General features: G+C 39.6%; 1 protein-coding gene and 1 long non-coding RNA gene across 2 annotated transcripts in view; both read right to left on the bottom strand.

The window, feature by feature from the left end:
• Positions 1-14,768: 14,768 nt before the first annotated feature.
• LOC137628987 (uncharacterized) lies at positions 14,769-44,507 on the bottom strand. The gene is made up of 5 exons (XR_011041419.1): positions 44,436-44,507; positions 32,607-32,747; positions 25,620-25,678; positions 16,064-16,170; positions 14,769-15,257 (listed from the first exon to the last, which is right to left on the bottom strand). It is a non-coding gene; the product is annotated as an uncharacterized lncRNA (long non-coding RNA).
• Positions 44,508-69,396: 24,889 nt separating this feature from the next.
• The window catches only part of Wdr37 (WD repeat domain 37), a 660,332-nt gene continuing 657,639 nt past the window's right edge, over positions 69,397-72,089 (bottom strand). Inside the window, exon 12 of the mRNA XM_068360758.1 lies at positions 69,397-69,566. The gene's annotated coding sequence lies outside the window, so the exon portion shown is untranslated. The remainder of the gene's footprint in view (positions 69,567-72,089) is intronic.

Here is a 72,089-nt window from a genome sequence, read left to right as displayed (position 1 = left end):
TTGTTAAATTGCCTATCACTGCCTATAAAGTTTTTGTCGAGTACCTTTTGAAGCCTATAAAAGTTTTTATTTAAGTACTTTTTGGCCTCTATAAAGTCTTTGTCCAAGAAGGCATTTTGTTTCCTGGAAAGTCTTATGTTCTAGAGTGCCTTTTGCTGCTTATAAAGTCTTTGTTCAAAAGTCTTTTTCTGCCTGTAAAGTCCTTGTTCAAGAGTGCTTTTTGCTGCTTATAAGATTTTGATTGAGAGGGCTTTTTGTTGTCTACAAAATCTTTGCTCATGAATGTTTCTTGCTGCCTATAAAGTCTTTGCTTAAGAGTGCCTTTTCCTGCCAGTAAAATCGTTGTTGAAGAGTACCTTTGTCTGCTTAAGTCTTTGTTTGATAGTTTTTTCTTGTAAAGTCTTTGTTGAAGACTGCCTCTTGCTGCTTAGAAAATCTTTGTTCAAGAGTCTTTCGCTGTCTATAAAGTCCTTGTTCAAGAGTGCTTTTTGCTGCCTATAAGATTTTGATTGAGAGGGCTTTTTGCTGTCTACAAAATCTTTGTTCAAGAATGTCTCTTGCTGCCTATAAAATCTTTGTTCAAGAATTTCTTTTGCTGCCTATTAAGTCTTTGTTCAAGAATTTTTTTTGCTGCCTATAAAGTCTTTGTTCAAGAGGGCCTTTTCCTGCCAGTAAAATTGTTGTTGAAGAGTACCTTTTTCTGCTTAAAAGTCCTTGTTTGAGAGTTTTTTTCTTTATGTAAAGTCTTTGTTGAAGACTGCCTCTTCCTGCTTATAAAGTCTTTGTTCAAGAGTCTTTTGCTGCCTATAAAGTCCTTGTTCAAGAGTGCTTTTGCTGCCTATAAGATTTTGATTGAAAGGGCTTTTTGCTGTCTACAAAATCTTTGTTCAAGAATGTCTCTTGCTGCCTATAAAGTCTTTGTTCAAGAATTTCTTTTGCTGCCTATAAAGTCTTTGTTCAAGAGGGCCTTTTCCTGCCAGTAAAATTGATGTTGAAGATTACCTTTTTCTGCTTAAAAGTCCTTGTTTGAGAGTCTTTTTCTCCTGTAAAGTCTTTGTTGAAGACTGCGTCTTGCTGCTTATAAAGCCTTTAAGACTGTCTCTTGCTCCCTATAAAGTCTTTGTTAAAGACTGTTGTTGAAGACTGTCTCTTGCTGCCTATAAAGTCTTTGTTGAAGACTGTCTCTTTCTGCCTATAAAGTCTTTGTTGAAGACTGTCTCTTGCTGCCTATAAAGTCTTTGTTAAAGAGCACCTTTTGTGGCCTCTGAAAGTTTTATTTAACTGCGATTTGGCCCTCATAAAGTCTCTGTTGAAGAGTGCTCTTTGCTGCCCATAGAATTTTTATTCAAGGTTGTCTTTTACTGCCTATAAAGTTTTAGTTGAGTACATTTTTCTGCTTACAAAGTCTTTGTTCAAGAGTGCCTTTTCCTGCATATAAACTTTTATGAGGTAATTTTTTGCTTACCATTTGTTCGTTGAAGAATACCTTTTGTGGCCTATAAAGTCTTTTCAACAGTATATTTAGGTCCCCATAAAGTCTTCGGTGAAGAGTGCTCTTTGGTGCCTATGATGTCTTTGTTGGAGAGTGTCTTTTGCTGCCTATAAAGTCCGTGTTCAAGAGGGCTTATTGCTGCCTACAAAGTCTTTGTTTAAGAGTGCTCTTTCCTCCCTATAAAGTTTTTGTTCAAGAATGCCTTTGGTACCTATAAAGTCTCTGTTGAAGAGTACCCTTTTCTTCTTATAAAGTCTTTATTCAAAAATGACTTTCCTTGCTTATAAAATCATTGTTGAGTACCTTGTCTTTTGCCCATAAAATCTTTTGTTAAAGAGTACCTTTTTTCTGCTTACAATGTCTTTGTTGAAGAGTGTCTTTTGCTGCCTTTAAAGTCTTTGGTCAACAGGGTTTTTGCTGCCTACTAATTCGTTGTTCAAGGTGTCTTTTCGTTGCCTACAAAGTCTTTAAGAGTGTCTTTGCCTGCTTATAAAATCTTTGTTGAAGAGTACCTTTTCCTTTACAAAGTCTTTGTTCAAGAGTACCTTTTGCTACCTATAAATTCTTTTCAAGAGTTCCTTTTGCTACCTATAAATTATTTTCAAGAGGGCTTTTTGCTTTCTATAAATTTTTTGTTCAAGAGTTTTTTTTTTTATTACCAAGGGGTACAGTATTTTCAAGATTATTTTGCTTTGGACGTCTGCTGGTTTGAGAGGCTATCTGAATCATCCAACAGTTGGCAAGTTCTTGTGAGCACAATATATATTTGTAAGTGTGCTCTTGTGGGCACAATATATATTTGTAGGCCTTCTCTTGTGAGCGTAATATATATTAGTAGGCCTGCGCTTGTGAGCGTAATATATATTTCTTGGCCTGCTCTTGTGAGCACAATATATATTTGTAGGTATGCTCTTGTGAACACACTATATATTTGTAGGCCTGCTCTTGTGAGCGCAATATATATTTGTAAAACTGCTCTTGTGAATACAATATATGTAGGCCTGCTCTTTTGAGCACAAGATATATTTGTAGGCCTGCTCTTGTGAGCGCAATATATATTTGTAGGCCTGCTCTTGTGTGCACAATGTATATTTGTAGGTATGCTCTTGTGAGCACACTATATATTTGTAGGCCTGCTTTTGTGAGCGCAATATATATTTGTAGGCCTGCTCTTGTGAGCACAATATATATTTGTAGGCCTGCTCTTGTGCGCACAATATATATTTGTAGGTATGCACGTGTGAGCACAATATATATTTATAGGCCTGCTCTTGTGAGAACAATATATATTTGCAGGCCTGCTCTTGTGAGAACAATATATGTTTATAGGCCTGCTCTTGTGAGAATAATTTATATTTGCAGGCCTGCTCTTGTGAGAACAATATATATTTATAGGCCTACTCTTGTGAGAACAATATATGTTTGTAGGCCTGCTCTTGTGAGCACAATGTATATTTATGGGCCTGCTCTTGTGAGCACAATGTATATTTGTAGGCGTGCTCTTGTGAGCACAATATATATTTGTAGTCCTGCTCTTTTGAGAGCAATATATATTTGCAGGCCTGCTCTTTGAAGAACAATATATATTTGTAGGCCTGCTCTTGTGAGCACAATGTATATTTGTAGGTCTGCTCTTGTGAGCTTAAGATTTATTTGTAGGCCTATTCTGGTGAGCATAATATTTATTTCTAGGCCTGTTCTGGTGAGCATATTTATTTGCAGATCTATTATGATGAGCAAATATCTTTGCTGACCTATTTTGGGGAGCATATTTGTTTCCAAACCTATTCGGATTAGCAGTCAGGAACTATAGTTTCATAGTCCTGTAAGAATCAGATAGAAAATAAGATATCCCAGATTGAAAGCATCCAAAGGAATGTCACCGTCGAATGTTGGACAATTCTTTCTTAGAAAATCCTAGAAATAGGATGATTTTTGTAAAGCCCCTCCCACACACTAAAATGGCCCAGTGGTTCATGTTTATGGTGAAGCTTGCTTGTCTGATTATTTAAATCTCCTTCCACATGAGGAGCAAAGGCAGGCTGGGCACTCTGATTTGCTCGTAATTCTCAAGATGGTCAGTAGGTGCAGGCAGACGAACGTATGACTTAAGGAAGAGGGCAGAGTGCAGTCAGAGCTGTGCCCAGAAATGTGGTCCCTAGTCAGGCGCCCATCCAGTGCCTCAACAATGGGCACTTCGATGGTTTAGCTGTGGTTTTCTCGTCTATAACATCACCTACACTTGTGATTGCCACCCAGATCACAAAATTGGTAACAGTGTCTGGCCGTCGTGCATTTGCGTCCATCGTGTGAAGGAGCCTAAAACTCATTCACTTGCATCATCATGAAGTCACAACAACATTGTATCCACTGCATAGCAGACTGATTACATTCATAGAGGTCCAGATCTTTACAGATTTGCCCATGTTCACACACAGGAAGTATGTGGTCCATTGTGTGGATGGGATGCCCGCATGGGTACTCGGCAGATGGAACGAGACCTCACTTATAAATATAGTTTCCACTCCTTCCAATTCTAGCTCTGGCATGAAATGTTGTTAGATACTTGCAAGAAATGGTATTGGGCCATAAGATGACTAAAGTCTTTGGGTCTCCTATCTGCTTTTGAGGGAACAGCAGTGTGTGTCTAGATGTAATTAAACTGTATTGTAATAACTTTAACTGAAGGATGACTTGTAATTCTGAATAAAATGAAAAAATTCATGGAAGTTTGTTTTGTTTATTTGTGTAATTCCCAAAAAAGACATCTGAAAAGAATATGCAGAAATATAAACTATACTTAGCAGGGTTTGTAGACAAAGTTATGTGAACTGGTTTTTTTTATGACTATAGCACCAGATTAGGTAGATAAATAATTAGAGATTTTAATGGTTATTAAAATTTATATAGACAATTGAAAAAAATAATTTATTCTTACTGAAAAACAACTTTTGCATGCTGTTAAATGTGTAGTTTACTGAATTGACGTAATCTATCCCAAAAACCAGTTTCCTGCCTTTTAAAAAGGTGATTTAATGAAATAACGTAATTTCTCTCCCCAAAACTTTTTCTATAAGTTTAAAAATAATGGATAACGGAATTTATCTCTATAACCCGTTTTCTGTCATTGAAAAAGTAATTTAATGAAATATCGTAATTTTCTTCACAGAAACTTAATTTCTGTGGCGTTGAAAAAATAATTTAGTGAACGTAATTTACCTCAAATCCGTTTTCTATGCCGTTAAAAGGTAATGAAATTACGTAATTTACCTCATGAAACCCGTTTTCTATGTCGGTAAAAGGTAATTTAATGAAATAACGTAGTTTATCTCCTAAAACTTTTTCTATGCCATTTCAAGGGTAATTTAATGAAATAACCCAATTTATCTCCTTAATCACGTTTTCTAGCCCATTAAAAAAGTAATTTAATGTAATAACGTGATTTAACTTCCAAAAAGACTAATGGGTATACCGGTAAAATGTAATTTACAGTAACTGCTAAGCATAAAAATGTAATTTAAAGTAACGTCATTTTAAGTAACTGCTAAGCCTTCAAATACGTAATGTAATTAAGTAGATTTATATCCCGAATCCGATTAAGTTTTAACGAAATTTATTTAACCATGAATTTAAACCTTTGGATTCGCTTTATTTTTGGCAATTCGTGGAATTTTAGCTTAATCAAAATTTGATTCTTGGATAATATGCAAATTAACTTGATTGCCCAAAACAATATAAAATCTCGTATATCAAAATGTATAATAAAAGGTGCTATATATTAAGTGTCAAAATCAGCATGTGTTTAATTGGTCTACAAGATTTAAAGTATTTCATTATATTAGAAAACCCAAGTTCTTATTTAGGTACTGATATATAAAATTAAAGTTGCAGCTAATATCAGCAATCGAGTAACTAAGTAATCTAAGACGTAAAAAGAAATGATAAGTCTTAATAGAGTTGGTAATGATGCAGATAAAAGTTTTAATGATATAAATGATTTATGTAAAATCAGTAAAATGGAAAAAAAAATATTCTAATGCATTGAATAAATTTGCAAATGGAGTTATGAAAAAATTATGATAAATTTTTCAAAGTTTAAAATAATTGAAATATTGAAGTAAAATTATCTTGGCAAAATTCAAAGTAATCATCAAAAGAACTAAAGTAAAATTAAAGTAATCATAGGAAAATTCAAAGTAATCAAAAGAACTAAACTAAAATAAAGTAACCTTAGCAAGATTCAAAATAACAATCTAAAGATTTAAAGTAATTGAAAATTCAAATAAACCAAAAGATTTAAATTAAAATAAAGTAATCTGAGTAAAATTCAAACTAAGCAGGAAAAAGATTCCAAGCTGCATCAAATTGAAGTCATTAGTTAATTGCTCTTTTTAATAGATAAGTATCATTAGGAAACTTGGGTGTTTTTAAAGTTATTAAAAAGTACTAAGTAATAAATTTCACATGGAAAATGCCAGGGAAAGATAATTCAAAGGAACTAAATATAATATTGAAATTCTAAAGTAAACTTTCGTAATTCAGCTTAAACATTAAAGTAAACTTTCACAATTCATTTTAAATCAAAGTAAAACGCGTTCGTAATTCAGCTAAAATCGTAGAGTAAACTTTCGTAATTCAGTTTAAATCTTATGTAAATTTTTGCATTTCACTTCAAATCGTAAAGTAAACTTCGTTAGTTTTAAATCGTTGACCTTCGTAATTAAGTTCAAATCGTAAACTTGTTATTAGGTTCAAATTATTAACTCGTAATTAAGGTGAAATCATAGAATTTTCGTAATTAAGGTTAAATATTAAAGTAAACTTTTGTAGTCCCAGTTCAAGAAATGGAAATATTTTGCAGTCACTTGATAATGTTCCTGTTTTGGAGGGGTCTCATCCAACCATATTTCTGGATATAATCAGGCGATTTTGCCATCAGGTTGTACATCAAGTAGTCAATGCTGGTGACAGAATTGAAGTCATCCGTGATTATTTCACCTGATCATGTAATGACTTCAATTTCGTATTGACTTCTTGGTGTGAAATCTGACGTCAAAAGGCTAGATACTGTCATGGAATAGGCTGTGTGGATCCCATTGGACTTGAGTACTTCCAGTAAATCGTTCGTATGGAGAAATTAAAGTAAATATTAATTATAAGTAGTTCTGTGAATGACGATAAAGTATCTATAATAGATATATTCGATCAAATTTTCATTCAAGTTTAAAAATTCGAAATAATTACCTGACACTTGAGTAGATATTTGCGTCTCTGGGTGGTGTCAGACAAAATTTCTGACGTAATCAGCCATTTTACCCTCATGTTTTGCATCAAATAGTCAATAATTGTGGCAAAATGGAAGTATTTCATGGTTTTAACATATGATCATGGAAATAGCCTGAATTTCGTCACATTTATTGACATTTTGATGTGAAATTTGACATTAGGATGCTTGAAAATGTCAGGGAATTGGCTGTGTGGAGTCGCCTAAAGTTGCTATATGAATTTAGTAATTCGTTAACATCGAGAAATTAAAAGTAAATTCCGATTATAAGTAGCTCTAATAATATACATCAAGTAATATTTTGCGATTAAGTCATCCATTTAAAGCTTTAAATCTAGATTTATATCGATCACTAAGTCGATATCACTCTCGGTAGTATATTCAGCTTTGTGTCTAGCGCGAAGTTTCGACATTTTCTATGAGGTTAAACAAGCAACATATCTATTTTCTATACTAAGATGTACAAATTCCTGTGTAAAATAATATGGTGAATTGAAAGTAGGATGTCGAGTATTGTGTTTACACCCCTTAGATTTCCTCATAAGGTATTCATAGAGGAATTGGACTTTGAAACTTTTCTGGCCATTGCTTAGACATTGGTACGAAATTCGGATGACGAAACTCTACGGGTTCTCCACGCCATATTTCAGTAAACGTTCCCTGTCAGACTAGTGTTTGTCGACGTACCAAACCTCAGCCATATGAGAGAAAACGTAAGCTCTGGCTCTTCTCAGGGGTACCCCTCCCACCTCCCTTGGACTTCTGTGTATATCAGTTTTATCTTACATTAGAGAGGTACTAATATTCTTCAACATTGACATAGAAAACGGGTATGCATCTAGAAGAGCACACGGGAAGGGAGGGAACTTTACCCCCTCAGAAATCAGCTGTCAGCTAAGAAAACGGGTCTTTGAATCTGCTTCGAAGCTGATAACTGGCTGGTTACTCCCTGTCGAGAACCTCCCTTGGATCATTGCAATGTTGGCTTCAAGGGTAACCAAAAAAATATTTCTTCCCATTTTCTTTGAATTTTAGGGGTAACCATTGAATTTTAGGGGTAACCAGTGTATTCTTATAAAATATATTTTTGGAAATTTAATTAAAAGAGCATCCAGTTTTTCTTAGAATTTTATTTTGCTACACCTATTACATTACAAAATCATAACGCCATAACTACGTCACTGAACGGTACCATGTACCCTTAAAAAAAATATGACGTCACAAATTTCATTAATATACAGTAGAAAAACTACTTATCACACTGACGTCAATACATAAACCTACCAAGTCATACTTAGTGACGTCATCACCAATATAGCAAGTACTTTCAGCAAACTATTACGTAACTTTTTGACATGCGGATATATAAACGTAGCCATTTCAAGTTTGAACACAAAACTTAGTCATAGAATGACGCATGGCAATTTTAAATCTTGAGAAATTTCATGCAAATTACACATTTTCTGCGCTGCTTATTAAATGAGATTGCTTATTTATAATTGTTACTGTACCTCACACTTTCGTCTTGAATGAAATTCTTTGGACTTAATTGAACATTAAAAAAAGTACAATCAAACACTAGGATTGCAATCTCAAATTTACACCAACATGACGTGTAATGGAGGGTGAGTGACTTTAATGGGGAGGGGGAACTTTAATGAATAACCTTTAGTGGAGAGAAACATTAGTAGAGAATCTTTAATAGACTTGTGTAGAGGAAAAACTTTTATTACAGAGAGAAACCTTGATGGAGAGGAGAACTTCAGTGGAGAGAAAAACTCTTGAAACTTAGAGAGGAAAAGCTTTAATGAAGAGAAAAATTTAGTGGAGAAACTTTAACGAAGAGTGAAACTTTAATGGAATAACTTAGAAGTAAAAAAACCTGGAGGAAAAATTTAGTGGAGAGAAACATTTGTGAAGAAACTTGAGTTGATAGGGAAATTTTAGTCTGGAGAAGCTTTAATGAAGAAACTTTAGTGGAGAAGTTTTAATGAGAGAAACTATAGTGGAGAAGCTTTAATGAAGAGAGAAACTTTAGTAGGGAAACTATAGTGGAGAAGCTTTAATGAAGAGAAACTTGAGTAAAGAGAAAAAATTTTAGGAGAGAAACTTTATTGGAGATAGTGGAGAGAGAAAACTTTAGTGGAGAGGAAAACTTTATTGAAGAGAGAAACTACATTGGAGAGAGAAACTTTGGTGGAGAGAGAAACTACATTGGAGAGAGAAACTTTATTGAGAGAAACTTTAATGGAGAGAGAACTTTAGTGGAGAGAGAAACATTAAGAGAGAATCTTTAATAGACTTTAGTGTAGAGGGAAACTTTAGTGGAGAGCCAAACTTGATTACAGAGAGAAACCTTGATGGAGAGGAGAACTTTAGTGGAGAAAAAACTATGTTGACACTAGAGAGGGAAAGCTTTATGAAGAGAAAAATTTAGCGAAGAAACTTTAGTGAAGAGTGAAACTTTAGTGGAATAACTTTAGAAGTCAGAAAACCTGGAGGAAAAATTTAGTGGAGAAAAACTTTAGTTGATAGGGAAATTTTAGTCAAGAGAAGCTTTAATGAAGAAACTTTAGTACAGAAACTTTGGTGGAGAAGTTTTAATGAAGAGAGAAACTTTAGTGGAGAAGATTGAAGAGAAAAACTTTAGTGGAGAAACTTTAGAGAAGATTGAAACGTTAGAGAGAAACTTTATTGGAGGAATTTTAGTGAAGAGCAAAAATTTAGTTGAGAGAGAAGCCTTAGTAGAGAGAAACTTATAATGGAGAGAGGAACTTTAGTAGAGGGAGAATTTTTAATCGTGGGACTTTAGTAGTGGAGAACATTTAATTGAGAGAAGACTAATGGAGAGAGAAACTTTAGTGGGGATAAACTATAATGGAGAGACTTTAAATGGAGAGAAGAACTTTAGTAGAGGGAGAATCTTTAATAGTGGGACTTTAGTGGAGAACCTATAATTGAGAGAGAGACTAATGGAGAGAGAAACTTTATTGGAGAGAAACTTTATTGGAGATAAACGTTAGTGGAAAGAAACTTTATTGGAGAGGGAAACTTTATTGAAAAAAGAAACTACATAGGAGAGAGAAAATTTAGTGGAGAGAAAATTTATTGGAGAGGGAAACTTTAGTGGAGAGACTTGAAATGAAGAGAGGAACTTTAGAAGAGGGAGAATCTTTAATAGTGGGACTTTAGAGGAGAACCTTTAGTTGAGAGAAAAACTAATGGAGAGAGAAAGACTAATAGAGAGAAACTTTAGTGGAGGGAAACTTTATTGAGAAACTTTATTGGAGTGAGAAACTTTGAGTGAAACTTTACTGGAGAGAGAAACTCTTATGGAGAAAGAACTTTAGTGGAGAGGGAAACTTTATTGGAGAGAAACTTTTATGGAGAACTTTATTGGAGAGGGAAACTTTATTTGAGGGGAAAACTTTATTGGAGAGAAACATTAGTGGAGAGGGAAACTTTATTGAATATAAACGTTAGTGGAGAGAAACTTTATTGGAGAGGGAAACTTTATTGAAGACAGAAACTACATAGGAGAGAGAAAATTTAGTAGAGGGATAATCTTTAATAGTGGGACTTTAGTGGAGAACCTTCAATTGAGAGAGACTAATGGAGAGAGAAACTTTATTGGAGAGAAACTTTAGTGGAGGGAAACTTTATTGGAGAGAAACTTTAGTGGAGGGAAACTTTATTGGAGAGAAACTTTAGTGGAGGGATAATCTTTAATAGTGGGACTTTAGTGAAGAACCTTTAATTGAGAGAGACTAATGGAGAGAGAAACTGTAGGAGGGAAACTTTAGTGGGGAGAGAAACTTTAATGGAGAGGGAAACTTTAGTGGGGAGAGAAACTTTAATGGAGAGAGAAACTTTAATGGAGAGAAGAAACTTAAGAGGAGGGAGAATCTTTAATAGTGGGACTTTAGTGGAGAACCTTTCGTTGAGAGAAAGACTAATGGAGAGAGAAACTTTATTGGAGAAACTTTAGTGGAGAGAGAAACTTTATTGGAGAAACTTTAGTGGAGAGAGAAACTTTATTGGAGTGAGAAACTTTGAGAGAAACTTTATTGGAGAGGGAAACTATTGGAGATAAACGTTAGTAGAGAGAGAAACTTTATTGGAGAGAAACTTTAGTGGAGAGGGAAACTCTATTGAAGAGAGAAACTACATAGGAGAGAGAAACTACATAGGAGAGAAAATTTAGTGGAGAGAGAAACTTTATTGGAGGGGGAAACTTTAGTGGAGAGAGGAACTTTAGTAGAGGGAGAATCTTTAATAGTGGGACTTTAGTGGAGAACCTATAATTGAGAGAGAGACTAATGGAGAGAAAAACTTTATTGGAGAAAAACTTTAGTGGAGGGAAACTTTAGTGGAGAGAGACACTTTAATGGAGAGAGGAACTTTAGTAGAGGGAGAATCTTTAATAGTGGGACTTTAGTGGAGAACCTATAATTGAGAGAGAGACTAATGGAGAGAGAAACTTTATTGGAGAGAAACTTTAGTGGAGGGAAACTTTAGTGGAGAGAGACACTTTAATGGAGAGAGGAACTTTAGTAGAGGGAGAATCTTTAATAGTGGGACTTTAGTGGAGAACCTATAATTGAGAGAGAGACTAATGGAGAGAAAAACTTTATTGGAGAAAAACTTTAGTGGAGGGAAACTTTAGTGGAGAGAGACACTTTAATGGAGAGAGGAACTTTAGTAGAGGGAGAATCTTTAATAGTGGGACTTTAGTGGAGAACCTATAATTGAGAGAGAGACTAATGGAGAGAGAAACTTTATTGGAGAGAAACTTTAGTGGAGGGAAACTTTAGTAGAGAGAGAAACTTTAGTGGAGAGAGACACTTTAATGGAGAGAGGAACTTTAGTAGAGGGAGAATCTTTAATAGTGGGACTTTAGTGGCGAACCTATAATTGAGAGAAAGACTAATGGAGAGAGAAACTTTATTGGAGAAAAACTTTAGTGGAGAGAGACACTTTAATGGAGAGAGGAACTTTAGTAGAGGGAGAATCTTTAATAGTGGGACTTTAGTGGAGAACCTATAATTGAGAGAGAGACTAATGGAGAGAGAAACTTTATTGGAGAGAAACTTTAGTGGAGGGAAACTTTAGTAGAGAGAGAAACTTTAGTGGAGAGAGACACTTTAATGGAGAGAGGAACTTTAGTAGAGGGAGAATCTTTAATAGTGGGACTTTAGTGGAGAACCTATAATTGAGAGAAAGACTAATGGAGAGAGAAACTTTATTGGAGAAAAACTTTAGTGGAGAGAGACACTTTAATGGAGAGAGGAACTTTAGTAGAGGGAGAATCTTTAATAGTGGGACTTTAGTGGCGAACCTATAATTGAGAGAAAGACTAATGGAGAGAGAAACTTTATTGGAGAAAAACTTTAGTGGAGAGAGACACTTTAATGGAGAGAGGAACTTTAGTAGAGGGAGAATCTTTAATAGTGGGACTTTAGTGGCGAACCTATAATTGAGAGAAAGACTAATGGAGAGAGAAACTTTATTGGAGAAAAACTTTAGTGGAGAGAGACACTTTAATGGAGAGAGGAACTTTAGTAGAGGGAGAATCTTTAATAGTGGGACTTTAGTGGCGAACCTATAATTGAGAGAGAGACTAATGGAGAGAAAAACTTTATTGGAGAGAAACTTTAGTGGAGGGAAACTTTAGTGGAGAGAGACACTTTAATGGAGAGAGGAACTTTAGTAGAGGGAGAATCTTTAATAGTGGGACTTTAGTGGCGAACCTATAATTGAGAGAAAGACTAATGGAGAGAGAAACTTTATTGGAGAAAAACTTTAGTGGAGAGAGACACTTTAATGGAGAGAGGAACTTTAGTAGAGGGAGAATCTTTAATAGTGGGACTTTAGTGGCGAACCTATAATTGAGAGAAAGACTAATGGAGAGAGAAACTTTATTGGAGAAAAACTTTAGTGGAGGGAAACTTTAGTAGAGAGAAACTTTAGTGGAGAGAGACACTTTAATGGAGAGAGGAACTTTAGTAGAGGGAGAATCTTTAATAGTGGGACTTCAGTGGAGAACCTATAATTGAGAGAGAGACTAATGGAGAGAGAAACTTTATTGGGGAGAAACTTTAGTGGAGAGAGAAACTTTAGTGGAGAGAGAAACTTTAATTGAGAGAACTTTAGTGGAGAGAGAACTTTAGTGAAGACTTTAAATGGAGAGAGGAACTTTAGTAGAGGGAGAATCTTTAATAGTGGGACTTTAGTGGAGAACCTTTAATTGAGAGAAAGACTAATGGAGAGAGACTTTATTGGAGAGAAACTTTAGGAGGGAAACTTTAGTGGAGAGAGAAACTTTATTGGAGAGAAACTTTAGTGGAGGGAAACTTTATTGGAGAGAAACTTTAGTGGAGAGAAAGACTTTAATGGAGAGAGAAACTTTAATGAAGAGAGAACTTTAGTGGAGAGACTTTAAATGGAGAGAGGAACTTTAGTAGAGGGAGAATCTTTAATAGTGGGACTTTAGTGGAGAACCTTTAGTTGAGAGAAAGACTAATGGAGAGAAACTTTAGTGGAGAGAGAAACTTTAGTGGAGAGAGAAACTTTAGTGGAGAGGGAAACTTTAGTGGAGTGAGAAACTTTGAGAGAAACTTTACTGGAGAAACTTTATTGGAGAGAAACTTTTGTGGAGAGGGAAACTTTATTGGAGAGGAAAACTTTATTGGAGAGAAACTTTAGTGGAGAGGGAAAATTTAGTGGAGAGACTTTAAATGGAGAGAGGAACTTTAGTAGAGAGAGAATATTTAATAATGGGACTTTAGTGGAGAACCATTAATTGAGAGAAAGACTAATGGGGAGAGAAACTTTAGAGGAGGGAAACTTTAGTGGAGGGAAACTTTAGGGGAGAGAAACACTTTAATGGAGAGAGAACTTTAGTGGAGACTTTAAATGGAGAGAGGAACTTTAGTAGAGGGAGAATCTTTAATAGTGGGACTTTAATGGAGAACCTTTCGTTGTGAGAAAGACTAATGGAGAGAGAAACTTTATTGGGGAGAAACTTTAGTGGAGAGAGAAACTTTAGTGGAGAGGGAAACTTTAGTGGAGAGGGAAACTTTAGTGGAGAGGGAAACTTTATTGGAGAGAAACTTAAGTGGAGAGAAACTTTAATGGAGAGAGAACTTTGGTGGAGAGACTTTAAATGGAGAGAGGAACTTAAGTAAAGGGAGAATCTTTAATAGTGGGACTTTAGTGGAGAACCTTTAATTGAGAGAAAGACTAATGGAGAGAGAAACTTTATTGGAGAGAAACTTTAGTGGAGAGAGAAACTTTAGTGGAGAGAGAAACTTTAGTGGAGAGGGAAACTTTAGTGGAGAGGGAAATTTTATTGGAGAGAAACTTTAGTCGCGAGGTAAACTTTATTGGAGTGAGAAACTTTGAGAGAAAATTTAATGGAGAGAAATTTTAATGGAGAGAGAACTTTAGTGGAGAGACTTTAATAGAGAGAGGAACTTTAGTAAAGGGAGATTGATTGATTGATTTAAAGTTATCAGGCATCCTGACATCTAAGGTCATTGACGCCAGTAGTAGAGGGAGAATCTTCAATAGTGGGACTTTAGTGGAGAATCTTTGGATTGAGAGAAAGACTAATGGAGAGAGAAACACTACTAGAAGGACTCTTTATTTAATGTAGAGAAACTTTCCTAGAGAGGGAACTTTAATGGAGAGAAACTTTAGTGGCGAGAGAAACTTTAATGAAGATGGAAATTTTAATGGAGAGAGAAACTTTGGTAGAGAGAAACTTTAGTAGAAAGGGGAACCTTAATGGAGAGATAAGCCTTAATGAAGAGAAAAACTTAGGCGGAGAAACTTTAGTAAAGGGAGAAACCTTAACGGAGAGAAAAACTTTAATCGAGAGAAACCTTAATAGAGAAATTTTGTAGAAAGAAAAACCTTGATGGATAGAAACTTTAGTAGAGAGAGAAAGTTTAGTAAAAAGGGAAACTTTAATGGAGAGAAAGTTTAGTAAAAAGGGAAACCTTAGTGAAGAGAGAAACCTTAATGAAGAGAAACCTTAATGGAGAGAGAAACTACAGTAGAGAAGAAAACTTAAATTGAGAGAGAGAGAGAGAGAGAGAGAGAGAGAGAGAGAGAGAGAGAGAGAGAGAGAGAGAGAGATATTTCAGCTTTGTAAACAGGAACCAAAAGTCAGCTGCTCCCCAAAAATGGGCTTGAAATTTTGCTTTTCTTAGCTGGGAACAGTAGGGGAGGATCTTTTTCAAAGAAGGACCTGGACATTTTGACAAACAGTATTTAGATGGCCATAGCAAACTTATTTCTGCTTTGATAAAGCCCTACATATTCTTCCCAAGTCAAATGAGTGAATCATTTTCATATTGTAGCTTCTATAAAAGTTTATCTCTTCAGTTTTTTATTCTAATGAAGGGTTTTTCCCATTCATACGACTGGCTTCATGCATCTTCCAAGTGTTTTATGTTCTCTGCTGTTCTGTTGAACCTGTAAAGAGAATAAAAGTAAATATTTGAATGTAAGAGGGTATATGTTAATCATTTAATGCGATGCATTGATCAACATGCATCTACACATTAATCTTCTTAAATTATGTAAATTATAAACTGAATTAGTTGTGTAAATATTCCTAGTACGTTATTTCTGGAAATTAACAACGTCTTGAGTGTATAATGTAGCTAGACTAAGCTATTTATTTGCTGGAAAAGAAACCTAGAACATCAATTGTATGATTGTGGTTGTCAAAGGTACCAAAGTGTGAATAAACATCTTTTATGACTAACATTGTATTGTCAGGCACAAACCACTTATCTTTTAATGCTAGTTGCAAACAAAATTATCATAAATAACCAAGATTCCAATTAATTTCGTAAAACAATGTATTTTGATTATAGAATAGGTGTAGCCTTTACAAAAAATTTCCAAACAAGTTTGCAATAAGAACAATAAATCAAGAGATTTTCCTAGCTTAACGGTAAGATATTTAGCTGTTGAAAATTTGGTATCAGGATTTTTCTTTTTGAGAAAGCTAAGATTTGGTCAAAACATTAAAGATTAAAAGTTTGAACTAAATCCATAAAATCTTATCTGAATAATGCTACAAAGCAAAGTTGTTCCAAGTGGCAGTGTCTTAATAATAAGAATTTCAGTTTACCACTTTCCTAACTGAACCAACAAACTTGATTCTAATACATTTGTCTCTAATGTATAGATTATAACACTGCATAATACAAATGCTCCTTTTCTTTGGCAAGGTCAGGATGATAAAGGACATTCATTGCACACTTTCTTACCGTTTATTCAGCAATAAAAAATCCCATTCTGAGTTGTCAATAATCCTTAAAAGTTTCTTCATGTTGTGTCTCTGTAGATTTGACTATATTGATCACAGCAGCCAGGCCTGTAAAAAATAGATTATTAGTGCTATGTCAGGTGAAAGAGAAATTATATTTTATTCGTATTTGGGGGCTCAGATTGATAAATATTTACATAACATTAAGTTAATTCTGTGTGCTCAATATCAGAGACAAAAGTTGTGCTAATCATTAATGATTAGGAACTAGGAAATTAACTGCCTTTTGTGAAACTTGCAAAAGGGTTAGATGCAAAATACTTGTGTAAAACAAAGACGACATTGAACTCAGCAAGAGGAGGATAAATTAAGAAAGAAAAGCAATTAACTAAATACTGATCATAGCAGCTCTTCTAGGAAGACACTCCAAAATCAAACCCCTGTTCTCTAGTCTGGGATAGTGCCATAACCTCTGTACCATGGTCTTCCACTGTCTGGGGTTAGAGTTTTCTTGCTTGACAGTACACTCGGGCACACTATTCTTTTTAGTTTCTCTTCCTTTTGTTTTGTTAAAGTTTATATAGGAAATATTTATTTTGATGTTGTTACTGTTCTTAAAATATGTTATTTTCCTTAGTAAAATAAATTTTTGAATATACTTACCCGATGATCATATAGCTGCATCCCTGCTGCCCGACAGAAAAAACCTACGGGCGGAATACGCCAGCGATCGCTATACAGGTGGGGGTGTACATCAACAGCGCCATCTGTCAAGTAGGTACTCAAGTACTCGATGTCAACAAAGAACCAATTTTCTCCTCTGTCCCACTGGTTCTCTATTGGGGAGGAAGGGTGGGTCCTTTAATTTATGATCATCGGGTAAGTATATTCAAAAATTTATTTTACTAAGGAAAATAACATTTTTCAATATCAAACTTACCCGATGATCATATAGCTGATTCACACCCAGGGGGGTGGGTAGAGACCAGCATTACAAGTTGACATTATGAGCTAAGTATTCCGTATTTCATTTTAGCAGTTATTCAAAATAACAAGCATAAAATAAATAAGTACCTGGTAAGGAAGACGACTTGAACAATTACTCTGCCTTTTTAAGTACTTCTTCCTTACTGAGCCTCGCGATCCTCATAGGATGCTGAGCGACTCCTAGGAGCTGAAGTATGAAGGGTTGCAACCCATACTAAAGGTCCTCATCAAAACCTCTAATCTAGGCGCTTCTCAAGAAATGATTTTGACCACCCGCCAAATCAAGTAGGATGCGAAAGGCTTCTTAGCCTTCCGGACAACCCAAAAATATTTCAAGAGAAAGATTGAAAAGGTTCTGGAATTAGGGAATTGTAGTGGTGGAGCCCCCACCACTACTGCACTCGTTGCTACGAATGGTCCCAGAGTGTAGCAGTTCTCGTAAAGAGACTGGACATTCTTAAGATAAAAGACGCGAACACTGATTTGCTTTTCCAATAGGTTGCGTCGAATATATTTTGCAGAGATCTATTTTGTTTAAAGGCCACGGAAGTTGTGACAGCTCTAACTTCGTGTGTCCTTACCTTCAGCCAAGCTTGGTCTTCCTCATTCAGAAGGGAATGAGCTTCTCGTATTAACAGTCTGATAAAATAGGATAAAGAATTCTCTGACATAGGCAAAGATGGATTCTTAACTGAACACCATAAAGCTTCAGACGGGCCTCGTAAAGGTTTTAAAATAGAACTTAAGAGCTCTTACAGGACATAATACTCTTTCTAGTTCATTTCCAACCATACGATAAGTTTGGAATATCGAACGATATTGGTCAAGGCCGAGAAGGCAGCTCATGTTTGGCTAGAAAACCAAGATGTAGAACATGTAGCCGTTTCGGATGAGAATCCGATGTTCTTGCTGAAGGCATGAATCTCACTGACTCTTTTAGCTGTGGTTAAGCATATCAGGAAAAGAGTCTTAAAGGTGAGATCTTTCAGGGAGGCTGATTGAAGTGGTTCGAACCTGTCTGACATAAGGAATCTTAGAACCACGTCTAAATTCCAACCAGGTGTAACCAAACGACGCTCCTTCGTGGTCTCAAAAGACTTAAGGAGGTCCTGTAGATCTTTATTGTTGGAAAGATCTAAGCCTCTGTGACGGAAGACTGATGCCAACATGCTTCTGTAACCCTTGATAGTGGGAGCTGAAAGAGATCGCTCTTTCCTCAGATATAAGAGGAAGTCAGCTATTTGAGTTACAGAGGTACTGGTCGAGGATACGGATACTGACTTGCACCAGTTTCGGAAGATTTCCCACTTCGATTGGTAGACTCTAAGGGTGGATGTTCTCCTTGCTCTAGCAATCGCTCTGGTTGCCTCCTTCGAAAAACTTCTAGTTCTCGAGAGTCTTTCGATATTCTGAAGGCAGTCAGACGAAGAGCGTGGAGGCCTTGGAGTACCTTCTTACGCGTGGCAGACGTAGCAGGTCCACCCTTAGGGGAAGTGTTCTGGGAACGTCTACTAGCCATCGAAGTACCTCGGTAAGTTATTCTCTCGCGGGCCAGAGGGAAGCAACTAGCGTCAACTTTGTCCCTTCGTGAGAGGCGAACTTCTGCAGTACCTTGTTGACAATCTAGAACGGAGGGAATGCATATAGATCTAGATGAGACCAATCTAGTAGAAAGGCATCTATAAGAACTACTGCTGGGTCCGGGATAGGTGAGCAAAGTATTGGGAGCCTCTTGGACATCGAGGTTGCGAAGAGATCTATGGTTGGCTGGCCCCAGGTGACCCAAAGTCTCTTGCATACATCCTTGTGGAGGGTCCAATATGTTGGAATTATTGTCCCTTCCTACTGAGACAATCTGCTAAGACATTCAAGTTGCCTTGGATGAAACTCGTTACTAGTGAAAAGTCTAGACCTGTTGAACAGGAGAGGAGGTCACTTGCGAACTCGTACCATGTCAGAGAGTAGGTCCCTCCTTGCTAGGAGATGTACATCAAAGCAGGGAGTTGACCGTGTTCACCTCCACCACTTTGCCTTGAAGGAGAGACCTGAAGCTTTTCCAGGTCAGACGTACTGCCAGAAGCTTCTTGCAGTTGAAGTGCATTGTCCTTTGACTCGAGTTCCATAATCCCGAGCATTCCCTACCGCCTAAGGTCGCACCCCAGACTACGTCCGATGCGTCTGAGAAGAGAACGTGGTTGGGAGTCTGAACAGTCAGGGGAAGACCCTTTCAAAGGTTGATAAAGTCCTTTCATCAAGTCAGACCAGACTTATCTTTCCGGAAACCGGGATCGAGACCGCTTCTAGCGTCTTGTCCTTTTCCAGTGAAGAGCTAGATGACACCGAAGAGGACGGAGGTGTAGTCTTCCAAGTGACACCAATTGAACCACGGATGACAGTGTCCTAACCAGACTCATCCACAGCCTGACAGGGCCGTGTTCCTTCTTCAGCATCTTCTGGATGGATAGCAGGGCTGGGGGTTGATCGTCTTGTTCAGCCATGTCCTCATCAGAGGGTTCCTCATCCGAAACTGATGAGGAAACGGCAACGGAGTGGGCAACGTCTGACTCGCTGAATCCGGTCGCACTGGTGGATGCGTGACGGAGCCGGACACAAGATCATGGTACTGCTGCACAGTCTGTGAACTGTCAACCATGGGGACGCGAGGAAGTACAGCGACAACCCGAAACTGTCTAGACTGTCTGGGTTGTGCAGACAACCCCCTACCGGGTTGCTGAGGTTGCCACACTGCGTCACAACAAGTCACCTCTGCTGGTTGTTGAACGTCTTCCTAGTGACACACTGAACGTCCACAACCACCTCCGAGAGTCGCTTAACGTCACCGTGCGACTGGCAACCCACACCGGGTCGCACCGGTGGAGGAACCATCTCAACTGGCGGACGTGAGTAGGATACCTCAGCGTCAACAGGGCGTACAACCAACCGGTAGGAAGGTTGTTGGCTAGAAGGTTCTTCTCCGTAAAAAATCCTCTATCAAGGACTAAGCTTGGACTGCATGTCTTGCAACAAAGCCCATTAGGGTCTATGGGAGCAGGTGTGGCAACAGACGGGGTTAGCGACTGAAGCGGAACCATTTACCATCCCTGGAAGCATGTTATGCTTTAATTAAAGTCCATAGGAGGCTAAGCAGCTTAAGGCTCCTCTCCAAATGACAGAGTCCTCAAGGGAATATCAGAAGGAGGGAGAACAGCACTTTCTCATCTACAGGAACCATGTCCGAGAAAAGCTAGGTTATCTCAGTGAGGGTTTCACTGGCGCATAAGCAGCAGACCAGAAGGCAACGTTATGTAACTGCTTGACAGTCTGTGAACTGTCAAAAACTGAACTGTCAACCACAACAGGTGCGTGAGGACATACAGCACTGGTGCATTAGTAGCAGACCAGAAGGCAACGTCATGTAACTGCTTGACAGTCTGTGAGCTGGCAACAACCAAAGCTGTGTGGGGAAGCCTCAACTCCTGACTGACTAGTCTGCTGCGGGCGAGTGGCGGTAACCACAGTGGGTTGCGGAGGCTGACACACCGTGTCAAAACACGGCAGCTTGCGGTAGCTCACGCACGGCAACGGAGTGCTCCGTGTGTCTGTGGGAGTCAGCATGCGTCTGGCAGGGTCGACTGCGCATGGGTGGAGGAGCTCTCACAACAAGAGTGTGGGAGCAGGCAGCCATGCTGGGCGCACAACCGTGGCAGGCTGTAGGCCAACGGGTGCATCGTCAACCTTCTCTGCAGTCGGAGTGTGGGAGCAGGCAACAACCAAAGCGGAGTGGTGGTGCGTGGTGGGGACTGCCGTGGGTTGCGGAAACTAACGCATCGCGTCAAAACACGGCAGCTTGACTCCACCTTCCCACTGCTGATGCGGAAGCTCACGCATGTTAACGGAGGGAGCCGCACGTCGGCTAACGTTAACATGCGTCTGGCAGGGTCGATCGCGCATCGGAGGTGGAGCTCTCCGCAGCCGGAGTGTGGGAGCAGGCAGCCTCAGCGTGAGCTGGGCACACAACCGTGGAAGGTTGTAGGCTAACGAGAGCAGTGTAAACCTTCTCCGCACGAAACTCCTGCATAACCGCAGCTAACTGAGTCTGCATAGACTGCAGTTAAGACCACTAGGGTCTACAAAAAACGGCAGCAAACGGAGCTACTGTCCGTTGTGACTGAGGGTCTAAAACAGCTGGTGCGGCAACAGACGGAGTTACTGCCTGTTGCGGTACCACCTTGCCTCTCTTGGGAGGTGTGCAATCGTCGGATGACTGCAGCGAGTCCGAACTGACCCAGTGGCTACACCTAGGCCGTTGGACTTGCGCGGAAGGGACCGACTTGCACTTAAAAAGCTGCAAGATTTGGTCCATGGTTTCTACGAGAAACCTCTTCCGCAGACGAGGAATAAATGGGCTCTCTCGCCTTTGTGTGGGTGGGGCGATCACGTCGGCAACGTGTGTAGATACACCCGAAACCACGGAGGGAAACGTCTGTTCGTCGATCAAGGCCTGTGGAACCCATAAGTCGTTCGACATTACTTCTCCCCTGGGCTTGGGAGCTTGTAAGAGGTCCCGGACTAGGTGAACAACTGGCACGAACAGACGAACCCTCGAACGCAACACTGTAACACTTTGCGCATATCACTTTATCACTTTTGATTTTCTGTTTGCACTTATTTCACTGAAATCGAAACTTTAACTGATTTCTACCTGAAACACGCAATCCTATCCTTCATTAAAAGGTAGTAATTGCGAAAACAGTTTACAATGCAACAGAAAAACATAATTAAAGATAAAGAATTCAGTGGCTGGAAAAGAGACTAAACACTAGATCAAATAAACTACGTTTAAAATCTCTCACCGCATAAAGCCTGGGAACAAGAATAAAACTCTAGAAACGTTTTACCTTCTTCCCCTACAGCGACTAGGGAGAAGAGTAAAAAACGAGAACAACGTTACCCGCTTGAACGAAACGTTTATTCTCCTCTCTCTCCCTCCGTCTCAATTTCTCTCTCTCTTCTCTCTTGACTTAGAACCTGAGAGAAGAGCCCAATTATATATCGTTAAAACATATTATTTGCTAAAGGAAAAAACTGAAAGGTTTCCCAAATAAAAAGTTCCTTTATTTAGAATTTAAACCATTTAAGCTAAGAAAGAATGAACGAAACGCTAGAATCGGTTTACTCTTACTGCAACGTGAAACCGTGAAATACTCTCTCTCTATCGTAACGATAGAGCGCATGTTGAACGTTCTGAACGTCAACAACTGCGGAGACTAAACTAAACGTTAATTCATCTTTGAAAACAGTACGAGACTATCAAAGAAATTCTTTCATAAAACATTAAAATTAAAAAAGTATTAAATTCTTAAAAGGAAATACGATATGACGGGCTCAATGTTAATTAACTTCGGTTCCAAGTAAGGACCGCCTACTATTAGGAAAGGTCGCATATAAACAAACATAAAAATTAATTTTTATAAGTTTATAATAAATGGAAAGTAAATCGAAGAGGCCTATAAAGGCGGAGAGATATATAACTTGTTAAGCAAAATTACCAAAAATCTAAACACACTTCCGTCTAAGGGAAGGGTCGGCCATTTAAAAGTGAAAGAGAGTCCATACTCTCTTCGTCACCAACACTTCCGTCTAAGGGAAGGGTCGGCCATTTAAAAGTGAAAGAGTCCATACTCTCTTCGTCACCATAATTAAATCTATCCAAAACGAGTTCAAGTTTTGAAATGAAGATAAAACCCCTGCATAGCGAAAGCTCAAAACTGGAATAGTGTACTTCACCAAATCGTTGTGAAAACAAATCCAGTTAGGGACGGCGTATTTAGTAGGTCTTGCCTGTGGCACGACAGAGGGAAAATTGGTTCTTTGTTGACATCGAGTACTTGAGTACCTACTTGACAGATGGCGCTGTTGATGTACACCCCCACCTGTATAGCGATCGCTGGCGTATTCCGCCCGTAGGTTTTTTTCTGTCGGGCAGCAGGGATGCAGCTATATGATCATCGGGTAAGTTTGATATTGAAAAATTTTATTTTTCCTAGTTTCCTTTCTTCACTGGGCTATTTTTCCTGTTGGGGTCTCTGGCCTATAGCATGCTGCTTTTCCAACTAGCTTAGCAAATAATAACAATAATAATAACAATAACATACTGGGTATGAGTGAGGGGACTGGCTTTAAGGATGTACTAACACAGTCCAGTTGGAACAAGGGTACCCCTTTGTCAGTAGGATCTGGAAATTTCTCATTGGTAAAATAGCAATAGACGCCCATAAAAAATCGATTTTTTTTTTTTTTAGATATCTTATAGACTTCAGTTGTTGCAAAGATGACCAAAATTCCATTCATATACCAGATATGTACAACAGGCTATTGACTATCAAGTATAAGAATTACTCAGCCCAAATAATCAAATTGATGAGACAAAACCGGGCCTGTAGAGACTCCAGTTCTATACATTTATGCCCATCTTTTGGTACTAACATAACCTTAAAATACACTGTTGTACTGCCTACCACTGACATTTTTATATGTATTTTCTTATGCCCTAATTAGGGTATGTTATCACAGTAATTACTAAAAGGATGCATCAATGATTAATTACTTATCAACCCAATGTGGACATAACCTGATAATTAGTTCCACTGGCATATGAATTACCCTTTCAGCTACAATATGTCACAGCTTCTCTTAGTCAGCTAAGCTTCCAGAAAAGGCTACTTCCTATAGCTTTTCAAAGTCTATGGAAGAAAATCTGAACATTAAGAACAACTACCACTGCTTCCACCTCTTTGAATTATGGTAATTATATTCTTGCATTACAGTATAGAGCAAAAGGGCATTTGCTTCTTTTTTACATCCCCACTTTTAAATGTTTTTAATTATTGAAAGTCAGCCAAAATAGACATGCAGAATTTTTTTTTTACTTCCACAGAACTATAAGATATTTTTCAGATTTTCTCATGCTGTGGATAGTTACGTACCACTAGAATAATTTACCTTTCAGTGGGAGAAAATCACCTAGTAACTTATTATGAAATTTTGTAATCAGTACCCTAACCAACTAAGTATGAATACTATACCAACGGAAACCATTCCTTTAGCTTTGAAGGGAATGCACTAGGTTTGAAGGCCGATCCTGAATAGCAGAGGAAAGGGACAGTGACACCGCCCTAGAAAGCAGGAAAATGCCCCCTATCAACCCAAGCTAGGACAAGGGAGGGCTAGGTAATGGCTGCTGATGACTCAGAAGGTAGACCTAAAGGCTCTCTGAAACCCCCCATCCTAAGCTCACATGGATAGTTAGGTTGCAGATACTAAATGAACTAACACGTTTGAGCGGGACTACCCCCGTCTGGCAATCACCAGGCAGACATATTATCAGTAAAGCCACAACAACCCCTTACAGGAATAATTGTTTATATTGAAAGAATGCAGTCTCTTGCAAAATATTACAAAGATCTGAGAGAGAAAATTTCACCGTGGGCTCAAACTTTTAGTAGTTCCATATTATGGAATATCTATTCTATGTGGCAAGGGGCATCATTGTTCCAGAAGTAAAAAAAAAAGAAAAAAAAAGTTTTATACACTAGTTATATACCATTATATCAGCACTGAAAAAAAGAACAGGATCGACTGATGCATCAGTTCTTGCCATAAAAAGTAAATGCCTCGTATAAAATTCACCAAAATTACTTCAAAACTATAGTATTAAGAGAACTAATAAAATAAATTTGAAATGCTCAGAATGAACATTCGTCCTTCGGATCAAATTTACTGACAAACGTAAAACAGGTGGAAGCCAAAACACACTAGTACCTTCTTATATGGACAGAAGATTCAAGGTAGGGATAAGACAATCACACTTTAAAACAACAGGTCCTCTAAGCTTCTAGAATATTCTCCTACATAAATCCAAAGGTAATTGTTAAAGGAATAAAATCTTTTAACCTTTGCCCACCAATAATCTATCGTACTGCTCAGAGGCTTTGATGGTATCTTTGCCGAGTGAAGGCAAGATATACATACTAGCTAAGAGAAGGAATATTAGCTCAGACTCTTGATAGTGGAGGTTTAAATTTACCAGCCAAGAATTAATCTACAGGCTTCCGAAGATATCTTATGAAGGGGAGCTTTCTACCAACATTGAAAACACTTCTTCTTGCACAAATTTAGTGAACCTAAAGTCAAGGAAACATGAGATTCAATAGTGTTGTGTCTTCTGCACACGAGTTGTCATGTAATTATTAAACTGGACGAGAGAGAGAGAGAGAGAGAGAGAGAGAGAGAGAGAGAGAGAGAGAGAGAGAGAGAGAGAGAGAGAGAGAGAGAGAGAGAGAGAGAGACTAATGATTAGCCACAATATAGTTGATTGAGAGAGAGAGAGAGAGAGAGAGAGAGAGAGAGTAATTTCTCATAATTAATTCCCTGTTTCCTTTATTACCCCACTTAGAGCTACTTTATATTAGCAATTAATTGGGGATCATGTTATTTCTCAACAATCAAAAACAGACCCTGACAGGGGCAGCTTAACTAGTCTAGTCATGTTGACACATTACAAAACCCACCTGCAATGCAATTTTCCCTTAAGTAGACAGTCACCAAATCCCTTTCAGCATAAGGTCATCTGTAAAGAATGTACAGTATTAATAGCTACAATACCAAATAACCTTTGATGTGACTACATAAGAAAAAGTCTGAATGAAATCACTTTAGAAAAATGTTATTTTCCTTAGTAAAATAAATTTTTGAATATACTTACCCGATGATCATATAGCTGTCAGCTCTGCTGCCCGACAGAAAAACCTACGGGCGGAATACGCCAGCGATCGCTATACGGGTGGGGGTGTACATCAACAGCGCCATCTGTCAAGTAGGTACTCAAGTACTCGATGTCAACAAAGAACCAATTTTCTCCTCTGTCCACTGGGTCTCTATTGGGGAGGATGGGTGGGTCCTTTAATTTATGATCATCGGGTAAGTATATTCAAAAATTTATTTTACTAAGGAAAATAACATTTTTCAATATTAAACTTACCCGATGATCATATAGCTGATTCACACCCAGGGGGGTGGGTAGAGACCAGCATTACATGTTGACATTATTATGAGCTAAGTATTCCGTATTTCATTTTAGCAGTTATTCAAAATAACAAACATAAAATAAATAAGTACCTGGTAAGGAAGTCGACTTGAACAATTACTCTGCCTTTTTAAGTACGTCTTCCTTACTGAGCCTCGCGATCCTCATAGGATGCTGAGCGACTCCTAGGAGCTGAAGTATGAAGGGTTGCAACCCATACTAAAGGACCTCATCAAAACCTCTAATCTAGGCGCTTCTCAAGAAATGACTTTGACCACCCGCCAAATCAAGTAGGATGCGAAAGGCTTCTTAGCCTTCCGGACAACCCAAAAAAAATAATAAAACATTTCAAGAGAAAGATTAAAAAAAGGTTATGGAATTAGGGAATTGTAGTGGTTGAGCCCTCACCCACTACTGCACTCGTTGCTACGAATGGTCCCAGAGTGTAGCAGTTCTCGTAAAGAGACTGGACATTCTTAAGATAAAGACGCGAACACTGATTTGCTTTTCCAATAGGTTGCGTCGAATATACTTTGCAGAGATCTATTTTGTTTAAAGGCCACGGAAGTTGCGACAGCTCTAACTTCGTGTGTCCTTACCTTCAGCAAAGCTTGGTCTTCCTCATTCAGATGGGAATGAGCTTCTCGTATTAAAAGTCTGATAAAATAGGATAAAGCATTCTTTGACATAGGCAAAGATGGATTCTTAACTGAACACCATAAAGCTTCAGACGGGCCTCGTAAAGGTTTTTAAATAGAACTTAAGAGCTCTTACAGGACATAAGACTCTTTCTAGTTCATTTCCAACCATACGATAAGTTTGGAATATCGAACGATATTGGTCAAGGCCGAGAAGGCAGCTCGTGTTTGGCTAGAAAACCAAGTTGTAGAACATGTAGCCGTTTCGGATGAGAATCCGATGTTCTTGCTGAAGGCATGAATCTCACTGACTCTTTTAGCTGTGGCTAAGCATATCAGGAAAAGAGTCTTAAAGGTGAGATCTTTCAGGGAGGCTGATTGTAGCGGTTCGAACCTGTCTGACATAAGGAATCTTAGTACCACGTCTAAATTCCAACCAGGTGTAACCAAACGACGCTCCTTCGTGGTCTCAAAAGACTTAAGGAGGTCCTGTAGATCTTTATTGTTGGAAAGATCTAAGCCTCTGTGACGGAAGACTGATGCCAACATGCTTCTGTAACCCTTGATAGTGGGAGCTGAAAGAGATCGTTCCTTCCTCAGATATAAGAGAAAGTCAGCTATTTGAGTTACAGAGGTACTGGTCGAGGATACGGATACTGACTTGCACCAGTTTCGGAAGACTTCCCACTTCGATTGGTAGACTCTAAGGGTGGATGTTCTCCTTGCTCTAGCAATCGCTCTGGTTGCCTCCTTCGAAAAGCCTCTAGCTCTCGAGAGTCTTTCGATAGTCTGAAGGCAGTCAGACGAAGAGCGTGGAGGCTTTGGTGTACCTTCTTTACGCGTGGCTGACGTAGAAGGTCCACCCTTAGGGGAAGTGTTCTGGGAACGTCTACTAGCCATCGAAGTACCTCGGTGAGCCATTCTCTCGCGGGCCAGAGGGAAGCAACTAGCGTCAACCTTGTCCCTTCGTGAGAGGCGAACTTCTGCAGTACCTTGTTGACAATCTTGAACGGAGGGAATGCATATAGATCTAGATGTGACCAATCTAGTAGAAAGGCATCTATATGAACTGCTGCTGGGTCCGGGATTGGTGAGCAAACTATTGGGAGCCTCTTGGTCATCGAGGTTGCGAAGAGATCTATGGTTGGCTGGCCCCAGGTGGCCCAAAGTCTCTTGCATACATCCTTGTGGAGGGTCCATTCTGTTGGAATTATTTGTTCCTTCCGACTGAGACAATCTGCCATGACATTCAAGTTGCCTTGGATGAACCTCGTTACTAGTGAAATGTCTAGACCTTTTGACCAGGTGAGGAGGTCCCTTGCGATCTCGTACCATGTCAGAGAGTAGGTCCCTCCTTGCTTGGAGATGTACGCCAAAGCCGTGGTGTTGTCCGAGTTCACCTCCACCACTTTGCCTTGAAGGAGAGACCTGAAGCTTTTCCAGGTCAGACGTACTGCCAGTAGCTTCTTGCAGTTGAAATGCATTGTCCTTTGACTCGAGTTCCATAATCCCGAGCATTCCCTACCGTCTAATGTCGCACCCCAGCCTACGTCCGATGCGTCCGAGAAGAGAACGTGGTTGGGAGTCTGAACAGTCAGGGGAAGACCCTCTCTAAGGTTGATATAGTCCTTTCACCAAGTCAGACCAGACTTTATCTTTCCGGAAACCGGGATCGAGACCGCTTCTAGCGTCTTGTCCTTTTCCAGTGAAAAGCTAGATGGTATAGAAGAGGACGGAGGTGTAGTCTTCCTAGTGACACAAATTGATCCACGGATGACAGTGTCCTTACCAGACTCATCCACAGCCTGACTGGGCAGCGTTCCTTCTTCAGCATCTTCTGGATGGATAGCAGGGCTGGGGGTTGATTGTCTTGTTCAGCAACGTCCTCATCAGAGGGTTCCTCATCCAAAACTGATGAGGAAACGGCAACGGAGTGGGCAACGTCTGACTCGCTGAATCCGGTCGCACTGGTGGATGCGTGACGGAGCCGGACGCAATATCATGGTACTGCTGCACAGTCTGTGAACTGTCAACAACCATGGGTGCGCGAGGAAGTACAGCGTCAACCCGAAACTGTCTAGACTGTCTGGGTTGTGCAGTCAACACCCTACCGGGTTGCTGAGGTTGACGCATTGCGTCGCAACAAGTCACATTTGCTGGTTGTTGAACGTCTTCCTAGTGAAACACTGAACGTCAACAACCACCTCCGAGCGTCGCTTAACTTCAACGTGCGACTGGCAACCCACACTGGGTCGCATCGGTGGAGGAACCACCTCAACTGGCAGACGCGAGTAGGATACCTCAGCGTCAACAGGGCGCACAACCAACCGGTTGGAAGGTTGTTGGCCAGAAGGTTCTTCTCCGTATTTAAGTCCTCTATCAAGGACACAAGCTTGGACTGCATGTCTTGCAGCAAAGCCCATTTAGGGTCTACGGGAGCAGGTGTGGCAACAGACGGGGTTAGCGACTGAGGCGGAACCATTTACCATCCCTGGAAGCCTTATGTGTGACATAATAGTACAGCAAAACTTCAAAGGCTTGACAAAAGTTGAGAAGTTGACCTGTAAACAACTTGGAGCGTCTCCTGGCTAGGCGCCAGGGCGAGTCTACCAGAATTGAGAAGTCTACCTGGGCAGAGGCATGAACTCCCAAGCCGAGAACTTCTCTCGTGTCCTATCAGACTCTCGCTCTATAAGCCAGTTTAAAAGAAGGGAAATCAAAGGCTGTATCCCTAAAACTCCTCCTGGTGCAAAAACCAGTCGCCTAGCCAACGTAACGCTCTCTAGGAGAGCGAGAGAGCACTAGCTTAACAACAACGGCTTCGAAGTAGCTAGGCCTAGTGTAAGTTCTGACGTTAGGCGAACGAGGAGCAGCAGTTACAAGATCCGGACGAAGATCCTTAAAAAATCATCATGATTTAATTAAAGTCCATAGGAGGCTAAGCAGCTTAAGGCTACTCTCCAGATGACAGAGTCCTCAAAGGAATATCAGTAGGAGGGAGAACAGCACTTTCTCATCTACAGGAACCTTGTCCGAGAAAAGCTAGGTTATCTCAGTGAGGGTCTCACTGGTGCATTAGCAGCAGACCAGAAGGCAACGTTATGTAACTGCTTGACAGTCTGTGAACTGTCAAAAACTGAACTGTCAACCACAACAGGTGCGTGAGGACATACAGCACTGGTGCATTAGTAGCAGACCAGAAGGCAACGTCATGTAACTGCTTGACAGTCTGTGAGCTGGCAACAACCATAGCTGTGTGGGGAAGCCTCTACTCCTGACTGACTAGTCTGCTGCGGGAGAGTAGCGGTAACCACAGTGGGTTGCGGAGGTTGAAGCACAGCGTCAAAACAAAGCAACTTAACTCCACCCTCCTGTTGTTGTGGCAACTCTCGAACGTCAACGGAGGGTAGCGTGCGTCTGTGAACGTCAACGTGCGGCTGGCAGGGTACACTGCGCATGGGTGGTGGAACTCTCACAGGCTGAGTGCGGGAGCAGGTAGCGTCAGCGTCTACTGTACGCACAACCGTGGTTGGTTGTAGGCTAACGGGTGCAGCGTCAACCTTCTCCGCACGATACTCCTGCATAAAAGATGCTAACTGTGTCTGCATAGACTGTAGCAAAGACCACTTAGGGTCTACAGCAGCAGGTGCGGCAACAGACGGTGTTACTGCCTGTTGCGGTACCGCTTTACCTCTCTTAGGAGGTGTGCAGTCATCGGAAGACTGCAGCGAGTCCGAACTGACCCAGTGGCTACACCTGGGCCGTTGGACTTGCGCGGAAGGGACCGACTTGCGCTTAATAAGCTGCGAGACCTTGGTCCAAGGTTTCTTACGAGAAACCTCTTCCGCAGACGAGAAGTAAATGGGCTCTCTCGTCTTTGTGTGGGTGGGGCGATCTTGGGTAGATACGCCCGAAACCACGGAGGGAAAAAAAAACGTCTGTTCGTTGATCAAGGCCTGAGGAACCCATAAGTCGTTCGACATTACTTCTCCCCTGGGCTTGGGAGCTTGCAAGAGGTCCCGGACTAGGTGAACGACAGGCACGAACAGACGAACCCTCGGACGCAACACTGTAACACTTTGCGCATATCACTTTATCACTTCGATTTTCTGTTTTGCACTTATTTCACTGAAATCGAAACTTTTACTGATTTCTACCTGAAACACGCAATCCTACCCTTCATTAAAAGGTAGTAATTGCGAAAACAGTCGTATAATGCAACAGAAAACATATATAAAGATAAAGAATTCAGTGGCTGGGAAAGAGACTAAACACTAGTTCAAATAAACTACGTTTACAATCTCTCACCGCACATAGCCTGGGGACAAGAATAAAACCCTAGAAACGTTTTACCTTCTTCCCCGTACAGCGACTAGGGAGGAGAGTAAAACGAGAACAACGTTACCCGCTTGAACGAAACGTTTTTTTTTTTCCTCTCTCTCCCTCCATCTCTATCTCTCTCTCTCTTTCTCTCTTGATTTCGCACCTGAGAGAAGAGCCCAATTATATATCGTCAAAACATGTTATTTGGCTAAAGGAAAAAACTGAAAGGTTTTCCAGATAAAAAGTTCCTTTAATTTAGAATTTAAACCATTTAAGCTAAGAAAGAATGAACGAAACGTCAGAATCGGTTTACTCTTACTGCAAAGTGAAACCATGATACACTCTCTCTCTATCGTAACGATAGAGCGCATGTTGAACGTCCTGAACGTCAACAACTGCGTAGTCTAAAAAACTAAACGTTAGTTCATCTTTGAAAACAGTACGAGACTATCAAAGAAATTCTTTCATAAAACATTAAATTTAAAAAGTTTTAAATTCTTTAAAGGTTAAATACGATATAACGGGCTCAACGTTGATTAACTTCGGTTCCAAGTTAGAACCGCCTACTATCAGGAAAGGTCGCATATAAACAAAACATAAAAATTATTTTTATATGTTTATAATAAATGGAAAGTTAATTGAAGAGGCCTAATAAAGGCGGAGAGATATAAAATATATAGATCTATAACGTGTTAAGCAAAATTACTAAAAACCTAAACACACTTCCGTCTAAGGGAAGGGTCGGCCATTTAAAAGTGAGAGTCCATACTCTCTTTGTCACCATAATTAAATCTATCCAAAACGAGTTCAAGTTTTGAGATGAAGATAAAAACCCCTGCATAGCGAAAGCTCAAAACTGGAATAGTGTACTTCACCAAATAGTTGTGAAAACAAATCCAGTTAGTAACAGCGTATTTAGTAGGTCTTGCCAGTGGCACGACAGAGAGAAAATTGGTTCTGTGTTGACATGGAGTACTTGAGTACCTGCTCGACAGATGGCGCAGTTGATGTACACCCCCACCTGTATAGCGATCGCTGGCGTATTTTGTCCTTAGGTTTTTCTGTCGGGCAGCAGAGCTGACAGCTATATGATCACCGGCTAAGTTTAATATTGAAAAAATTGCCCATTCATAGAAAGTTTATAGCACAACCAATAAATACTTCTAATACCACAAAAAATTGATCAAATTAATTCAGTTTCCCTTTTATATAAACAAATCAAAGTTTAAGGAAAACCGCACCCTGTTTTTTGCTGAAATTTGCAACCACAGTAATAATACATAGGAAATAAGTCCCTCCGAAGATTAGGTAAATTGTTAAAAAAAAACGTAATTTTAACCGGAATGTATCCCTAAAGATATTACTCCTTTACATCAATATATCCGTTCTTAAAACGGTAAAGGCATGACAACATTCCAAGATTTTTACGGTTTTTAAGACAAATTTTAAACAATTTACTGACAAATCTTAGCAAAGAAGATGAGACACTTTATTGTGGTTTTATAACTTACCGCATTCCTTGTAGTGAACTAGTTGTGTAAGGGCCCATTTGTGAAGGGTCCATTTGTGAAGGGCCCATTTGTTTAGAGTCCATTGGTAAAGAGTTTGATTCCCAACTTCTCGAAGCTGTTTGTTGGTTATTAACCAGTTACCTGCAAAAGTTTAAATATTAATTTGTTGAATCTAGATAAATACATTTATGAATTTTCTTTGATGAATTTGTTTAACTAAGACTCAAGACGACGATTTATGCAGAGCAGTTGAGCCAGCTGGATAAGTTACTGAATAATAATCGAAGGAGGAATATTGGCTCAACATTGTTCGATTCAATATATTAAATGTTACGATTAAATGTGATTCTTTAATAGATGCGTCTACTTCACATGAAATGGCAATTAACACAATCACTTGTTTGGTATAACCAGCTGTGTCCAAACTCTCATGGATTATTGATAATTTTCTTAGATTATTTTTTTGACAAGGCTTTTAACAAACACTTACCTAAGACACATTACAAAGCTTGACAAGTTGATAAAACCAACTAATAAAAAAACTGACTTTCAGTACACAATAGAAAGTGAAAAGAATACTTTGGTGGATGCTTTAGCATTATACTTCTGTCCATTTTATAGCTATGCAACCTTGTCTTATTCCCATCTTGGCTTCCAAAAAGCCTTTAATATTAACATTGTCCAAACCTGGATAAAAGCTATCTACATTCATATTAATTCTTTGCTTGTTAATGGGTTACGGCCTGCCAGCAGAAGAGCCCTGTCCTACATAAGGTGGGGAGTAACTGAACATGCTAATGTAACAACGTAAAAGTTGATGTAACTTAGGGACGTAAAAGTTAATGTAACTTTGGGGGCGTAACGTTAATGTAACTTTGGGGGCGTTAAGTTAATGTAATTTTGGGGGCGTAAAGTTAATGTAATTTTGGGGGCGTAAAGTTAATGTAACTTTGGGGGCGTCAAGTTAATGTAACTTTGGGGGAGTAAAATCAATGTAACTTTGGGGGAGTAAAGTTAATGTAACTTAGGGACGTAAAAGTTGATGTAACTTTGGGGTCGTAAAGTTAATGTAACTTTGGGGGCGTATAGTTAATGTAACTTTGGGGGCATAAAATCAATGTAACTTTGGGGGCATAAAATCAATGTAACTTTGGGGGAGTAAAGTTAATGTAACTTTGGGGACAAAGTTGATGTAACTTAGGGACGTAAAAGTTGATGTAACTTAGGGACGTAAAAGTTGATGTAACTTAGGGACGTAAAAGTTGATGTAACTTAGGGACGTAAAAGTTGATGTAACTTAGGAACGTAAAAGTTAATGTAACTTTGGGGGCGTATAGTTAATGTAACTTTGGGGGCATAAAATCAATGTAACTTTGGGGTCGTAAAGTTAATGTAACTAAGGGACATAAAATATAATGTAACTTAGGGGCATAAAAGTTAATGTAACTTTGTGGGCGTAAAGTTAATGTAACTCAAGGGCGTAAAAGTTAATGTAACTTTGGGGTCGTAAAGTTAAAGTAACTTAGGGACGTAAAAGTTAATGTAACTTTGGGGGACACGTAAAGTTAATGTAACTTAGGGGGCGTCAAAGTCAATGTAACTAGAGGTACTTGTTAATGTAACATAAAAGGCATAAAAGTTTATGTAACTTAGGAGGTGTAAAGGCTAATTTATCTTAGGGGGCGTAAAAGTTAATGTAACTTAGGGGACATAAATGTTACTTTAACTTAGGGGGTGTGAAAACAGTGTCTTTCTCAGATGGAAAATAAATAAAACCTTAAAACCTCAAAAACTTAACTCTACATCAATTTTTCCATCTTGGTGAAGTGGGAGACATGGACAGACACTTGCATCAAAACTAAAATTTATTTTGATACATCTACAGTAATAAACAAAGTCGATTCGATACAACCCGAGGATTATTATTATTATCATTATTATTATTACTATTATTATTGATTAGCTAGAACTAACTGGAGTATCAAAAAGGTGAAGACAATTAAAAATAAAACGAGTTTTTTAAAAACCTTTTCATATATATATATATATATATATATATATATATATATATATATACATATATATATATACATATATATATATATATATATACATATATATATACATATATATATATACATATATATATACATATATATATATATATATATATATTAAGAAAATAAATTTGAATTCAGAAGCAATTAGGATGAAAAACGCCATGAAGAGGGAGAATCCCGGTTGCATAAAGAGGACCTCTCAATTTCCATTTCCATTCCATCAATTGGTCATATATTATTGAGCACATTCTGAAGCTAGTATTTATAAGGATATAAATGGCTAGATTCTACATATTCAGAGAGAGAGAGAGAGAGAGAGAGAGAATTTGTTTTAATCAATTTCTTGCGCCCATTGGCGTCAAGACATTTAGGTACATGGTAACAATAATATAGTTTACATCTATAAAGTAATTACTTTATGCCAAAAGAATTCATAAGGAATACGAAATAAAATTTAGAACTAGTACAGAATTTATAGCTAATTCAGATATCTATTTCACGAACACGCCCAATTTGATAAGTAATTGCACTATTCTTTTAATTTATCTATTTTTATTATTTTTTTAATTAAAATCTTAAAATGGATCCAAATAATACTGATTTCCGGATAATTTACTATAGATATTTCGCATTAACACAAAAACTACTAAATACTAAAAGGTTGGCAGAAAAAAATTACAATTAGTTCAAAATAATGACAGAATTAAACCTTGTAATATTAATTATTTAAAGGATCTTACAAAATTTACTTGTTAAAAGTATATGCTAACCAACTTAACTACACTCTTTGAATTTAAGGTTCTGAAAAAAATGAACCAAGCGAGGTATAGTTAATGGTGAAGAAAACCATCTCAATTAAGCAGGGTAATTTAACACTCACTGCTAGAGTTACCTTTAAGTTGTATTGAATTAACTTAATAGATGTATTGAAATGATTTTAATTATAACAGCTTAGGTCTTGATATGATGCCCTTTCTGAAAGGAAGATTAATATGTATTAATTAATTGCTACAAACAAATGTTCCAAGCAATATGAACTTAATTTTAATTTCACTTGAACTAAGGGCGGTTTTCCTTGTATCATATAAAATCCTAAAATATCTGTTTGTATCACAACGTATTCTGTGTTAATAGCCAAATCCACATAATCGATTCATTTAAAAAACAATCAAGTCTTCAGTTGAAAGTCTTAAGATCTTAAGTCTTTCAGATATACGGGAGACTATTCTTGTTAATAGTTACATACCGAATTTAAATCTCCAAACCTTAATTTCTCCAGTCTAAAGCTCCTGAAATTTGATAATACAACTCTTCAACATATTCATTTTATTAACGTTTGAATACTGAAGTAACCTCTTCAGGTAATGTATAGATGTTAGGATTTTTTACTTAACAATCTCACGACCATTGACAGTAAGAAACAACAAATGGGGGAGGGGTGGATGGGGGTATTAAAACCAAGCCCCTCCTCCTAGTACAGACGTTCATTTGCTACACCACCTGTCCTAAGGTCGACAGTAAATCAGAACTAATTTTGAATGAAATTTATCACAAATTACTATTATTTCATTTTTATTACTAGCTAAGCTACAAGCCAAGAAGGAAAAGCATGATGCTTTATGCTCAAGGGCTCCAACATGAAAAAATAACCCAGCGAAGAAAGCAAATAAATTACGAAAGTAATGAACAATTGAAATGAAATATTTTAAGAACAGTAACAACATTAAAATAGATCTTTCGTATATAGATTATAAAAGAGACATGTCAACCTGTTCAACATAAAAAAACATTACTTCCAAGTTCAAACTTCTATGCTAATAAATCTAGACAAAACAAATCATAAATGAATACAAATTTGGAATCATATCGCTGATTTAAAACCATCGAGTTTCTGAAAGTTATTCCCCAGGAGTGAAACTGAGCAAGGTTATTTACAACCGTCAACAATGGAGGAGAACTCTTGCCGTAGTCTACACCATGAGTAATACTTTAAAAAAAATAAAACCGTAGCAATAAAACCACGATTATTGCTTAGGTAGAAATTCGTTTAAGATTGCTGTTTGTCTAAATACATCGCCTTAACCTCAAAATTGCTTAAAATTCCTAGAATACCATAAAATTTTGCCCACTGCCAATGTGCACTGCACATCATAATATCAACAAGTTCACTAACTAAATCTCTCCGACTTAGGATACCGTAATATATACTATATAAGCTGTTATCAGATGTAAGTAACTTTAAATAGCTATTACCAAATCCGTAATCACTCTTTCGCCAAATATCATCCACGATTAAAATACGCATATACTGCCCTATATCAAAACAAGTATCTATAGAATTCTCGTAAGGAGCAAATTTTTAAGCCTACTGTTTATGTATACCCCGAGACGAACAATCCTTCAATGACATTTGACGTAGAAACAGTAACAGAAATTTGTAGTTACATTGGACTGATTTTCAAGTCACACTGAATCAAATGATATCGACTTTCAATCCCGAATCAAGTATAGTCAGTCTTGTGTCCAGCTTATCTACATTAACTTACATTAAGGGCAATTCCTTCACAATGAAAAATAATTTGTATCTCAAATATTCCAGCACCAAATAAAAAAAGAGACTTTACTTTTACATTCAAGTTCAGATAATGAAATTATCACCACTGGAATCGGCCTCTTTCCAAAAGGAAACAGAAATACCTTTAGACAGCTGGTAACCAATTGGCCGGCTTCCCTGTTACGAGCTGAACTAGACAAAACCACCTATACTTTCAGTGAGGTGTTACGTCATAATTACGCTAGCGTTACGTCATAATTACACCTTAACAGGACTAAGGTAAACCGAATTAATGTAAAGTTCGAAATAAGCATTGTGTCAATGATGGCATTTATGATAAATACTAAACGTTTATGAAAATATCTGGCATTGGGACTGAATAAACGTAGTGTGTTTACAAAAAAAAAATCATCGAGAGAGAGAGAGAGAGAGAGAGAGAGAGAGAGAGAGAGAGAGAGAGAGAGAGAGAGAGAGAGAGAGAGAGAGAGAGAGATAAATTGATTTTCAAAAATTTTCCATTAGTTTCCGTAAGTTTTGTTCCAAGTGGTCTTCGTAGACAGACCCTCGGCCTACTCATAGAAATTAGTTCCCTATTGTTAGATCTTAAACTAGGCAGGATCAAGAAATGACAGTCAGCGTTGTTTCTTATCTTCATTGCAACTGACGCTGCTGCATCATGCACAGCGGAAGGAAATACAGATAGCCCGTGACGTACACAATGACGTCACTTATGTGGGCGGAGCTTAGGCGCTGCAAGCAGCCTCATCTTACACTGATCTTACATCTCCCTCCCAAAATATTACGAGGGTAATATTTTCAAAACTTATAAATGACAATATCAAAAACAGATATGATAAACAAAATTCTATACTCTCTTAATGTAAAACATCAGACATTTAAGGTAAATCATAATCGTAATAATTAATGGTAACGTTCAGATGGGATAGATAGAGAGAGAGAGAGAGAGAGAGAGAGAGAGAGAGAGAGAGAGAGAGAGAGAGAGAGAGAGAGAAATAACAACATCGACAGCATTAACGTAACCTCAATGAAACAATAATTACATCAGCATTGTAAGATGTGCACTAAAATTGAGTCGTGAATGCAACACCAACTTAACTTAAAATTTCCTACAAAATATAATTTTGTAAATGAAATCAATGCACGTCTAAGTGCAGTAAAATAAAACAGAATTTTTCATTTTATAAATGCAAGATCAAAGCAGAGATAATTAAACATAATCGTTCATCCAGGCAGGGGCCTCTCTCTTCCTTGGAGGCCGTACCTCTGGCGCTGATGGGGGAAACTTAGGCTCATGACCCACTTCGTCGTCGGTAGGAGTGGCTCCTCTTGTCTCATTGACGGGCAGTTCAGTGACCTTGAGGTGTCTTCTATTCCTTATGGACGGACGCCCACTACCACCTAGTCTCACGACGTACTGTCTATGAGGTCGTTGCTCGACTATGATTCCCAGCCTGTCCCAGGCCTTGGTCATCTGGTTCTGAATCCTAACGTGAGTGCCTGGCTGTAAGGGCGTTAGCCTCCTGTCACTGCCGCTTTCGATTATCTTCTCATTTTTCTCTGCTACTTGAAGTTCTCTTTTTCTAATGGATTTTCTCCAATGTTGGTCTATCATATAGTTGAGTTTCGCAGTCGGTACACCATCCCGTAACTGTCTCCCAGTTGCCAGTTGCGCCGGAGATTTATTTATACCTCTTAAAGGCGTGTTCAGGTATTGTAGCATGGCCAATGATACCTTGTCGTTATCGAGGCTTCCAGTCCCACTGATACTTGTTCTAATTATCCTTTTCGCGGACTTAACCGCGGCCTCGGCTCTCCCATTTGACTGCGGATAGTGGGCCGATGATAAGCGTATGTCAACTCTCCATCTCCTGTAGAAGGTCATCATCTCTTCACTCACCAGGTTGGTGCCGCCGTCGGTAGACAATTGTTCGGGTGCTCCCCATCGAGTGAAGTAATGCCTAAGTTTTGTCATGACCTTTGCAGACGAGGTGCCATTGGGGAAGTGGGCTATTTCTAGCCAGCCTGTAAGCCTGTCACAATATGCCATATACATGCGTCCTTCGAGCTGAAACAGGTCCATGACAGTCTGTTGGAACGGATACTCTGGGGCAGGGGTCATTTTCATGACTTCGGCAGGAAGTGATGGTGCGTGGGCGTCGCACGATGTACATCGTGAACGATGATGCTGGAGGTCACCCTCGATGCCTGGCCAATAGACCGAATGTCTCGCTCTCCTCAACATTGTATCTAGGCCTTGATGTCCAGCATGGAGGTTGGCGGTTATCTGGTGACGGAGCCCTTCGGGAATGACAAGGCGGATGCAGTTGTCGTTGAAACAGTATGTGACCAGGTTACCAGATATAGAGAGACGTTCTCTGATGCCGTAGAAGGGCCTCAAACATGCAATTTCTTGAGATTTCTTCGGGTTCCAATCCCCTGCATTCACTCGAGCGACTAGCAGCTGATATGCTGGGTCGTCAAGGGCTGCCTCTTCAACAGTTTTCTCGTCTATAGTGCACTGCTCCTGTAGGTTTTCTGCGATTGCTGACACCATGGCAATCGATAATTCTTCGTTGAAGCTCGCATCCTGTCCATCTGGCGTCGTCCTCAGGGTAGGAAAACGAGAGAGAAAGTCAGCAGCATGATTTCTCTTGCCTGGTAGATATTTAACGTTGAAATTATACAATAATGTTTTCTCCTTTAATCTAAACAGTCTGGGGTTGGTAATGTCGCCGAGACTCCTATTGCCTAGTAACTTGACTAAGGGGCGGTGGTCCGTGACAATGGTTAAGTTCGGGCAGCCCAATAAGAACAACCTTGCCTTTTTTAAGCACCAAGCCACTGCAAGGGCTTCCCCCTCCACAGCTGCATACCCAGACTCGGCGGGCGTGAGGAACCGACTGCCGCAAAGTGCTATTCTCCAACCATCTCTACAACAGAAGGGGGTTTCGACGGAGGTGCAACTGCAATATTGTTGGAGGATGACGAAGCCCACCCCCTCCTTACTCCAGTCAGTGACTGCAACAGTCGGCCGCAGCTTATCGTAGTAGGTGAGGCCGTCCTTGGCCAACTTGCAGACGATGTCTTGCACTTGACGAAACTTTTCCTGAAGGTACTCATCCCAATAAACCTGTTTGCCCGAGGGCTTCTTCAGCAGGTCTCTAAAGTGGGTCATGATGGGCGCCGTTGTCAGGAAGGGGGCCAGCTGATTGACAAAACCATACCATGACCTGATGTCGGATATTGTGGGCTTTTGGGGCATAGAAAAACGTTTTATGGCAGATAAATAATCTTCTGAAGGCTTGTAGGAGTCCCAACCGACGTCGAATCCGACAAATTCCACTTCTTTCTTGCAAAACTTGAATTTTTCTGGTTTCAAAGTGATGCCCTTGTATGCACAGACAGTAAGGAAGTCGTACACATGCCAAAAGGCGCTTTCTACGCTCGAATCGTACAGAAGTGTATCGTCCACACACTTAAACTTCCTGGGTACTTCTTCAATGGCATCATCGAAACGGCGTGTATATGCGTCGGAGGCAGAACAATGTCCCATTGGTGTCCTTCGGTATTGGTACCTACCCCAAGGTGTAATGAACGTGGTTAGGGGTATGCTCTCCTTGTCCAGTTCTACCTGGTGAAATCCCCAATAGGCGTCGGCCACAGTCTTGAATGAGCAAAGGGGAATGCTGGATACCATATCGAAGGGCGTAGGGGTATGGTGCGTCTCCCTTCTACAACTTGCATTAAGTTTTTGGTAGTCGACCGTACGTCTGGGTTGCCCCGTTTTCTTTGCCACGACCACCATACGTGAACACCATTCCGTGGGCTCTCCAGGGGGAGCTCTTTGTAGGACCCCTCTCTTGACGTCCTCCTCCAACTGGGCTTTCACCTCCTTTTCCCAGTGCTTAGGTACCGACGCAGGTGTGTGGCATGCGTAAGGAACTGCGTCAGGTAATAAGTGAATACGGTGGGGTTCCCCATCCATTACCGGGAGGGGTTCTCTCTCGGTGTTGAAAGTCGTACTTGAAAAATGGGCTAATAACCACTTTTCTAATCTGGCAATATTCTCCTCACTAGGGGGAAACGGAATAGCCGACGGTCTCACGGGTTGATCAGTTGCTTCCGTTAGTGTAAGGGTTGTACTAGCTGCTGCGGGGGCAGAGTCCGTGAAGGGAGCGTGGTTAGGAAACGTTTCTGGCACAAGACCAAGTTTCTTGCAAGCATCCAGGGATAAATAAAAATCAATGGAGGACTTTACGAAGTATACTTCCTGAGTTGTATGCCTCCCCTTGTATTCTATGGTGCAAGAGGTTGAACCTAAACACTTCAGATGCAGGTTGGCGAAGTCTCGCAATCCTCCCTTTAACCTCAGCTTAGCTGGTTTTATGTTCAACATCGCAAGAATAGCGGGTCCTGCAACACAAACCTGGGCACCAGTGTCCGGCACCGCTCGGACGCAGGACCACTCTCCCAAGTTGGCCAAGCATATATCAACACGAATAGTGGGTTGTGGGGAGGGCCCATTCCGCAACCTTGCCTCTGCCGCCACGACTACTGCAATCACTGCACCTGCTATGTCCGACTCCTCGGCCAGACCACTAACGTTATTCCTGATACTCCGCCCTCTGCAACACTTCTTCAGGTGACCGGTTTTACCGCACCCGTAACATGTCGTTCTTCTTGCGGGACATGAAGAATACCCAGGGCTATGACGAGTACCACAATTACCACAAAGACGCAATTGTACTTTTACAGAGGTACTCCTGTCACACTTAGCAAGGGCAGCTGCCACCTCCACCTCGTGTTCCTCCTCGAACCCACCGAGAGCAGCCGCTCTAGGGGAGCTGCTAAGCCATGCCCTATTACGAAGGGCGTCGTCACGGGCGCCCTCGAATGCACTGCACATGACTCTAAGGGAATCGATATCACGGATATTATTGCACGATTGAAACACTTGCCTTTTGAGCACTTTATCACTTAGGCCTACCATGAGCTTGCGCAAAAGCATATATTCGGATAAATCATGATTACAATTAGGGCATGTGAATGCACAATCAGTAGCCTTTTGCGTACACTTGATAAAATAATCATTAAAGGACTCACTAGGCTCTTGGGCCAAATCAAAAAACTCGAGCCACTGCACCGCTTGGTTAGAAGCTTTCACTACCATTTGCTTAACCGCATTAAATGCCCCTTCAGTAGACAGGGCACTCCACTGGGCGTCAGTATACCTAGAATCGAGGGCACGTTGCAATATCGGAACACAATGAAGCCTTATATGGTGAACTGCCTCGATAGGCTTCAACTTACACAGTTGCAACCAACACTCCATTGACCGTTTCCAAGACCTGAAGGCTGCAGGGGACACCTCAGCCTCGCACTTTTCCGGAGCTGCAGACGAAGGGATCCTTGGTTGGGGGACGTTGGTACCCCGGAGTGACAACGCTGTTATCTCGGCCTGAAGATTCTGGATGGCTTGTTGCTGGGTTTGCAGCACTTGGTGAGCCTGCAACACGGAAGCCGGCGACATCCTGACACCGGTTCCAAAGGTTCCTGTTCTTGCAATCCTGCCCCTAGGGGATGCAAAAGAGGGTCGTCTCGATGGTGGTGCCATGCTGTGCCACGGTTATTACAGTAGGTCCTCTTAATATCCTACTCACTGCGCCATGTTAGATCTTAAACTAGGCAGGATCAAGAAATGACAGTCAGCGTTGTTTCTTATCTTCATTGCAACTGACGCTGCTGCATCATGCACAGCGGAAGGAAATACAGATAGCCCGTGACGTACACAATGACGTCACTTATGTGGGCGGAGCTTAGGCGCTGCAAGCAGCCTCATCTTACACTGATCTTACACCTATTAAGACTACTATTACTAAAGATAGAGAGGGCATTTAACTCTCCACCCATTCACACAAGCCATTGCCTGCGGAAAACTGACGATTAAAATTTACATTATTATAATTATTATAATTTTGTGTTAGAAGGCTTCAGAGATGTTTTACGGATATTTACTGTGTAGTCAGCGTGTGTGTGCACTCGCCTCAGTGACGACTTCGATTGTTAGAATATTGACAATAGCTATCAGTAAAGTTTCCTACAATTTCCTTCAAAAAGTATCAAAATTCTCTCAAGTCCAACGTATTACATGTAATAGGTCCTAAGAGTCCCTTTGGCATCGATATGCAACTAGAAGTGAACCCCTCAGATACAGTTTGAAACTTGTACATGGTTTGTCGAATGTGATTTAAGGGAGTTTATATTTGCCAAGAATATCAATGAACAGTTGAACACTAACATACTAATGTCAATTCAAAGTTGGTCTTCCTAAACTGGCTTTAGAGATATATATATATTTAAAAGACTTCAAAATTTCCACTTCTAACTATGTTATTAATCATGACTTTTATAGAGTAAGCAGTTCAAGATCATACTAATTAGCTATTATACTTGCTTTCTGGTTACGATAAAACAGAAAACCTAACAAGTGGAAAAGACAAGATCTTAAAAATCAAGTATGCAATCCATTCACAAAAATTAGAGGAACACTCAATTGAGAGCATGCCCACGCCATAGTAGCCGTCGTATTTTGCTCTTAACTCCACTGCGTTCTTGTACTTCGATGTATTTTCTTCAAAATGTAATGAATTTGTCCTTGGATCATACCCCACATGCCCACCAAGTTTCGTTGAAATTGGTTCAACTACACTTGGAGGAGATGTGGGGGGTTATAACCAAAGGACAACTCTATTAAATTTTGAAGAAAATATATCGAAGTACAAAGATCGTATTATAACATCACCGGTATGGATGAATAGATATTCTAGACTTGAATATCTTTATGTATTTAGCGAAGACTGGTAATAAAAGGCTAATTGCTTGTTTAACAATCGTCAAGAATTATCAATATACCCCAATTAATATAATAACAGTGATTAGCTGTGATTATGGCGTTTATCTTAAATATTTTCACCGTACTTGGAACTTGAAATAAACTGGGAAAAGCGTCAGTTTATTAATCAACGATAAATATTGTTAGCACCGGAAAATACTTAATGGCCGTCACTGCTACCCATTTCGAAACCAATATACATAATTTTCAACAAAATAACACCTTTACAAAGCAAATAATGGTTATTCGATGATCGTCTTAATGAAAAGTTATAAAAAACCTCAATAAATCACCATTTTTACCTGAAATTGTCTCGATACACAAGCACTCTTTAACCACAACCTTCTTGTAGTGTGTCCGTAATTGGACTGAAATTTTCACGCTTCAGGCGGGCAAGATTGTTCAAGCCAATCAGAGGCATCCACCATACCATGGATTCGTTCATTGCTTAAATTCTTTAAGTATTTTAAAAGTGGAGCTTTGGTTGAATTAGAAACACCATTTCAAAACATTTAATAAGCTAATTCAGTAAATATAATAACTATATAAATAAATTGTTCGAATGTGATATATTTATAAGGATAATTCATCATTTACTATGTATAAAAATATAAAACATATAAGACAACTGTTTTTCGTTCATAAACTCTACTTTGTGAACGCATCAATCCCACTGCTAGAACTGTTTACTTTAGTTTATCATAAGAATTAGAGAAAACGATACTCAAAGTCCTGTAAAAAAAAAAAAAACATATTTATGGGGAACTATATAATTTATTTTACCTCTTTTACGTGTATTTTGCCAAGTTTTATATGCTAATAAGTATGAAAATATATAATTTACTCCTATTTATATATTGTTATTATATGTTTAAACAGCATCTCCATCATAAAAGAATATGCAAAATAATACGGTGACTGCTTATCCTCTTATGTACGGAAAAATACAATAATAAACTATAAATACTTTTTAGGAAGGCATTCCTTAACACCTAGAAATTTGATACAGCTAGGAATTTATCAGTAAAAGTTGAATTAATTAGTATACATCGTTAATTTAAGAAAATTCAATCTAAGTTGACTTGGATGTACGTAATCGCCTGCCTGGTTTAATAGTTTATCCAGAAAAAATACTCAAGGTAACTTTACCTTTGCTATGAACTTGTTTTACATGAATTGAATTTACGAGATCTATGGTAATAGAAACCTTAGCATTTGGCCTATTCATTGCAAAATATATACATAGTATCCATATATATATATATATATATATATATATATATATATATATATATATATATATATATATATATATATATATATATATATATATGTATATATACATATCCAAAAATTACATTATAACAAAGGTTTTACTGTATTAACCAAAACATACCATGGCAGCATACAAGTAATTATTAACTACTAATTAAATTGGATTAGGTAAGCTAATTTCGTTTTGTGTCTAACACGTTCAACTAGTGTTCAAACAAAAAGCCTTACACGTAAACATATATAAAACGGAAGATACACTGGTATATTTACCTTATTTTGTACAACTAAGAATCATAGGTAGACACAAGACAACTCTCAGCTGCTTTCATGTGTCACTAAAGAAGAACGTGAAGCCTCTACAGTTGCATTTATGTCACTAAAGAAGACAGTGAACCAGCTTCAAAGATTAAATCTTCGGAAACGGTAGAACTGTGTACTTCGACACCGACTGAATCTAAACTAAAGGTGAAGTGTAACTGCGTAATGTTCCGATTTTAGTCCACTATGAAATTTGGGTTTCTTGCACAAGATGGTAGCCAATTTTACCCTAAATTCTCGTATTTCCAGAAATGATTTTACCACAACGTCTCATATTTCCTGAGATATTCGTTAGGTCAAGTTCTGTTCAATAACCTCCAGGTTCCACCACACACATGCACTGTAAAGTTTAAACAAAACCACAGCAGTAACATTTTCCTTTTTAAAAAATACGAAAATTATTCAGAAACATTGGGTCTGATAGAAAATTATAAAAGCAATAGAGAGTTCTATCTTCCACTATCTCGAGTTAAAGTGCTCTAGTGTGAGGGTACACCCAGGCACACTATTTTATTTCCTTACTTCTTTTCCTCACTGGGCTATTTTCCCTTTTGGAATCCTCTTAGAACTTATAGCAACCCGCTCTTCCAACTAGATTTGTAGCTTAGCTTCAGAAAGTATATTTACTGACGCTGGATAATTGTGTATCTCTTTTAACACCGACTAAATCTTAACTGAAGGTGAAGTGTAGTCTAACTGTAGAATGTTAAAATTGTGGGCTTTCAGGAAATTTGCGTTTCTTGCATATAAAATGGTAGCCAGTTTACCTCCAAATTCTTGTATTTCTTTGAAGTATTCGGAAATATGACAGGTAAAAGTGCAGAGTTTACTTCTGTTCAGCAACCTCCTTCCATACATGCATGCACTCTGAAGTGAAATTAATAAGACAGGAGCAAATTTTTTCTTTAAAAATACGAGAAATTATTCAGAATTGGATATGATACCCACACTTATGTAAAAATAGAATTCTTGTTATAAATAATTTTTTAATCAAGGCCATATGACACCAAGAGCTGAAGTGTGATAGGGGTAACTCCCGCATTTGTACTCGAAGTAAAAGTTGAATGGTAGAGAATAGCGTGATAAAAGGAAGCGTGAATGGAGGTTAATCAAAAGCCTGAAAAGTAAGTGCAGTTAGAGGCAGAAGAGATGCTGCTAAGAACCTTTAATAATACTGCACCGTGAGAGGTCACATATGGTACTGAGAATGAACACAAAGCCCCTTCCACATGAGGGACAAACGCATGGCGAGCAAACATAGTTACTAATTTTGTGGTATGGGTAGCAATCACTTGTCTAGGTGACGTCATGTACGAGGAAACCACAGGCAAAGAATCAAAGTGCCCGTGCACATTGAGGCACTGGATGGGCGCCTGACTGGGGTCACGTTGCCTGGCACAGCCGTGACCCCACACTCAACTTTCTTCCCGGCATCTGGGCCAAAACATACGTTCGCCTGACTTAGCATACGGTCTGCCTAGGACACTGAATTGGTAGCACTTTCAAATGAGAGAATTTCGGGTAAATCAGAGTACCTGCCATGCATTTGCCTTTCGCGTGGAAGGGCCTAGAAATCCATTCATTCAGCAATTGTTTAACCGAAATCAAACGAGAATTTTTGAAAAACACGCGTCAACAGATCCCGTATGGTATTTGAAAAAAAAAATCGAGTTAGACCTCTATTATCTCATAAAGTCCATTACAAAAGTAGCATAGCTCTAATATCCAAATATTAAAAGGGTGTTTTTAATAAACTTTTATGGATTTTTAATTTGTTTTCACTTTGAGGTACACGGCCAGCGGTAGAGTCAAATAAGTTACACCAATATAAAGTATTTAGGTTAGTTACAAAATTCCAGGTTAATGGTAACACCATATTTCATCCTGATCCAGCAGATTGGATCTATTTCATCTTTCTAGAGCATGAACGGCAGTTAAGTCTAAAGACTGGAATGGTAAATTCCTGTCTTATAAACTTATATTTGCTCTTACAAATCAATAGAACAAGAGACTAATTTTATCAATATGCACATCTATTAAGTGAATACCTTTTAAGTGACAGTTTTTTTACTCATTACCTGTTCAGCAACCCAAAATTTACTTCTTAGGTACTTTTATTTTATATAAAGATATTTCAGATATATAACCTGAAAATTTTTGTATCTCACCACCAGCTTACGAGCATTTGATATTTGAACTTACGTTCAGCAAGAGTTTGGTACAATTTTCATTACTATACCTCTTGCCTTCTACAAGAGCCAACAACGGTGTCTGATCTTGCCACAAGTAACCAAAGCAAATATTTTCAGTGGGTGACCTACAGTGACAGGGTAGGCTTGGGTAGCAGGCTACTAGTAACCAGTTCATTGGGACCTCCGCATTAGTCTCCACATATGGGTCTACTCCAGGTAGAGCATTTATACAAAAAAAGGGGATGTTTTTTTTTTTTCCTTCAGTGCATCCTGGTGTCTACGACAAACTCAATTTTTCACAAACTTTTCTATTCGGGAAACCATCGTCTCCGTCGTTCTGTTGCATTTTGCATGGGTTACTTATGATCTTTATACACTATGACTCACCATTTCAACATAGAACTTCTTTTTCCAAATTTTTATACTATATACTGCCACGGAATAATCATTATGTCATGACACTGAAGATCACGACTCCAACCGAGTCTTGCTCCCTTCGCTTACGCACCTTACGTGGCTTGTGAAAAAGACTAAAATCTATCATCATTGTTAACATTAAATCAAGGATGTCACTGGTTTACTACTCAGCAGTAAGAAAACTCTTCAACGACATTTTTTTTTTCAATTTAACCAAGAGAACATAAGAAAAGTCAATGATTAATAATTCATATAGTTATGTTAAATTTAATTTTTTTTTAAATATAACACCAGAGTATAAAATGACGTTTATAGAGAGAGAAAACTCAAATATCAAAACTTACAGTAGAGATTTAAATGCAAAATTTAAAAAGTAAAAAACTTGCTGTGAGACAATTTTGAGACTCAGAACTATAAATCTCCCACCGAATTAATCACTGAACAGATTTTTTTTTATAACAAGTGTTTAAAGTAATTACCTTTTTTATTAGTCATTTTCTATTCCCACATTGGGGTAGTTGAAAGACTGTGGAATGTGACACGTTGTGTGAGAAAATCTGTATTTAGTCAAGGTTTGTGTAATTGTTGTACAGTAAATTGACCTTGACCGGGACAAATTTATATCAGATTTAGTAAATTTTCACTATTCTGTCAAACCTGTAGTACAGATTCAATAAGTTTTGTATTCTTTAATATTGATTTTGGACTATGATGAATGTCATTATTCTTTTTTTTCTGGATAGTTTCATAACTGTAGATGCCTGCAATACTGTATTTTTTCATGTAAATAATGAATTTTATTATATTGTATGTTATTGGAGAATTGTTCGAAGGAATGGATGATAATCTAATTTTTAGATTTAAGTTCTGCATCTCCATTGTGTATGGTAGTTTATCGTCTATTCATATTGCATTTTATATCAGAAAACTGTCAAATGATGTACCTAATTGTAATATATATATGTGTATATATATATATATATATATATATATATATATATATATATATATATATATATATATATATATATATATATATATATATATATATAGATAATTGGATGAAGGGACGGATGATGAATTAAATTTCTTTCAATTGATCATCCTACCTCTCTATTGGAATTAATTTGTAATGTAATATATACTCACTTGAAATGTATGAAATTGGCGTAAGGCATTGATGGTAGTCATGAGACAATGTTGAGTAACCAAAAATCTAGTGGGGGGGGGGAGGAATGTGAAAAAATGATATTTTAATTATAAAATAAATTTTTGAATATACTTACCCGGTGAATATATAATAGCTGCAACTCTGTTGCTCGACAGACAAAAAACAGTAAAAACTCGCCAGCGATCGCTATACAGGTTGCGGGTGTGCCCACCAGCGCCAACTGTCGGCCAGATACCACTCTCGATGTAAACAAAGACTCAATTTCTTCTCATCCCACTGCGTCTCTATTGGAGAGGAAGGGAGGGTCGTTTAATTTATATATTCACCGGGTAAGTATATTCAAAAATTTATTTTATAATTAAAATATAATTTTTAAATATCTAACTTAGCCGGTGAATATATAATAGCTGATTCACACCCAAGGAGGTGGGTAGAGACCAGAGTTAAATATGTTTACATCGTATAAGCTTAGAGTTTTTTATTTCATTTTGGCAGTTATCAATATAACAAAACCAAAATAAATAGGTACCTGGTAAGGAAGTCGACTTAGACGATTACTCTGCCTTGTAAGTACGTCTTCCTTACGGAGCCCAGCGATCCTCTTAGGATGCTGACAGACCCCCAGGAGCTGAAGTATCAAGGGCTGCAACCCATACAACAGGACCTCATCAAACCCCTAATCTGGGCGCTCTCAAGAAATGACTTTGACCACCCGCCAAATCAACCAGGATGCGAAAGGCTTCTTAGCCTTCCGGACAACCCATAAAAACATTAAAACATTTCAAGAGACAGATTAAAAGGATATGGAATTAGGGAATTGTAGTGGTTGAGCCCTCACCCACTACTGCACTCGCTGCTACGAATGGTCCCAGTGTGTAGCAGTTCTCGTAAAGAGACTGGACATCTTTTAAGTAAAATGACGCGAACACTGACTTGCTTCTCCAATCGGTTGCGTTCATGATACTTTGCAGAGATCTATTTTGCTTAAAGGCCACGGAAGTTGCTACAGCTCTAACCTCGTGCGTCTCAACCTTAAGCAAAGATCGGTCTTCCTCACTCAAGTGTGAATGAGCTTCTCGTATTAACAATCTGATAAAACATGACAAAGCATTCTTTGACATAGGCAAGGATGGTTTCTTAACCGAACACCATAACGCTTCAGATTGGCCTCGTAAAGGTTTAGTACGAGCTAAGTAGAACTTAAGAGCTCTAACAGGGCATAAGACTCTTTCTAGTTCATTGCCTACGATCTCCGATAAGCTGGGAATATCGAAAGATTTAGGCCAAGGACGAGAAGGTAGCTCATTTTTGGCTAGAAAACCAAGTTGCAGAGAACAAGTAGCTTTTTCTGACGAAAATCCGATGTTCTTGCTGAAGGCATGAATCTCACTGACTCTTTTAGCCGAGGCTAAGCATACCAGGAAAAGAGTCTTAAGAGTGAGATCTTTCAGGGAGGCTGACTGTAAAGGCTCAAACCTGCCTGACATGAGGAATCTTAGGACCACGTCTAAATTCCACCCAGGAGTAGCCAAACGACGCTCCTTAGTGGTCTCGAAAGACTTAAGGAGGTCTTGCAGATCTTTATTGTTGGAAAGATCTAAGCCTCTATGCCGGAAGACCGATGCCAACATGCTTCTATAGCCCTTGATAGTGGGAGCTGAAAGGGATCGTCCTTTTCTCAGGTATAAGAGAAAATCAGCTATTTGGGCTACAGAGGTACTGGTCGAGGATACAGAAACTGACTTGCACCAGTCTCGGAAGACTTCCCACTTCGATTGGTAGACTCTAATGGTAGACGCTCTCCTTGCTCTTAGCAATCGCACTGGCTGCCTCCTTCGAAAAGCCTCTAGCTCTCGAGTGTCTTTCGATAGTCTGAAGGCAGTCAGACGAAGAGCGTGGAGGCTTTGGTGTACCTTCTTTACGTATGGCTGACGTAGAAGGTCTACTCTTAGAGGAAGACTTCTGGGAACGTCTACTAACCATCGAAGTACCTCGGTGAACCATTCTCTCGCGGGCCAGAGGGGAGCAACTAACGTCAACCTTGTCCCTTCGTGAGAGACGAACTTCTGCAGTACCTTGTTGACAATCTTGAATGGTGGGAATGCGTAAAGATCCAGATGTGACCAATCTAGGAGGAAGGCATCTATATGTATTGCTGCTGGGTCCGGGACTGGAGAGCAATAGATTGGAAGCCTCTTGGTCAGCGAGGTTGCAAAGAGATCTATGGTGGGTTGACCCCAAGTCACCCAAAGTCTCTTGCACACATCCTTGTGGAGGGTCCATTCGGTTGGAATTACTGACCTTTCCGACTGAGACAATCTGCTAGGACGTTCAAGTCGCCCTGGATGAACCTCGTTACTAGGGAGATGCCTCGATCTTTTGACCAGATGAGCAGGTCCCTTGCGATCTCGTACAACGTCAGTGAGTGGGTACCTCCCTGTTTGGAGATGTACGCCAAGGCCGTGGTGTTGTCCGAGTTTACTTCCACCACTTTGCCTCGAAGGAGATACTCGAAGCTTCTCAAGGCCAGATGAACTGCCAAAAGCTCCTTGCAGTTGATATGCATGCTCCTCTGACTCGAGTTCCACAGACCTGAGCATTCCCGACCGTCCAGCGTCGCGCCCCAGCCCAAGTCCGATGCTTCCGAGAAGAGAACGTGGTTGGGTATCTGAACTGCCAGGGGAAGACCCTCTCTTAGGCTGATATTGTCCTTCCACCAAGTCAGACAAGACTTTATCTTTTCGGAAATCGGGATCGAGACCGCCTCTAGCGTCTTGTCCTTTTTCCAGTGAAAAGCCAGATGGAATTGAAGAGGACGGAGGTGTAGTCTTCCTAATGATACAAATTGCTCCAGGGATGACAGCGTCCCTACCAGACTCATCCACAGCCTGACTGAGCAGCGTTCTTTCTTCAGCATCTTCTGGATGGAGAGCAGGGCTTGATCTATTCTGGGGGCCGACGGAAAAGCCCGAAAAACTTGACTGTGAATCTCCATCCCTAAATACAGAATAGTTTGGGATGGAACCAGCTGTGACTTTTCCAAATTGACTAGGAGTCCCAATTCCTTGGCCAGATCTAGAGTCCAATTGAGATCCTTCAGACAGCGATGACTGGAAGAGGCTCTGAGAAGCCAGTCGTCCAAGTACAGGGAGGCTCTGATCTCCGATAGCTCGAAACTGGTACCCCACATTCCTGTAAACAAACCTCAGAAACGGTTGGGAATCCGGGTGTATAGGAATGTGGAAGTATGCCTCCTGAAGGTCAAGAGAGACCATCCAGTCGCCTTCCATAAATGCTGTCAAGACAGCCTGGTAGACTTCATCGCGAAGTTTGTCTTGACAATGAACACATTGAGCGCACTTGCCTCTTACGTACTCCTGCAGTGAACATGGCTGCCAAATCATGGAGCTATCCCTGAGGGACTTGTCTCTGCAGAGAACGTGGCTGTCAGATCATTGGAGCCATCCCTGAAAGCCTTGTTTATGCATGACATAATTGTACAGCAAAACTTCAAAGGCTCGAAAACAGCTGTGAAGTTGACCTGTAAAATCTTGGAGCGTCGCCTGGCCAGGCGCCAGGGAGAGTCTACGAGATTTTAGAAGTCTATCTGGGCAGAGGCAGGAACTCCCAAGCCGAGAACTTCTCTCGTGTCATATCAGACTCTCGCTCTATAAGCCAGTTTAAAAGAAGGGAAAGCAAAGGCTGTATCCCCCAAACTCCTCCTGGTGATAAACCAGTCGCCTAGCAAACGTAAAGCTCTCTAGGAGAGCGAGAGAGCACTAGCTTATAAAACAACGGCTTCGAAGTAGCTAGGCCTAGTGTAAGCTCTGACGTTTAGGCGAACGAGGAGCAGCAGTTACAAAAAGATCCGGACAAAGATCCTTAAAAATCAGCATGATTTAATTAAAGTCCATAGAGGGCTAAGCAGCTTTAGGCTCCTCTCCGTCTGACAGAGTCCTCAAGGGAATATCAGTAGGAGGGGGAACAGCAACTTCCTCATCTAAAGGAACCTTGTCCGATAATAGCTGAGTCTCAAGCAAGGGAGAGACCTACCGTGGTGGCAATGCTTTACAAGCAGAGTCCACACGCACTGGTGCATTAGTAGCGGACCAGGACGCAACGTCAAGTAACTGCTTGACAGTCTGTGAACTGTCAACAACAACAGGTGAGAGAGACCAGGACGCAACGTCATGTAACTGCTTGACAGTCTGTGAACTGTCAACAACAACAGGTGCGTGAGGACGCACAGCATCCACTCGAGACTGCTTTGACCGCCTAGATTGAGCAGTCAAAACAACTCTAGAATGCGGAGGTTGACGCACAGCGTCAAAAATGATATTTTAATTATAAAATAAATTTTTGAATATACTTACCCGGTGAATATATAAATTGCTGCAACTCTGTTGCTCGACAGACAAAAAAACAGTAAAAACTCGCCAGCGATCGCTATACAGGTTGCGGGTGTGCCCACCAGCGCCAACTGTCGGCCAGATACCACTCTCGATGTAAACAAAGACTCAATTTCTTCTCATCCCACTGCGTCTCTATTGGAGAGGAAGGGAGGGTCGTTTAATTTATATATTCACCGGGTAAGTATATTCAAAAATTTATTTTATAATTAAAATATCATTTTTGAATATTTAACTTAGCCGGTGAATATATAATAGCTGAATCACACCCAAGGAGGTGGGTAGAGACCAGAGTTAAATATGTTTACATCGTATAAGCTAAGAGTTTTTTATTTCATTTTGGCAGTTATCAATATAACAAAACCAAAATAAATAGGTACCTGGTAAGGAAGTCGACTTAGACGATTACTCTGCCTTGTAAGTACGTCTTCCTTACGGAGCCCAGCGATCCTCTTAGGATGCTGACAGACCCCCAGGAGCTGAAGTATCAAGGGCTGCAACCCATACAACAGGACCTCATCAAACCCCTAATCTGGGCACTCTCAAGAAATGACTTTGACCACCCGCCAAATCAAACAGGATGCGAAAGGCTTCTTAGCCTTCCGGACAACCCATAAAAACATTAAAACATTTCAAGAGACAGATTAAAAGGATATGGAATTAGGGAATTGTAGTGGTTGAGCCCTCACCCACTACTGCACTCGCTGCTACGAATGGTCCCAGTGTGTAGCAGTTCTCGTAAAGAGACTGGACATCTTTTAAGTAAAATGACGCGAACACTGACTTGCTTCTCCAATCGGTTGCGTTCATGATACTTTGCAGAGATCTATTTTGCTTAAAGGCCACGGAAGTTGCTACAGCTCTAACCTCGTGCGTCTTAACCTTAAGCAAAGATCGGTCTTCCTCACTCAAGTGTGAATGAGCTTCTCGTATTAACAATCTGATAAAACATGACAAAGCATTCTTTGACATAGGCAAGGATGGTTTCTTAACCGAACACCATAACGCTTCAGATTGGCCTCGTAAAGGTTTAGTACGAGCTAAGTAGAACTTAAGAGCTCTAACAGGGCATAAGACTCTTTCTAGTTCATTGCCTACGATCTCCGATAAGCTGGGAATATCGAAAGATTTAGGCCAAGGACGAGAAGGTAGCTCATTTTTGGCTAGAAAACCAAGTTGCAGAGAACAAGTAGCTTTTTCTGACGAAAATCCGATGTTCTTGCTGAAGGCATGAATCTCACTGACTCTTTTAGCCGAGGCTAAGCATACCAGGAAAAGAGTCTTAAGAGTGAGATCTTTCAGGGAGGCTGACTGTAAAGGCTCAAACCTGTCTGACATGAGGAATCTTAGGACCACGTCTAAATTCCACCCAGGAGTAGCCAAACGACGCTCCTTAGTGGTCTCGAAAGACTTAAGGAGGTCTTGCAGATCTTTATTGTTGGAAAGATCTAAGCCTCTATGCCGGAAGACCGATGCCAACATGCTTCTATAGCCCTTGATAGTGGGAGCTGAAAGGGATCGTCCTTTTCTCAGGTATAAGAGAAAATCAGCTATTTGGGCTACAGAGGTACTGGTCGAGGATACAGAAACTGACTTGCACCAGTCTCGGAAGACTTCCCACTTCGATTGGTAGACTCTAATGGTAGACGCTCTCCTTGCTCTAGCAATCGCACTGGCTGCCTCCTTCGAAAAGCCTCTAGCTCTCGAGAGTCTTTCGATAGTCTGAAGGCAGTCAGACGAAGAGCGTGGAGGCTTTGGTGTACCTTCTTTACGTGTGGCTGACGTAGAAGGTCTACTCTTAGAGGAAGACTTCTGGGAACGTCTACTAACCATCGAAGTACCTCGGTGAACCATTCTCTCGCGGGCCAGAGGGGAGCAACTAACGTCAACCTTGTCCCTTCGTGAGAGGCGAACTTCTGCAGTACCTTGTTGACAATCTTGAATGGTGGGAATGCGTAAAGATCCAGATGTGACCAATCTAGGAGGAAGGCATCTATATGTATTGCTGCTGGGTCCGGGACTGGAGAGCAATAGATTGGAAGCCTCTTGGTCAGCGAGGTTGCAAAGAGATCTATGGTGGGTTGACCCCAAGTCGCCCAAAGTCTCTTGCACACATACTTGTGGAGGGTCCATTCGGTTGGAATTACTTGACCTTTCCGACTGAGACAATCTGCTAGGACGTTCAAGTCGCCCTGGATGAACCTCGTTACTAGGGAGATGCCTCGATCTTTTGACCAGATGAGCAGGCCCCTTGCGATCTCGTACAACATCAGTGAGTGGGTACCTCCCTGTTTGGAGATGTACGCCAAGGCCGTGGTGTTGTCCGATTTTACTTCCACCACTTTGCCTCGAAGGAGATACTCGAAGCTTCTCAAGGCCAGATGAACCGCCAAAAGCTCCTTGCAGTTGATATGCATGCTCCTCTGACTCGAGTTCCACAGACCTGAGCATTCCCGACCGTCCAGCGTCGCACCCCAGCCCAAGTCCGATGCTTCCGAGAAGAGAACGTGGTTGGGTATCTGAACTGCCAGGGGAAGACCCTCTCTTAGGCTGATATTGTCCTTCCACCAAGTTAGACAAGACTTTATCTTTTCGGAAATCGGGAACGAGACCGCCTCTAGCGTCTTGTCCTTTTTCCAGTGAAAAGCCAGATGGAATTGAAGAGGACGGAGGTGTAGTCTTCCTAATGATACAAATTGCTCCAGGGATGACAGCGTCCCTACCAGACTCATCCACAGCCTGACTGAGCAGCGTTCTTTCTTCAGCATCTTCTGGATGGAGAGCAGGGCTTGATCTATTCTGGGGGCCGACGGAAAAGCCCGAAAAACTTGACTGTGAATCTCCATCCCTAAATACAGAATAGTTTGGGATGGGACCAGCTGTGACTTTTCCAAATTGACTAGGAGTCCCAATTCCTTGGCCAGATCTAGAGTCCAATTGAGATCCTTCAGACAGCGATGACTGGAAGAGGCTCTGAGAAGCCAGTCGTCCAAGTACAGGGAGGCTCTGATCTCCGATTGCTCGAAACTGGTACCCCACATTCCTGTAAACAAACCTCAGAAACGGTTGGGAATCCGGGTGTATAGGAATGTGGAAGTATGCCTCCTGAAGGTCGAGAGAGACCATCCAGTCGCCTTCCATAAATGCTGTCAAGACAGCCTGGTAGACTTCATCGCGAAGTTTGTCTTGACAATGAACACATTGAGCGCACTTGCCTATTGCGTACTCCTGCAGTGAACATGGCTGCCAAATCATGGAGCCATCCCTGAGGGACTTGTCTCTGCAGAGAACGTGGCTGTCAGATCATTGGAGCCATCCCTGAAAGCCTTGTTTATGCATGACATAATTGTACAGCAAAACTTCAAAGGCTCGAAAACAGCTGTGAAGTTGACCTGTAAAATCTTGGAGCGTCTCCTGGCCAGGCGCCAGGGAGAGTCTACGAGATTTTAGAAGTCTATCTGGGCAGAGGCAATAACTCCCAAGCCGAGAACTTCTCTCGTGTCATATCAGACTCTCGCTCTATAAGCCAGTTTAAAAGAAGGGAAAGCAAAGGCTGTATCCCCCAAACTCCTCCTGGTGATAAACCAGTCGCCTAGCAAACGTAAAGCTCTCTAGGAGAGCGAGAGAGCACTAGCTTATAAAACAACGGCTTCGAAGTAGCTAGGCCTAGTGTAAGCTCTGACGTTTAGGCGAACGAGGAGCAGCAGTTACAAAAAGATCCGGACAAAGATCCTTAAAAATCAGCATGATTTAATTAAAGTCCATAGAGGGCTAAGCAGCTTTAGGCTCCTCTCCGTCTGACAGAGTCCTCAAGGGAATATCAGTAGGAGGGGGAACAGCAACTTCCTCATCTGAAGGAACCTTGTCCGATAATAGCTGAGTCTCAAGCAAGGGAGAGACCTACCGTGGTGGCAGTGCTTTACAAGCAGAGTCCACACTCACTGGTGCATTAGTAGCGGACCAGGACGCAACGTCATGTAACTGCATGACAGTCTGTGAACTGTCAACAACAACAGGTGAGAGAGACCAGGACGCAACGTCATGTAACTGCTTGACAGTCTGTGAACTGTCAACAACAACAGGTGCGTGAGGACGCACAGCGTCCACTCGAGACTGCTTTGACCGCCTAGATTGAGCAGTCAAAACAACTCTAGAATGCAGAGGTTGACGCACAGCGTCAAAACAAGTCAACTCAGATTGTTAGCGAACGTCCTGAACGTCAACAGGAGCATCAGCAAGTGGCCTAACGTCCAAATGTGGCTGAAAATCCACACGAGACCGCATCGAGTGTGGTTCTAAACAACCTGACTGACGTGACTTAGCTACGCCAACGTCACCAGGACGCACAAAGGAACGTTAGGTTGGCTGAAAGCCAGGATCTCTATGAGATAAACGGCTAGGCTCAACGTACTAATCGGCAGAATAGTCTTCCATAAGGGAGGCAAGCTTATTCTGCATGTCTTGCCGTACAACCCATTTAGGATCAACGGAAATGGTTGCGGTAAGAGACGAGGGTAACGTCTGTGACCGCAAAACCTTGCCAACAAAAAGACTCTCGGAGTCTGTGTTAAGCTTTTGTTAGGCGGCGAGCAGTTTTCCGATGACTGCATAGGGTCAGAGCTGTCCTAATGGCTACAACCAGGACGCTGGACCTGTCCTGAAAGGACTGACTTTCGCTTAAGGGCCTCGAAACCTTGTTTCAGGTTTCTTATGCGAAAAGCCTTCGGATGACGAGGAGAAAATTGTCTCTCTCGCCTTATGGTAGGGGAGATCTTGGTAAGATACACCCGATACCATAGAGGGAACGTCTGTTCGCTGATCAAGGCCTCTCGAACCCATAAGTCGTACGACATTACTTCTCCCCTGGGCTTGGGAGCTTGCAAGAGGTCCCGGACTAGGTGAACGACAGGCACGAACAGACGAACCCTCGGTTACGCAACACTGTAACACTTTGCGCAATATCACTTTATCACTACAATTTTCTGTTTGCACTTATTTCACTGAAATCGAAACTTTTACTGATTTCTACCTGAAGCACGCAATTCTACCCTCATCAAAAGGTAGTAAATGCGAAATCAGTCGTATAATGCAAGCACATTAATACCAGCAAAACACAGTAAACATCTTTTAAGATAAAAAAAATTCAGTGGCTGGGGAAGAGACTAAACACTAGTTCATTCAAAACTACGTTTTCAATCTCTCACCGTACATTGCCTGGGGACGAGAATAAAACTAAAAACTTTTTATCCTTTCTCCCCGTACAGAGACTAGGGACGAGAGTAACTCGAGAACAACGTTACCCGCTTGAACGGAACGTTTTCTCTCCTCTCTCTCCCTCCGTCTCTATCTCTCTCTCTCTCTCTCTTGATTTCGCACCTAAGAGAAGAGCCCAATTACGTTTCGTCAAAAAAACATGTTATTTGACCAAAGGAAAAAACTGAAGGGTTTTTCAATTAAAAAGTTCCTTTAAAATAGAATTTAAAACATTTAAGCTTTGAAAGAAGAATGAACAAAACGTCAGAATCGATTTACTCTTTCTGCAAAGTGAAACCGTGATACTCTCTCTCTCTATCGTAACGATAGAGCGCAAACTGCGTAGCATAAATAAACTAAACGTTAGTTCATCTTTGAAAACAGTACGAAGACTATTCAAAGAAAATCTTTCATAAAATATTTATTAAAAATATTCATTTAAAAAGTTTTAAATCATTAGCTCTTTAAAAGCTATTACGATTGAAAAGGGCTCAACGTTGTTTAACTTCGGTTTCCAAGTTAGGACCGCCTACTCTCAGGAAAGGTCGCATATAAACAAATCATTAAAATTTATTTTTATGTTTATTATAAATGGAAAGTTAATCGAAGAGGCCTAATAAAGGCGGTGAGATATAAAATATATAGAGGAAAATCTATAATTAATTTATAACGTGATAAGATAATTGCTAAAAGCCTAAACACACTTCCGTCTAAGGGAAGGGTCGGCCATTTAAAAGTCAAAGAAAGTCCATACTCTCTTTGTCATCAAAAATTAAATCTATCCAAAAACGAGTTCAAGATTTAAGATGAAGATAAAACACCTGCACTGCGAAAGCTCAAACCAAAATGAAGTACTTCACCAAATATGTTGAGAAAACTCCAGGTTCTACAGCGAGTAAAAGTACGTCTTGTCGACACGTCGACAGAGAAGAAATTGAGTCTTTGTTTACATCGAGAGTGGTATCTGGCCGACAGTTGGCGCTGGTGGGCACACCCGCAACCTGTATAGCGATCGCTGGCGAGTTTTTACTGTTTTTTTGTCTGTCGAGCAACAGAGTTGCAGCAATTTATATATTCACCGGCTAAGTTAAATATTTAAAACAAGTCTACTCCAATTGTTAGCGAACGTCCTGAACGTCAACAGGAGCATCAGCAAGTGGCCTAACGTCCAAATGTGGCTGAAAATCCACACGAGACCGCATCGAGTGTGGTTCTAAACAACCTGACTGACGTGACTTAGCTACGCCAACGTCACCAGGACGCACAAAGGAACGTTAGGTTGGCTGAAAGCCAGGATCTCGATGAGATAAACGGCTAGGCTCAACGTACTAATCGGCAGAATAGTCTTCCATAAGGGAGGCAAGCTTATTCTGCATGTCTTGCCGTACAATCCATTTAGGATCAACGGAAATGGTTGCGGTAAGAGACGAGGGTAACGTCTGTGACCGCATAACCTTGCCAACAAAAAGACTTTCAGAGTCTGTGTTACGCTTTTGTTAGGCGGCGAGCAGTTTTCCGATGACTGCATAGGGTCAGAGCTGTCCTAATGGCTACAACCAGGACGCTGGACCTGTCCTGAAAGGACTGACTTTTGCTTAAGGGCCTCGAAACCTTGTTTCAGGTTTCTTATGCGAAAAGCCTTCGGATGACGAGGAGAAAATTGTCTCTCTCGCCTTATGGTAGGGGAGATCTTGGTAAGATACACCCGATACCATAGAGGGAACGTCTGTTCGCTGATCAAGGCCTCTCGAACCCATAAGTCGTACGACATTACTTCTCCCCTGGGCTTGGGAGCTTGCAAGAGGTCCCGGACTAGGTGAACGACAGGCACGAACAGACGAACCCTCGGTTACGCAACACTGTAACACTTTGCGCAATATCACTTTATCACTACAATTTTCTGTTTGCACTTATTTCACTGAAATCGAAACTTTTACTGATTTCTACCTGAAGCACGCAATTCTACCCTCATCAAAAGGTAGTAAATGCGAAATCAGTCGTATAATGCAAGCACATTAATACCAGCAAAACACAGTAAACATCTTTTAAGATAAAAAATTCAGTGGCTGGGGAAGAGACTAAACACTAGTTCATTCAAAACTACGTTTTCAATCTCTCACCGTACATTGCCTGGGGACGAGAATAAAACTAAAAACGTTTTATCCTTTCTCCCCGTACAGAGACTAGGGACGAGAGTAACTCGAGAACAACGTTACCCGCTTGAACGGAACGTTTTCTCTCCTCTCTCTCCCTCCGTCTCTATCTCTCTCTCTCTCTCTCTCTCTTGATTTCGCACCTAAGAGAAGAGCCCAATTACGTTTCGTCAAAAAAACATGTTATTTGACCAAAGGAAAAAACTGAAAGGTTTTTCAATTTAAAAAGTTCCTTTAAAATAGAATTTAAAACATTTACACTTTGAAAGAAGAATGAACAAAACGTCAGAATCGATTTACTCTTTCTGCAAAGTGAAACCGTGATACTCTCTCTCTCTATCGTAACGATAGAGCGCAAACTGCGTAGCATAAATAAACTAAACGTTAGTTCATCTTTGAAAACAGTACGAAGACTATTCAAAGAAAATCTTTCATAAAATATTTATTAAAAATATTCATTTAAAAAGTTTTAAATCATTAGCTCTTTAAAAGCTATTACGATTGAAAAGGGCTCAACGTTGTTTAACTTCGGTTTCCAAGTTAGGACCGCCTACTCTCAGGAAAGGTCGCATATAAACAAATCATTAAAATTTATTTTTATGTTTATTATAAATGGAAAGTTAATCGAAGAGGCCTAATAAAGGCGGTGAGATATAAAATATATAGAGGAAAATCTATAATTAATTTATAACGTGATAAGATAATTGCTAAAAGCCTAAACACACTTCCGTCTAAGGGAAGGGTCGGCCATTTAAAAGTCAAAGAAAGTCCATACTCTCTTTGTCATCAAAAATTAAATCTATCTAAAAACGAGTTCAAGATTTAAGATGAAGATAAAACACCTGCACTGCGAAAGCTCAAACCAAAATGAAGTACTTCACCAAATATGTTGAGAAAACTCCAGGTTCTACAGTGAGTAAAAGTACGTCTTGTCGACACGTCGACAGAGAAGAAATTGAGTCTTTGTTTACATCGAGAGTGGTATCTGGCCGACAGTTGGCGCTGGTGGGCACACCCGCAACCTGTATAGCGATCGCTGGCGAGTTTTTACTGTTTTTTGTCTGTCGAGCAACAGAGTTGCAGCTATTATATATTCACCGGCTAAGTTAAATATTTAAAAATTAAAGTTATAGATGGGAAAAATACAAATTATTTCATATGTTGTAGCAGTATATTTCTTATTAGAATGTTAATTTTTTATATTTTGGACATTCAACCTTGTCTCATATTTTTCTTTTCTTTTCGTAGCACGTCCTACTCCCCGTAGGGCTTGAAGATGGCAACTAGAATTGTAATCAAGTGGAGAAGCATTTTGCAGACATTTGACTGTTCTTATAGTCAGAAACCCCCAAGTGTGCGGGATTTGACTAAAACTGCTGTGACTTAGCCTAGAAAGTGGACAGCATGACCAAATCTATATCAAACATACTCTGTGTATCCTGTTAACCCAAATAATTGTTGAAGTGACGTGAACATTCCTCAACATTATAAACACTCTGTGAACTTGGTACTGTATAGTGATCTAGCAATGAGTAGATTCTTAACAATGATGCAGAGAAACAATTTAGATATATCTTAATTATGTTTATTGAACTGGTACTCATCAAGTTGGCATAGTTTGCCGCATAAATTTTGAATAGCATCCTTGATGTTAAAGAAATGACTTATACTGAATCCTATTTTTTGTGTGTGACTTTGCAATCAAGAGGAGGGACCTCAAAAAATTATTACAAGTGGTCTTGACTCATCCATTTTCATGGGTGTAGAATAACCCTGACATACTGTCTATCACCGAGGACTTAAAACATTTTTTTGTTGTCTTTCTGATGTAGAGATGAGAATGTAAAGTCAGATCCAATGTGCAACCTTGTTTTACAATCCCTTTGATCTTGATGCAAACTAATTCAACTTATGTTTGAATTTATCCCAAATACATACCCGGTTAGGTGTGCCTTTGTTTTTTATTTGTAAATGGAACCCATATGAGTGTCCAGCAGGGGAATAGTCTGTTTTTTTTGGCTATTCAAATAATTTTTTCATCTTGTTATTGTGAGGCTGGAGTGTAAAGGGATACTAGATTTTCTTTACATTATAGTTTATTAAATTTTTGACAAAAAATGTTATTGTCGACCTAATTGTCTTTTTTTTTTATTAAATCTATTTCTAATAAGTCTCTTTTATTATATTTTTCCCCCACACCGTGTTCTGTTACCAGCCTAGAAATATTTTCCTTTTCAACTAATATTTAGTACTTACATAACCTGAATTTGGCTTACCTCTGAATATAACGCAACTACTGTTCTAGCTAGGTCCCCTTGCCCAGTATAAAATCAAGGGGTGATGCCCAGTGCCCAGTTCTCTTAACCTGTTACCCAGATTTTTGGGTATTCCATCGTTTTACCTTTTTGTGTAGTGAACGTTGGAGTGTGGTCGGCATTCGGATACTAGGCAGTTTGCGTTCTACATCTGACCACAGTCCGCAAACCAATACAGCGCTCTGCTCAGATTGTCGGCGAACACATTCCTCTTACCTGAAATGAAGTGTGCCAATAGTAGTATCAAGGGAATCTCGCCCCATCTCAATATCTCTACTGCTAGATGGGACAGCAACAAATCTGGGGGGAGGCCTAGAAGATCCACTACCTTTCGTAGATTCTCGTCTGACACCCTGGGGATCAGAATGTGCGGGAAGTCGAAGGCCTGGTTCCACCGGGACTTGAGTCGCCACTAGAGAGATCAAATCCTGAGGCGACCGTTGAGAACTAGACAGGCCAGAGATAAAAGGTGTTCGAGAGGACGTAGCCATGTCTGGGCTAGAAGTTCTTTCCGTCTGAGAAAGGGTCTTGCGACCACTCTCAGCCTCATTATCCTGTCGTCTGATGAGAAGGCTTTGTGGAGATTTGAATCTACTACCATGGCTAGGTATACCAGCCTCTGCGTAGGAAGCAGGTCGGACTTCTCGTGGTTTACCATCATCCCCAGATCTTGGCAAAGCCTCAGAAGTTTGTCTCGGTGTTGAAGAAGGGTTGACACTGAGTACACTAGGGTTAGCCATTCGTCCAGATAACGAAGGAGACTGATGCCAATCCTGAGTGCCCAAGATGATACTAGGGTGAACACTCTGGTGAAGACTTGAGGTGCTGTTTAGACCGAAGCAGAGCACCTTGAACTGCAATTTCCTGCTGTCTAGTCTGAATCTTAAGTACAGTACTTCCTTGAAGACGGATGGATTGGGATCTGGAAGTACTGTACGCGTCCTTTATTTACAGTGTACACATGAAGTCTTGTGGTCTTACCGCTTGTCTGACTGTGTCTGCCGTCTCCAAGCTGAATGGAGTTTGCTTGACAAACTTGTTCAGAGGTGAGAGGTCGATGACAGGTCTTCAACCTCCAGATGCTCTTTTCACAAGAAAGAGTCAACTGAAGAAGCCTGGGGACTCGTCGAGGACCTCCTGGAGAGTGCCCTTCCTCAACAGGATCTGGACTTCTGCCCAGAGCGCTAGCCCCTTTGCTGATCTCATTGTAAAGGAGTCTATTGACACTGGATTCCTGATCGGGGGGGGGGGGGGGGGGGTAGAGATATTGTGAACGGATGCGATACCCTGAACGAATCATAGAGATTATCCAGGGTTTGGCCCCGAGTTGCTTCGACCTGTCCCAGCTGTTACCTCTAGGAAATTTTTCTCCCTTACATGACTTAGTGCCTTTCCCATCTTTGGTTGGAAAGGGCTTTTCAGACATTGAAAGAAGAACTCGCCCTCCTGCCTCACTACATAAGCATTCACATTGGAAGGCGCTAGCGCTAACAGACATGAATAAAATGACTGGGTAAGAGTGGATGGCTCAAGGGACGCCGACTCCACTGGGGGCCAGTACCTGTGGTTTAAAATATAACAAAAAGCAGACATGTACTGAAAGCCGGCTTCTAGACATTCGCGCATGCAAGAATTTTGGTAAATAAGAGAAAATGTCAAGAAGTATCTGAAAATAATCATAGAAAATTTCACTTGATATAAAATGTGGATATTAACACAGTTCAGATTTTTAACATAGCTATTTATCCATAAATTTTACTAGGGAAAAAAAGATTAAATAATCAAATTTACTAACTATGGTGCAGATTAACAACACCTATTTGCAATCTATTACTCAAAAATTCAATATGTTTCTAAGAAACGACCCTCCCACTCCTAATTGAATTTAAAAACAAGGGCTTTATGATTAACATGGTCAAAGACTGCACTAACATCATGGCCAATCATACAAATTTCCTTTTCCCAATCAAGGGATTTCTGTACAGCATTAGAGATTGTATGAGGGTATAGCATGCCCCAAGGCCTTTACAAAAGTCAAAAGACATTCAAAAACTTTAGATAACATGGGAGTTATGGGAATTGGGCGGTAATCAGCTGGACGAGAGTTACCACTATCACATTTACATAATGGAGTAACATTACCAATTCTATAACAGGTGCTAAAAGAAACTCTTCTTGCTAACTTACGGAAAATAAAAGATAACTTAAGAGCTAAGAAATCAGCAGTGTTTACAAAAACAAAGAAAAAATACCATTTGAATCTATACCTTCATAAACATCAAGGTCCATCAAGAGAGTTTTAATTTCACAGGACTGAAAACTAAACTAGTTAGTTTAGCCTCAGGAAAATGGGAATGGGGATGGTCGAGTTGCATTTTCCTTTGGACAGTGAGTGACAGAGCCATTTGGTTTAAGTAAAAGAGGAACGGTTAAGTATAGCCTACACCAAAGAGTGCAGATTTGAGGGTAGCTCACCACTCATATTTCTGGGTTGTACCAGAAAGGGTTTCTTTTATGGTTAAATTAAATTCCTTTACAATTGAAGCATAAATTCTCTGAGCAACAGCTTTTAACTAAGTACTGTATACTTATTACAAGTCAAATCTGATCTGTTACCCACCTTCCATTGATAGGTCTCCTGATTCTACGAATAAACGTGTCTACAATCATCATTAAACCAAGATTTGTCTTTCAGTAAGTACTTTAGCACACAAAAAGGGATACGCCCATCAATTATGTTGACCAGATTCTCATTCAAAAGAACAACAGGCTCAACACTTTTATACAATTGTGACAAATTCAAATTCAAAAGACCACTCAAAATTGCATTCCAGACTGCTTGAGATTTTATATAGATTTTACACGAGTATCACACATCAGGTACAGGCAGCTCAGTCTTAACTACTAATTAAATCAGGGCATGATCAGATATCCCTACTGGCGAACTAACTTTGCATCTTATAATACCAGGGGAGTTGTATACCTGGCCCAAGCTGTTACCAGACCTGTGAGTAGGTTCACTTATTACTTGGTCACAGTCTGATTCACAGGCAAAGTCTAAAGCTCTTAAGCCATGGCAATCGGTAAAAGAAAAAGAATTTAACCACTCCCTATGATGAGCATTGAAATCATCAACAAGAACAAAAGAGGATTTCCTATTATCTTATCTTGGATCCAAGCCATAATGGTAAGAAGACAATCAAAGATAGGATCATCTAGGTCTGGATTCCAGTAAACCAAACACAAATAATAGTTGTTATGGCTGCCATAAACTTTTTTTTACTAGAACTCCATGACATCCGCATTCTTAGGAGGACTTATGAGAAGCAACGTACTCAGTCCTAATATACACTGTCATTTCCTTTGCCCTAAGAATGGAATTCTATTTTCTTAAAACCTGGAGTAAAAAGCTCAGATGAGTACCTCATTTGTGAAACCAAAGTTTCTGAGCATAAAAGAATATCATACTGTCTGGAGGCAAGTGTAAGGTCCTGAATATTGGCATGCAGTCCACAAATATTAAAATACATTAGACAACACTGGCAAAGTCTAGAAAGCACTGGTACTAGATTCCACTCAATGTCTAGAGACAGGAGAAAAATCGAAAGTAATAAAAAAAATTCATCCTACTTAAAACAAATTTAACAATAATAACAAAAACACCATGAAGAGAAATATGGCGACCAATACAACCCATAGACTAAAGACAAAATGGATAAAATTGGTCAATATGGCAGAGCTAACACACCATGCAAGGCTAAGAACCCTCCAGGATAGCCAGTTCAACTGAAGAGAAGACAGTACGGATGATTTTGAAAATTAATCTTTGTGGGGAAGATAAAGAAACAGATAAGGAAAATGCAACCTCTTGATAAGGCAATAGTCATCCATTGCCCTTCAATTAACCCTACCTAACACACCATTAAAAAAAAAAAAACAAGAGAAAACAGATAGAATGGTGTACCCGAATGTATCCACTACCCAGGGAACTCAAACCCAAGACAGCAAAAGACCATGGTACAGAGGCTATGACACTACCCAAGACTAGAGAACAATGGTTTGGTTTTAGAGTATCCTCCTAGGAAAGCTGCTTTCTATAGGTACCCTCCTACCCTTACAAGTGGAAAGTAGCCTCTGAACAATTACAGTGCAGTAGTTTAAACCCTGTTGTCAGGTATATGAGGAAAGAGAAGAATGTGTAAAGAATAGGCCAGACTATTTGGTGTATGTGTAGGCAAAGGAAAAACGATCCGTAACCAGAAAGAGGTATCCAATGTTGTACTATCTGGCCAGTTAGAGCTCTTGTTACTCCCACCTGGTGGAGACGACCAGCTCTTAAGGGCAAGGATGCCCCTCCTAGTCACTACAGGAACAAGGAAGATGTGAGAAACATCCATCTCACATCTGTCTAGCCTTTACAATCAGTGTTGCATTTCGGCTGACATCATTCACCTGCATTCAGGTAAAATTGTTAGACCCACTCTGAAAGTACCAGTCGAAGGATGAGAGCCCATACTCCCAATGTAAGAGAGAGAGAAGCTTCCTTGGCCAAGGCATTCTTCATATGACAGGACTTGAATGATGAAGGTAAAATCAATGGTTGCTCTTCACCTGACCAAATCTTAATGAATGATCAAGGGGTGAAGTCTGCCATTTTCTCCAGAGGGAGATGAGCGCATGCTAGGATTTTCCAGGAACATAGCGAGATGCTTTGGGAGTGAATACTATATCTGCTTTCTCCTTTCACGAGTCTGAAAAAAAATAGGGAGAAGTAGAGTTGGTAGAGTAGGAAGAATAGAGAGCAAGCTCACTCTTCTTCACTTATCAATAATTCTCCCCTTCTCTTTATTGATTATGATGGAGTAAGCCAAGGTTCATGTTCATGAGCACAGGCCATTGCTCCTCAACTACTGACCCATGGCTACCAGAGTGGCATCTTCTCAACTCAAGATACTAAAGTATCTCTAACAGAGAAGGGAGCAGCACTCTTCCATCCAGGTAAAAAGGAATGTGGCACCCAAGTTCCTCCAAAAGCTTACCCAATGTGAAAAGCGGGACTGTGAATCTCTAGCCAGCCTGGCTACTGGGTTAGTTAAACCAGCCACCAGGGGAGTGGCCCTACATGGGACTATGCAATTCCGACCAGCTTGACTACCAGGGTATTTAAGTGAGCCTCTTGGGCCTTGGCCCAGGGGACATGCATCTCTGGCCAACTCTGCTACTGGGATAGGAAAGTAAGCCATCTGGATCGTGGCCCTGCCCTAGAAGGGCAAAATAACTTGTCAATGTTTCATTCACCACTATCCTTATACTGTATTTGAATTTCTTTTGAAAAGGTAAAAAATAAATAGTCAACTCATTTTTTCTAACCGGATATTATAGAAGGTTTTCTTGGTTTCACCCATATAATATGATTGTTTGACAAACAAATTCAAAGTCTTCCACTTTACAAATTATATTAATAAGTCCTCCTATGTACAATTCTAATCGGACTATTCGAATATATAAAATAATCTTCGTTTTCATCTATGTACCCATGGCTCTAGAATTATGGCCCTCTAACTTAGAGCTATCAAACAAACATTTTTTTTCAGTTTTCACCTTATATTCAAGGTGGATTTGCTTAGTAAACTGGTGTCACAATAGCTACATTTATCACCATCCTCTCACTTTGGTCCATACTTGAGCATAAAAATTATTCGATGGTAACTGCTTTAAAATAGCAGTAATAAAATAATAAAAGGAAATGATAATAAATAATGATTTTAGGTTGACATTTATTAGGGTTTTAACAATAATACTGAATACACAGCTATGAACAATCTATTTCCTAATATACTTGTAAAAGCACAAGTTGCCAATATTACTCTGAAAACAATGTACAGTACACTTTCTGATTTGTTATAAAAATATTCAACGCAATACAAAACCTGTAGAACAAATAAAGGTACATTTTAATCATCATATCAGCTTTTGGAAGAAAGTATTTATCAGTACTGCAATGCAAATTCTCTTAAAAAACCTTTACTATAGTACAATACAGAATTTATTAGGTATTAACAGTATATATTATTAATGCAAGTAAGTACCTCCATGTGTAATAATTTGATAAAAACTTGTTAACTATTTAAAGTTAATGTTTAGTTTCACTGTACATATAAAAAAATCCATTATTACAAATTAAATTTATATGGGAAAAAAGATTAAAATATGTTTTTAGAAATAACTTCACAAACCAATGTGGTTTCTACCAAATGTAATCTACTAATTGCATTCTATACAGCTACTTGAAAATAAATGGGTGACTATATTTTGTGAACAAAATGAAAAATGAATGAATATATGGTGTGACCTATGCAATGTACTCTAGTGAAACAGATAAGATTTATTTACAAGTTTACTTGAATAATCTGGTTTATCAACATACACAAAGCATAAATGGCAGCATATTATTTTTAGATAGGGGTATCAACATTTGGTGGGTCTCACCTCCCAAATAATTTTTTGTTGACAAAACTTCAACAAACAGGACTTCATACACAAACACGCAGAAAAGAAAGTTGGGTAATGAGATTTGAACTAAAATAGAGAATGGTTCCTATGGTAAGAATATTGTTGGGATGACAGTGTCCATTCCTAATCTTTTGAGGCTTCAGAAAAGCTTCACTGGTTGGTGTTCTTAATAATGAGGACAATATTTCATAACTATGGCTGAGGAGACAGGTTGTGTTTCTCATTCTACCGTTCACGTTTATCTACAACATGCCGCCTAATCTTTTACTCTTAAATGTACATGAAATTATCATATTTAAAGGTAAAGGTGTATGGTTAAAATTCCAGTTTCATCAGAATAGATGCTCACCAGAATGTCAGCCGGGCAAGCCCAACCCCTCACTGTGGTGCCCAACCACAGCAGTGGCCTCACCAGTAAACAGGTTAAACTCATGGTCCTGGGCTGGGATTGAGCTGCTGCCATGCAAATGCAGGGCGAACATGTTACCACTGTACTAGCAAAGAATATAGCTAAATAATAGTTAAAGTTGCATATTCATAACGAGTGATATTACAAAAAAAATTTGTTTTGGAATTATGAAAAAAAATTTAATACTATTTAAGAATAAGAAATGCTGCAGTATTGGAATTTACAAATAATCTGGTTTAAGAAAAAAGAATCTTCCTTTGAAGAGTTAGCATATATGTAAAAGTATGCCAAAATATACATCTACAATGTATACGTGTTTTTCCGAGACCCAAAAGGTTTGCATTTTACCTAAAAAATGGGTAAAAAATATTACTTTTAATAAAAGGTAATATGGGAAAAAATTAAAATTCTGTACTGAAATCTTCGGGAAAAAAAATGATTAAGTCTACGGGTCAGGATCATTATTCAAGTTTAAATGAAATAGAGTTATATATTATAAGCATTACTGTACCATTATAGAATTATAAAGGCTATTACATCAATTCTTTGCCTTTTATGACACTGACTCTTTACATATCCTATTGTTCTAAAATTTGCAATCCATCAAAGGGCTCAAAAGCATTTTTGCAATCAAATGTGTTTCACTATCTATTAAATTTGAGGACTATACAAATTACTAAAAAAAAATGGGACAGACCCGGAAAAACACTTTTCTAAATTAACACAGGTTAGCTTTAAATATTTAAAGCTTAATTAACTAAGTTTATTGCTAAAGTGTAATTATCTTTTTCACTCTTAGAGAAAACATAACAATTTTTTTATATAATTCATACCCTGAGATCAGGCAAACAATTGAGTTATTTCTGGACAATCTACTGTTACGAGTAAAATTAAAAAATAAGAAGAAAAATCGGTATAAAATGGAATATCACTTTACTTATCAAACTCTTGTGTAGATTGTAAAACAGTTTGAAAAACTAAATCCATTTAGCAAATTAACTTCAGTAATGATAGAGAGAGATTTCAAACATTGAGGCTTGAAATTGTTTAGTGACCTACGTAGTGACCTTAAATTTGTTTTCTAAAGCGCACCTATTTATTTTGCATAAGTGCATGATCCAAACAAGCAAAGTAAACAGGCTCTCAACATCTAATCACTCCAAACTTTAGTAAGAACTTAATGCATAGGACTTTTGGATAATATCGTAGGTATGACAGTGAATTAATTACAGGGGTTACCAAATTGCCTATAATGCCGAGTCTTTTTTTTTTGTTTTGTAGTAGATATATACTGTAGGACTACACCTATATTTGATGACCTCTGAACATATAAAAGAACTAATGAAAACAAAATTTGTGAATATACACCAATAAATAACACATATACTGTATAAACTTTACATATACATAAAAATTATCTTTGGCACTTTTAAAAATTACCCAATTAAAGCTTGGCATTAAAATTAATTTTACTTTTCTAATAGACACTCAATTTTCTAATTGCGAAGAATCCTTTAGTGCTTGCACGCTT

The sequence above is a fragment of the Palaemon carinicauda genome, chromosome 37 (assembly GCF_036898095.1).
Source record: "Palaemon carinicauda isolate YSFRI2023 chromosome 37, ASM3689809v2, whole genome shotgun sequence".
NCBI lineage: Eukaryota > Metazoa > Arthropoda > Malacostraca > Decapoda > Palaemonidae > Palaemon > Palaemon carinicauda.
Note: the sequence above shows the minus strand (reverse complement) of the source record. Positions and strands in the feature narration are given on the sequence as shown.